The sequence below is a fragment of the Mobula birostris genome, chromosome 10, assembly GCF_030028105.1.
Source record: "Mobula birostris isolate sMobBir1 chromosome 10, sMobBir1.hap1, whole genome shotgun sequence".
Lineage (NCBI taxonomy): Eukaryota > Metazoa > Chordata > Chondrichthyes > Myliobatiformes > Myliobatidae > Mobula > Mobula birostris.
The window spans coordinates 40,369,790-40,441,878 of record NC_092379.1 but is presented as its reverse complement, the minus strand read 5'-3'; the positions used below and the strand labels follow the sequence as shown (position 1 = coordinate 40,441,878).

The window sequence follows — 72,089 nt, the reverse complement described above, 5'->3', positions numbered from 1 at the left end:
GTTTGGTGAGGACAGAAGAGATGGATGAAAGGTCTTGGTGCATGTTAGAACAAGGCAGCAGTGTTTTGGACGATTAAAAATTGTTAGTTGTTAAACAGGAGATTGGACAGGTGGTTTGACATTTTTTGGAAGGAGGTGCAGAGATAACAATGCAAGGTGGGAGTCTCAGAGTGTGGGAACATCTGGAGAATTAGAATCCGGAGCTGGAACAGGGGAAGACAAGATTTGGGATACTTGGCCAGGAAAGGCTAAGTGGGCTAGGTGGGATGAAGCCATGGAAGGATTTGTAAATAAGTGCATGAATTTTGATATCAATCCCCTGTATTGCCAAGTCAATGGAAGTCAATGGGAGTAACTAAGGAGTATGGCATAGAAGCATTTGCAGCTCCTCAGTATGGCCATTTGCAAGGGTGCTACCGGACCTCTTCCTTAAAGCTGTGGATCAAAGTGCTCCCCTCTACCTTTTGGAAGAGGTAATGTGAGTACATCTCATCCCACTTCATGGAATGGATTCTGAGTCGGAAGATGATCTTGGAGGGTTCTGAGACAAAGACTGAGGCCTGCTGGCTCTCCACTTCTCGGTGTTCCTCCCTAACATCCACACCCTTGACTGCAACAGGAGAAGATTCTGCAAGCATGTCAGAAGTTGACGCAAGTCCTGCTGACCCTGTCTTGGTTTCTGAATACCTTTTCATATGAAGGATCTCTTGATGATTTCAATGCATTTGTTCTATTATTCATCCAAATCAAACTGGCTTTATGCCAGGTAGATATATGCAGTTTAATTTGCGACATCCTTTCAATACTTTATACACAAAACATGCAGAAGAGGCTGTAGTCATTTCATTAGATGCGCAACATGCGTTTGACCAAGTGGAATGGCCATATATGATGTTTGCACTTAAGAAATTTGGATTTGGACCATCTTTCATTAAATGGATTGAGATAATTTATTCACACCCATCTGCTTCTATTATCACTAATCAGAATATTTCCTCCCCTTTTGCAATTCATCGTGGGACTCGTCAAGGCTGCCCCTTTCTCCATTTTTGTTTGCAGTTATCATTGAGCCACTGGCTGTTAGCATCCGACAGGACCCTTTGATAGCTCCTATTGATATGCATGGACATAAACATCACCTTTCGTTATACGCTGATGATGTCAAGCCAGCGAGCACTGTGAGGGTCATGGTTTTTGACTTCTCCAATGCGTTCAACACCATCCGCCCTGCTCTGCTGGGGGAGAAGCTGACAGCGATGCAGGTGGATGCTTCCCTGGTGTCATGGATTCTTGATTACCTGACTGGCAGACCACAGTACGTGTGCTTGCAACACTGTGTGTCCGACAGAGTGATCAGCAGCACTGGGGCTCCACAGGGGACTGTCTTGTCTCCCTTTCTCTTCACCATTTACACCTCGGACTTCAACTACTGCACAGAGTCTTGTCATCTTCTGAAGTTTTCTGATGACTCTGCCATAGTTGGATGCATCAGCAAGGGAGATGAGGCTGAGAACAGGGCTATGGTAGGAAACTTTGTCACATGGTGTGAGCAGAATTATCTGCAGCTTAATGTGAAAAGGACTAAGGAGCTGGTGGTAGACCTGAGGAGAGTTAAGGTAATGGTGACCCCTGTATCCATCCAGGGGGTCAATGTGGACATGGTGGAGGATTACAAATACCTGGGGATACGAATTGACAATAAACTGGACTGGTCAAAGAACACTGAAGCTGTCTACAAGAAGGGTCAGAGCCATCTCTATATCCTGAGGAGACTGAGGTCCTTGAACATCTGCCGGATGATGCTGAGGATGTTCTACGAGTCTGTGGTGGCCAGTGCTATCATATTTGCTGTTGTGTGCTGGGGCAGCAGGCTGAGGGTAGCAGACACCAACAGAATCAACAAATTCATCCGTAAGGTCAGTGATGTTGTGGGGACGGAACTGGACTCTCTCACAGTGGTGTCTGAAAGGAGGATGCTGTCTAAGTTGCATGCCATCTTGGACAATGTCTCCCATCCACTACATAATGTACTGGGTTTTCAGAGGAGTACATTCAGCCAGAGACTCATTCCACTGAGATCCAACACAGAGCGTCATAGGAAGTCATTCCTGCCTGTGGCCATCAAACTTCACAACTTCTCCCTTGGAGGTTCAGACACCCTGAGCCAAAAGGCTGGTCCTGGACTTATTTCATAATTTACTGGCATAATTTACATATTACTATTTAACTATTTATGGTTTTTTTACTATTTATTATTTATGGTGCAACTGTAATGAAAACCAATTTCCCCCGGGATCAATGAAGTATGACTATGACTATGAGTTTATCTCCAGCCCACAAACATCAATACCCGCCCTTCTGACTCTAATTAATCATTTTGGTAGTTTCTCAGGTTTCTCTATTAATTGGGATAAGCGTGAACTAATGCCAGTCACTGCAGTGGTTTAATACAGCATATTTACAGTCCATTCCCTTTAAAATAACTCATGATAATTTTTCCTATCTTGGTGTGACTAATACAAAAAACCCAGATGACCTTTTGCAAGTGAATTGGCGAAACAAAGGTGAGCAGGTTAAATGCAATATTGACTTTTGGAAAACCCTTCTGATTTCTTTGGTGGGGGGGGTTAATGCAATCAAGATAATTGTACTGCCACGATTTCTTCATCGTTTCCAGTCAATTCCATGATTTATTCCTCTGTCATATTTTAAGCAATTGGATTCAATTATTATACCCTTCATTTGGAATTATAAAGCCATTAGAATTACTAAAAAACACTTGTCAAAGCCCAGGGAAGCAGGTGGTTTTGCCCTACTGGACGTTAAAATGTATTACTGGGCTGCCCACCTATCCATGCTTGCATGGTGGAAAAAAGGCCCACCCTCTACCTCAGACTCGTGCCCAGCATGGTTACTCAGAGAGCGAGTGCTTTGTAAAAAGACTTCCTTACAAGGTCTCCTTATTTGCCCCACTGCAGTTAATAAGTCACATTTTAGCAACAGCTTCGTGGTTGGCAGCACTACAAGAATTTGGAAGCAGATTCAACTCCACGTTAAGGCCGCAAAAATTTATATTAACGCTCTGATTTGTGACAATCATTCCTTTTTGCCTGGCCTGAATGATACTGTTTTTTTCTACCTGGAAACAGAGAGGCATCTGTAGTGTAGGTGACCTATATAGTAATGGAAGCTTTGCCTCATTTGCACAGTTACAAGCAGTTTATAATATCCCTGCATCTAGTTTTTTTTAGATATTTACAAATTCAGATTATGTTAGGAAATATATACCTAACTTCGAAGTTTTAGACAAACATGAGTCCCTGGAGGCAATAAGTAAATTTGATCCTGTTACTTGTAGTGCGGTATCCTATCTTTGTCGGATTCTACATAATGCAGCTCGGGTGAATACTGCAGGTCTTAAACAGGCATGGGTGGATGAACTGGGTATAGAACTGACAGAGGAGGTCTGGGATGAGTGTTTAAAGAGTATACATGATTGTTCGGTCAACGTCAGACACAGACTTACACAGTTTAAAACAATACATAAACTTCATTGTTCCAAAGTAAAGTTGCACAGTTTCTACCCTGAAGTTTCACCAGTTTGTAATAGATGTAAATCTGTGAGCAGTAACTTGTCACGTTCATTCTGGTCATGTTGTAAGCTTTATGCATACTGGAAAAGTATTTTTCACTCTTTCTCTGCGGCTTATGGGAAGCAACGGGAACCAGATCCGCTCATAGCCATCCTTGGAGCAACAAGCTCCCTATCTTCAGCCAATAGGTATGAAAAAAAGGCTGTATTGTTTGACAGGGTGATTGCTAAGAAGTTAATCCTGCAAATGCCGAAAATGGACTCTGTGCCTACGTACGATCTGTGGCTGAGAGAACTGGTAAATACTGTACATTTGGAGAGACTGAGACTATGTAATGAGGACAGAGGGGACATCTTTGAAAGGATATGGGGCCCTGTATTGGACTTTCTCACGGGGTGAGGACTGAGGTTTTTTGGTGCGGTGCACCTCTGCTGTGTATGTTTACTTTAGCCTTCATATTTTTCTCCCTTTTGCTGCTCGATATTTAATTAGATTTTGTTAAGGTCGTGGTTTCTGTAGATGTGCTTTTTTTTTGTACAATAAAAAAAATTAAAAATAATATGAAAAAAAAGAATTTAAGAAATATGTTTTAGAACTTAAGGAAAATACTCAGATTTTATGGTTGAAGCCCAGGGTGCAGAACTGCAACAACAAATAGAAGTAGTCGACAAGAACAACTGTGAATTGGAAAGGAGATTGGGAAATGGAGGAAATTATTACAAGGATACAAAAAGAAAAGGAGTGTGTTGCAAAGCGAATTATCTACATTTGGATTATAAAATGAAAACATGGAAGCAAATGAAGAAGAACTCCGAGGTCTCAGTAAACAACTGCAGGCTACGATCCAAGAAAAGGAAAACCTGAAAAAGCAGCAGACTTGGAAAAACAGCAATTTTAAAAGTATCACGTGCAATAGTTACTATTCTTTAACAAGACGATTTTAGTCTTACAAGTGATGCAGATGAAATCAATGTAATTGAGGTAATGCAACTACATGAAAGCATGTGAGAAAATTAGGGAGGGATAGCAGTTTGTGGCATTATCTAATGAGTGCATTAAGCAGTCACCAGGAATTGCAACTACAGAGTGATGCTAATAGAGAACTGCAGGCTGAACTAGATTGTCTAAAGTAGAGAACTCCAGGACATATTTGGTTGGAACACCACGAGTCTAGCAGATGGCGGTAATGCACTGAAAAACTGGTTGCCAACTGCCATAAAACACAAAAGAAGAAGTAGAGGTCCAACTGCTGGTGAGTCAGTATCCTGGCAAAAACTACACCACGAAGACAAAAGAACACTCCAGGCAACTCCGCGAAAAGGTTATTGAAAAGCACAGGTCAGCAGATGGATACAAGAATATTTCTCAGTCGCAGAATATCCCTTGGAGTACAGTTAAGTCAATCATCAAGAAATGGAAAGGATATGGCACAGCTGTAAATCTGAAGGGAGTAGGCCGTTCTCGAAAACTGAGTGACCGTGCAAGAAGGGGAGTAGTGAGGGAGTACATGAAGAGACCTGTGACAACCCTGGAGAAGTTACAAGCTTCAGAGGCTGAGATGGGAAAGTCTGTGCATACAACGACTGTTGCCTGGGTGCTTCAAAGTTGCAGTTTTATGGAAGAAGGAACGATGAATTATGAAAGGAATCTGGTGACTAACATCAAAGACGACACTAAAAGCATTTTTAAGTATATAAAGGGCAAAAGAGAGTTAAGGGTAGCTATAGGACCAATAGAAAATGATGCTGGAGATATTGTAATGAGAGACGCAGAGATGGCAGAGTATTTTGCATCAGTCTTCACAGTGGAAGACATCTGCAGTATACCGGACACTCAAGTGTGTCAGGGAAGTGAAGTATGTGCAGTGAAAATTACGACTGAGAAGGTGTTCAGGAAGCTTAATGGTCTGAGGGTGGATAAATCTCCTGGACCTGATGGAATGCACCCTTGGTAGCTGGAGAGATTGCAGAGGCATTAGCAATGATCTTTCAAGAATCGATAGATTCTGGCATTGTACCGGATGACTGGAAAATTGCAAATGTTACTCTGCTATTTAAGAAGGGTCGGAGCAGCAGAAAGGAAACTACAGACCTGCTAGCCTGACATCAGTAGTTCGGAAGTTGTTGGAATCGATTGTTAGGGATGAGATTACGGAGTATCTGGAGGCACATGAGAAGATAGGCCAGTGCCAGCATGGCTTCCTGAAAGGAAAATCCTGCCTGACAAATCTACCGCAAGATTTTGAGGAGATTACAAGCAGGGTAGACAAAGGAGATGCGGTAGACGTGGTGTATTTGGATTTCAAAAGGCCTTTGACAAAGTGCCCACAAGAGGCTGCTTAGCAAAATAAGCACCCATGGAATTACAGGGACGTTACTAGCATGGGTGGATCATTGGCTGATCGGCATAAAACAGAGTGGGAATAAAGGGATCCAATTCTGGCTGCCGCTTACCAGTGGAGTTCCACAGGGGTCGGTGTTGGGACTGCTGCTTTCTATGATGTATGTCAATAATTTGGACCATGGGATTAATGGATTTGTGGTTAATTTTGCCGATGATACCAAGATAGGTGAAGGAAATAGAGAGCCTGCAGAGAGACTTAGATAGTTCAGGAGAATGGGCAAAGAAATGGCAAGTGAAATACAATGTTGGAAAGTGTATGGTCGTGCACTTGGGTGGAAGAAATAAACAGGCAGACTATTACTTAGATAGGGAGATAATTCAAGATGCAGAGATGCAAAGGGACTTGGGAGTCCTTGAGCAGGATACCCTAAAGGTTAACCTCCAGGTTGAGTTGGTGGTTAAGGCAACGAATGCAATGTTGGTATTCATTTCTGGAGGTATAGAATATAAGAGCAGGGATGTGATGTTGAGGCTGTATAAGGCACTCGTGTGACCACACTTGGAGTATTGTGTGCAGCTTTGGGCTCCTTATTTTAGAAAGAATATACTGACATTGGAGAGGGTTGAGAGAAGATTCATGAGAATGATTCCAGGAATGAAAGGGTTACCATAAGAGGAACGTCTGGCAGCTCTTGGGCTGTATTCCCTGCAGTTCAGGAGAATGAGGGGAGGGGGATCTCATAGAAACATTCCAAATGTTAAGAGGCCTGAACAGATTAGATATGATAAAGTTATTTCCCACGGTCAGGGAGTCTAGGACAAGAGGGCACGAATTCAAGATTGAAGGACATCCATTTAGAACAGAGATGCAGAGAAATTTCTTTAGTCAGACGGTGGTAAATTTGTGGAATTTGTTGCCATGAGCGGCTGTGGAGGCCAAATCATTGGGTGTATTTAAGGCAGAGATCGATGGGTCCTTGATTAGCTAGGGTATGGGGAAGAGGCAAGGGGAATGGGAATGACCGGAAGAATTGGATGGCAGAGCAGACTCGATGGGCTGATGGGCCTACTTCTGCTCCTCCACCTTATGGTCTTATGATTAAGGGCAGGTTTCTCTGGTGAGGGGCACTAAGGTTGGGCTTGAGGCTTTTGTTAGGAAGAGATGAAGAGAGAAGATGCCAGAGAGAAGAGGTGAAGGGCCTGTTCCCCTGCTGTACTTGTCTCTCCACGTTGATTAAATCTTCAGTGACTAACTCTGATTTGTGTGCAAGACTTTGCTCTCTAAAACCAGGTGAACAGCACAGAAAGCTACTTCAAAAAGAAATTTAACAGAAGGAAAAAATGACAAGGAAATGAAACACATGACATGCTTTTTACGTGTTTCTGCTCTGCAAAAGTCTCAAGGAGGTAAATCCTGCACCTCTCTGGTGTGCAACACAAGGCAGCGTTTACCTTAATCCACACACATAAAAGTTGCTGGTGAACGCAGCACCTGCAGAATTCCTGTTGTTTGCATTTACCTTAATCCACTTTATTAGGGAAACCAGTCAAAACAACGATGTAATGTACAAATTAGGAGAAAGATGTCCACTGGTAACAGGTTAAACGTGCCTAACACAATCTCTAAAATCATTCAGAAAGCTAACAGACATTAAATTACATGATTTGCAATATTGAAATGGCATCCCAAATGTGACTAGACCACTGGAATGATACAATATTGTGTAGTTCTGGTCGGGAGGAGAAGCTCAGCTATTGAAAAATCTACTTTAACTAATACATACAGAAGCAATGGCTGCCTAACCAAACCATCAGGTAATCACAGCATCCACTGGCACTGCTGTTCAAGTCACTGGAATAATGAGGTCGGCATTGAAAGTCATTTCAATAGCTGTCTAACGGGCACTCTTTCTTTTAATGTTAAAAACGATTTAAAGGGAAATGAAGGTAGGTCAAAACTTATAGCACATCATTCAGCAACCTGGGGACAATACAGTGCAGACATCCTTCCCCACATGAGGCCCCATTAAATGTGGGCCCCACCTTAGGACCCACCAATGTGGACTCCACCCCTTCACCAGGCCCCATCAAATGCAAAACCCTCTCCTACATCAGGGTCAGGACCCATCAATGTGGACCACTTCTCCAAGCCAAACCCATCCAACGTGGACCCCTCACTGGGCCCCTCCTCTGCCACCCCATCCGAGAACAGTTTCAGATTGGACAACATCTTCAGTTTTAATTTGAGCATTTGCCACTGGATGCTGGGAATACCAGGAAGGGGAGGAAGGGGAGGAAGGGGAGGAAGGGGAGGAAGGGGAGGAAGGGGAGGAAGGGGAGGAAGGGGAGGAAGGGGAGGAAGGGGAGGAAGGGGAGGAAGGGGAGGAAGGGGAGGAAGGGGAGGAAGGGGAGGAGGAGGAGGAAGGGGAGGAAGGGGAGGAGGAGGAGGAGGAGGAGGAGGAGGAGGAGATGATGATGATGATGGATACAAGTGACTGTCAAGAGAGCAGCAAAGCTAATAACCTCACATCGGGGTTCGGGTTCGGGTTCTAGTATGTCTTTTAAGTTTCTACCCCTTTTGAAGGCTGAGACTATGGTGTATTGTCCCAGTGTCCCTACCTTCCACTTTTAGTTCTTCAAAGTGTGTTTTAACTGTCTTGTGAATATTCACTGCAATCCCACTGTATCTCGTTATCAAGGGTAGTTTCCGTGTTGTGTTGTCCTGTGTTGGGGGATTTGTGATACTTTTTAAAAAGTCAGATTTGATGTGTCTGAGTCTCTGTCTGCTGCAGCCCCTGTGTCTAAGTGCAGAGAAGAGGATAGTAGTGGCTTGGTGGAAGTCCTCTGCCCTGGTGCAGATGCGGTGAAACCGGGTCAGCTGTCCCTTGACAATGCCTCTGAAGGTGTGTTTGGGATGGTGGCTCCCTGTGTGTAGGAGGGTGTGTGTGTCTGTGGTTTTAAAGAATACTTTGGTGGCTGGTTTCTGGCTGCCATTTTCTGGTGCTAGTTTAAATACCGTAGTGTCCAGGAAGTCAACTTTCTCCCTATTTATTGTGGCCTTAACCTTAATCGATGGATGATGAGTGTTTAGGATTTGAATGAATTCCTCTAATTTTACCTCCGAGTGTGTCCACACTCCCCAGATGTCATCCAGGTATCTATAAAGACACATGGGTATCTTGGGGCACTTTGGATAAACTGTTTCCTCCCATTTTGCCATGTATATTTTGGCATAAGCTGGAGCAAACTTCTTTCCCATCGCTGTGCCCTTGACTTGTAAGTAGAATTCATTATTGAATTCAAAGTCATTTTTAGTTAGGCTGAGGTGAAGGAGTTCTATCAAGGCCTCGTCTGGTCTCTCTAGCTGAGGGTTCTCCCGAAGGATATCGCTCACTGCCGGTATACCCCTGTCCGTTTCTATATTGGTGTACAGGCTTTCAATGTCCATGGTGAAGAGTACGGCCTCAGGGGACACTGACATGGAATTGACTATCCGGACAAAGTGGTACGTGTCCTTGATGTAGCTGGAGTGTTTCTGCGATAGTGGGTTAAGGAAGGCATCAATGTATTCTGCTATCCTGTATGACTCACTGCTGCAGTCCGACACGATGGGCCTGCCGGGTGGCATTTCTCCCGGAACAGTCCATGAGTCTGGGTTCCTGTGTATTTTGGGGAGGATATGGAACTTTCTTGCTCGTGGCTGTATCCCTGTCAGGTACTCCACCTGCTTCTTCCCCAGGTATCTAGTCCTTTCTAGTTCTCGCAGAATGTTCCTAATTTCTGTGTGTGTTTCCCAGTATATGGGTTCCTTTAGTTTAGTGCAGTGTTCGGTGTTGTTTAATTCTCTGTGTGCCTCAAATAGATATTGCTGTTTGTCCATGATAACTATGCTGCTCCCTTTATCTGCTGGTTTGATAACAATATCCATATTTTCCTTCAGCTCTTTCAGGGCTGTTCTCTCCTTCCTAGTTAAATTGGCCTTATCCTGTACTTCTCCCTCCCTCTCCATTATCTCATCCAGTGTGCTCTCGAATTGTAGGACCGCTTCTGACCTGTACCTCCTCTTGGGGATCCAGTCTGAGCGAGGGGTGAAATGGGTCTTTCTACCTTCTGCCTCCGCAACAAAGTGGACGAGTACCAATCTCCTATCGAACTTATCCATGTCCTCCTCAATCTGCTCCTTATGGAGTTTTGCAGTTGGTACAAAAGTGAGGCCCCTGTTCAGAACTTTTTGCTGGGTTTCTGTAGGGATGAACGTACGGGAGAGGTTCACGATGGTCTCTCCCAGTCGTGGACCCTGCCTCTCTCGGCTTTGTCTCCACTCTAGTTTAAAGACTGCATCCACCTCTTGACTATGGTCAGGGCTGTGTTCTCTGTCCAATCGATGTGGTCTCTGTCTACCTTAAACTGCCTCGCCAGGACTGCAGGGATATAATTCTTAGTTCTAATAACCTCATTTAGTTGGCCCAGGGTTGCTTGTTCTGCCTCTGTCAAACAGTGGCTAAAGTTCAGTTCTGGCACCCAGATACTGGCATTGGGAAATTTAATATGGGCCATTCTTAATAGTTGCTGAAGCTGTTTAGTCGCTGTTGCTGGTTGATGTGATCTGTTGTTTATTCCAAAGGAAAGGATAACCTTCGTAGTTTCCAGTTGTGGCTTTAACTTTGTCAGGATAGCAGTGGCATGGGTGAATTTGGCTCCCGGAAAGCTGTCCAATTGAACATCCTTATTAGGGCATCTTTTGATCCTGGAAATGTTAGAGTCCCCTATAATTAGTATAGGTTTAAGGGGCCTTAGTTCCCAAGTTACATTTTTCTGTTTAGAGTGAGGATGCCTCCTTACTTGGCCCTCCTGGTTGTTGCAAATAGGGGTTACCTGTCGTCTTGTTTGTCCCACGTCCTCCGACTCTCGGGCTGTGTGGTTCCCTGGGGTGGAAGACTTGCTCGGTCCTCGTGTACTGGCTCCCCTTGTCTGTCTGCCCATCCGCACTGGTGTGGGGTGGGGTGCTGATTCCCTGGAGTCTTGGGTCGGGGAGGCCGTGGGTGTGGCGGGCTGGGGCTCCCCTGCTCCTAGGTTGGATTGCGTCTTCTCCGAGGGGCTCATGGCTGGGGAGGGGCTCACCTGGCGTCTTCTCTGTTCCTGTGACTGGGGCAGTGGGGCCGCATCGGCGTCGAGTTAGTTAACTAGCTCCAGCGCCCTCCCGTGGACGATACCGGAACTCCTACTGCAGGCGTCGGCGCCGAGAGGGCTGACCAGCTCCAGCGCCCTCCCGTGGACGATACCGGAACTCCCACTGCAGGCGTCGGCGCCGAGAGGGCTGACCAGCTCCAGCGCCCTCCCGTGGACGATACCGGAACTCCCACTGCAGGCGTCGGCGCCGAGAGGGCTGACCAGCTCCAGCGCCCTCCCGTGGACGATACCGGAACTCCCACTGCAGGCGTCGGCGCCGAGAGGGCTGACCAGCTCCAGCGCCCTCCCGTGGACGATACCGGAACTCCTACTGCAGGCGTCGGCGCCGAGAGGGCTGACCAGCTCCAGCGCCCTCCCGTGGACGATACCGGAACTCCCACTGCAGGCGTCGGCGCCGAGAGGGCTGACCAGCTCCAGCGCCCTCCCGTGGACGATACCGGAACTCCTACTGCAGGCGTCGGCGCCGAGAGGGCTGACCAGCTCCAGCGCCCTCCCGTGGACGATACCGGAACTCCTACTGCAGGCGTCGGCGCCGAGAGGGCTGACCAGCTCCAGCGCCCTCCCGTGGACGATACCGGAACTCCCACTGCAGGCGTCGGCGCCGAGAGGGCTGACCAGCTCCAGCGCCCTCCCGTGGACGGTGCCGGAACTCCCACTGCAGGCGTCGGCGCCGAGAGGGCTGACCGGCTCCAGCGCCCTCCCGGAGACGGTGCCGGAACTCCCACTGCAGGCGTCGGCGCCGAGAGGGCTGACCGGCTCTAGCGCCCTCCCGTGGACGGTGCCGGAACTCCCACTACAGGCGTCGGCGCCGGGAGGGCTGACCGGCTCCAGCGCCCTCCCGTGGACGGTGCCGGAACTCCCACTACATGCATCGTTCTCAGGACCTGTTGGCCTGAGACAGTCCCGCAGCGCAATTACCGGCCACAACTTCGTTTTACTCGGCGCCGACGGACGGGGTGCAGCGTGGGCGGTCTTTTTCCGGGGCTCGGGTGTGATACGAGTCCGGTCACGGCTGACCCAGAAGCCGTCCCTGAAGGTTCCCCTCTCCCCCTTGAAATGCGGTTTCCATTGTCCGTGGGGTCATTGTGGCCACGTTCGAATTGTGCGGCCCCTCGTGGGCCCGGTCTGCCGTTCTGGCACAGGTCTTGAGACCAGATCAAAAATATGCTTTTGGACAGCCTCCAATTTGATTTGAAAATTTCCTTTAAATTTCGTATGTTCCAGATTACGGTTTTGGTGATTGCTTCTGGTAAGCGATCAATCAGATCCGATTCAAGTTCCAATTCTTGCAGGCTACTTTGGTAGTGTCCAATTAAAATTTGTCGTGTTTCTTTAGCCCAAGCGTCCGCATTGGCAGCAATTTTATGAAGCGTTTCTTGGGAGGGGTTTGCCGGCTTTATGAATTTGGTCAGTCTATATGCCTGGGTAGTAATCCCCTTTGGTGGCCTGTTCATTTGTTCCAAAACTCTTAGGTGGTGCAGAGTCTGGATTATTTTATATATTAATCTAACCGTGGTGGAAAAGGAATCCCTGGGAAACCTGAGGTCTCTGCAGTTACCACGGTGGTCTGACGCGCCATGTGCTGACAAGCCCCCGGTCCTCTCTCTCCAATTTCTCCTCCACATCGTTAAAGTAAGACAATAATCACCAAACTTCCCATGAAGTCCGCTTAATTAATGTTCTTACCGCTTGTTCTGCGTCTCGGGTTCAGTGATTTCGACTCCAGCGAATTGCCTTTAATAAAGCGTGTTGCCTTTAATACTCTCCAATTTCTCCTCCACGTCATTAAAGTAAGACAATAATCAGAAAACCACAGATGAAGTCCAGTTAATTAATGTCCTTATCGCTTGCTTTTCATCTTGGGTTCAGTGATTTCGACTCCTGTGAATTGCCTTTAACAAAGCATATTGCCTTCAATAAAGCGTATTTCCCGACTGGGAGAGTCACCAATTTCGCCTCTTCTCTGTGGCTTCCTCATGGGGAATTCTGTAAAGACTGAGGTGGTCTCTCCTTTAAAATGTTCCACTCCACCCCCGGCCCCCTCCCACCTCTGTATTGTTTTACCAAACCTGTTTCTCCATTTCTGCTGCAGCCTCTGGCTGTTGCCCAGATCCCGGTCTGCCTTGTTTGTTAAGATTCTTAAAGGCAAATTATCCACTAATCGCGCTGCTCCTTTTTATTGTTCGACCCTCCCCATTCTTTTAGCTCCAAATTTTTCATTTCTATTCCTTTAATACCTAGTTAGAGTTGAGATTCGATTTCATCCTATTTCTCCTTTTAGGGTTACATTGTTTTATTGTGACTTTAGTGTTCAAACTGTGAGTTTACTGTTCTGTGGGTATAATGTGGTCGGAGCTTGTGGCTGATGTATGTTGGGGTTGGGGTTTAACCTCAGTCGTCTGTGCCAGTTTTCCCAGCTCCTTGGATTTACTTTGGCTTATGAGGACCAGGATGATGAGGGACGTGTCACTGCTGGTTAGGATGCGAGTATGCGGGCAGTGGGCAAAATATCCCTCTAGTGTTTGTGGATCTCGTACTGGAGATGCAGTATCACTTTACCCTGCCACTTTGTTTTTAGCCCACGTTGTCATCATCTCGGTCCCCGACTGGGATCTTCCTCCTCTTTAACCTCCATTCTGGCGTTTAAGTTACAATGGAGTTATTGCCTATGGATAGTGTTTTGGATTTGGGGTTTTTTTATAGGGACTGGGTGCTGTGATCTGGGGGTTGTGCGGTAGCTAATTGAGGGGTGTGTGGGGAGGGACATGCCCGGGGGTAGAGTTAGGTAATGGGGGTTGAGGATTCATGGCGAAGGGAGGTGGGGTGGGATGGCAAATGGCATTGCGGGGGGGGGGGTCCCCTGCAGTAGGGGTGAGGGCTGAAATAGGATCCTAACTGCCGGTGATATTGGGTGAATTTGGCCCCCTGATGGGGTAAGGGCTTAGGTTTATGGGGGTGTGTAGCAGGGTTGGAGTTGTTAGGTTTAGGGGTAGGGTAAAGGACAGTTATATAAACCCTTTTATGTGGTGTGGTGTGGTTTGGGTTATTTGGGGTGCTGTCCAGTTTAGTTGGGGTGCAAGGTCCATTGGAAGTTATGGTTATGGTGAATGCTAGGGTTGGGGATGTTTGTGGGGTGGCATGGTTCTGGTGATGTGGGGGGAACCTGGCTCCCGGGTGAGGAGAGGGCTAGGGTTTATGGGGGTGTGCTGAAGGGTTGGAGGTGTTAGGCTGAGGTGTATGGCTGGGTAGTGAGGTCACGGGACTTTGCGGTGGTGGGAGGATTAGGGTTAGAGCACCCAAACCGATGGTGTAGTCGGGTGAACTTGCCCCCCCCCCAGTGGAGAGGGGGCTCAGGTTTATGGGGGTGCGTAGGATGGGTGAAGTCATTATGTTTAGGGATACGGCCGAGGAATGTGTACGCAGGCCTACCCATGGGGGTGTGGGATGAAGAGGAACATGGGGTCCATCGTTAAGTAGGCCCCTTTGTGGGGCTGTGGGCAGGGTCCACTTGGGCGCCGTCTGGTTTAGTTGGGGTGTGAGGCCCTTTTGGATGTTACGATCAGGTTGGGGGGTAGGGTTGAGGGGAAGTCCGCTGGGCGGTGGGAGGTATAACTGGTGGTGAAGGGTGAGTTTGGCCCCCTGGCGAGAAGAGGACCTGTGTTTATGGGGATGAAGATGTTAGGTTTCAGGGCAGGGCCATGTGCTGGGGATGCATTCTACCCCATGGGGGCAAGCTGGGAGGTTGGGGCAAGTGCTGTGTCTGGATCAAACTGGTCGTTACAAGTCTATTCTTCCTCATGGTTATCCCCGTAGAGTTATAATCTCTCACGTTATCCCTCTCTATTTGGGGAATTAGTTTCTGTTCTGGGGCCTAGTTTTTTGTCTCTATTTCCCAAGAAAGACGTACCTTTCCTATTTAATGGTCACCTGTCTTAATTTTGTTTCAGGGTGGGTGACTGAAGGGGCTCCTCCTCTTCCTCCCTCCCCTCATTTTCTCAATGTTTTTTTTATTATTAATTTTTTATTGCAACACCAACAAATTACATTCAATACAACCAGTTGCCAATTACATTTTGACTGTTAAACCCCGCCACCCCCCAACCTTCATCACCATCCCCCCTCCACCCCTCTCTCCCCTCCACCAATCAACTGAATAGTAGTACATACACAGACAAAGCATTCCTATTTTAACAAAAGATCTTTTAAGTTAGATATCAAATTTGTCCACATTAAGATTGTGTTTGGTCGTGCATCATTTACTCTTGCTGATGAAAGTTCCAGGTAAGAAATGTCCAAAAAGCTCCGAAGCCCGTGAGTATTTGAAATATCGTGGGGAGGTTTCCAACGCTGGACTACAATCTTCTTAGCTGCAGTCAGGCCTGCCAGCCAGATTTTGCGTGTTTTTTCCGTAAGGGAAAGGTGGGAGACATCATTTAGAAGATGTACAGCGGGGTCCATTGGTAATTGTACCCCCGTTAGTTCTGTAAGAGTACTGATAACCTTCCCCCACAAACCAAAATCCCCTGGACATTCCCATACAACATGTATAAAAGTGCCAATGGCTCCATGGGGCAAAATGAGCAATAAGAGTCAGGAACCAATCCCATTTGATGTCTAATTCTCGGTGTTAAATATGCTCTATGACAAAAATTTCAAGTGTATATACCAATGATTTGGGTTTTTCGAAGCACTGGCAGCATTATCCCAAATCGCAACCCAGTCCAAGTCTTGTCCCAATTCAGATATGTCCCTATCCCAAGCTTTCATTCCCGATGTGGGCATATATTTCTGGGAGTTTAATTTATCATAGATATACAACACTATCTGTCCTGGAGGACTCTGTATCCAATTTAAAATGGGATGGTCCTTTAAATCTGACCCCCAGGGAACGCCGTAGGCTTTACAAGCTGATCTTACTTGAAAGTAGCAAAAAAGAGAATGTTTATCAATATTATATCGAGATACCAGTTCTTGAAAGCCAAGGATAGTACTTGCCCCATTAATATCTTGAAGAGTAGTAATACCTTTATCCACCCAAGTTCTGTTAGTGAATGGTTTCCCCCCAGATAGAAAACGATTATTGTTCCATAATGGAGATGATTTACACCATACACTTTTAAATTTTAGGAATTTTTCTGCTGCCCTAAACACTTGTAGCATATGGGTTAAAATTGGATCGTAATACAAATCACATTTTTTGGTAGACATACCTATAAGGAGAAAGTCCTTCAACCTTATTGGTGCTATTAGCTCCAGTTCTATATTTTTCCAGGACGAAACTTTATCCTCCTCCATCCAATAGCTAAGACTTTTTAATACAAATGCTCAGTGATACAATTTAAAATTTGGACATGCCAATCCCCCATTCGACTTTTTGAATTGTAGAACTGACCATTTTATATTGGGTCGTTTACCATTCCAAACATAGCATCGTAGTAAGGAGTCCAGTTTTTGCCAATATCCTGCCGGAGGTGCAAGTGGGATCATTGAGCTGATAAAATTAATGCAGGGTAAGATGTTCATTTTAATGACCGAAATACGGGCCGGGACTGATGCTGGCAGGTGTCTCCATCTATTAATATCTTCCTCTTTTTTTTAGAATTAAAGAGTAATTTGTTTCAGCCACAGCTGATATGGAAATATTAACTTTAATACCCAAGTAGAGGACCTCATTTGTAACTTTAACCTGGGGAGGAAGAGACACCTTACTTTTATCCGTATTAATTAGCATCAGGTCTGATTTTAACAAATTAACTTTGTATCCTGAAAGAAATCCAAATTGCTCCAGTGTTTTTAAAACATAGGGGAGAGTTTGTTGAACATTCGCCATATAAACTAGCGTGTCATCCGCGTAAACTGATATTGAATGCAATGTTGTACCTATTGTAATAGGGGAGATCTGAGGAGAGTTTGTGCAAGCAGTTCAATAGATATATTAAAAATTAAAGGAGACAAAGGGTCCCCTTGTCGTGTGCCCCGTCCTATGTCAAATAATTCTGAGAAACCTCCTCCCACACATACCTGGGCTGAAGGATTAGCATACAGTGTTTGAATCATATTGATAAATTTATCGCCGAACTTAAATTCTTTTAGAACTCTCAAAAGGTATGGCCATTCAAGGCGATTGAACACTTTTTCAGCATCTAGAAATAGCAGGCCACAGGCAGCTGGGATTTTATGTGTTGCACTCAGTACGTGTAAGAGCCAGCGAATATTATCAGATGCGAGACACCCCCTGATAAAGCCCATTTGATTTGGGTTGATTATTTTCCCAACTACTGTCTCAAGTCTACTGGCTAAGACTTTGGAAAATATCTTGAGGTCGGCATTTATCAAGGAGATTGGACGGTAATTGGCACACTCCAAGGGGTCCTTACCGGGCTTAGGTATAACTGTGATCAGGGCTGTGTTTAATGCCGTTCCATCTCTTCCCGAGGGGCGTGTGGACTTTGCCCAGGGTCTTCTTCCATATCTCCCAGCACCGATGATTTCAGAACTCCTTTTGCTTCCTCTGCCGAGTTAAACGACATCTTCATGCCCTTGATAGTCACTTTCAAGATCGCTGGGTATATGAGGAACGAGTCGATCCCCTTCTGTCGAAGCTTAGCGCGGATCTCCTTGTATCCCTGCCGTTCCTGCATCGTGCCGGGGCTGTAGTCGGCGAAGAACTGTAGCTGGGTGCCATCAGGGAGAGTAGGTTTGGCTTTCCTCGCACCCTCCAGGATAGCCTGCCGGTCGGTGTACCCTAGAAGCCTAAAAACCATGGTCCGCGGTCTTGAGGAGTTGTTGGAAAAGATCCTATGTGCTCTATCGATCTCCAGTGGAGTGCTGTGGGAATTCTTGAGCGCTGGAATCCAATCAGGCAGCATCTTCTGGAGGTAACCTCTTGGATTGTTGCCCTCAGCGCCTGTCGGTAAGTCGACCGGCCGCACGTTGTTTCTCCTGGATCTGTCCTCCAAGTCGTTTAACTTCTTCCATATCTTAGACACCTCCGCAAAACTTCCTCTATTTTATTGAAGACCGTTAAATGTTTTAGCGTGAATGTCCGCTTGCTCCTTTAACGACCGGAGAATGTTGCCATTCTCTGCCATACGCTTCTGTATGGGGTCGTGAGCCTTTTCCAGCAACTCCCTTAGCACGTGGGCTACCATTTCTTGCAGCGACTCCATCTCCCTTACCATTGTTTGTTTAATTAGCATAACTATTTCTTCGGATGAATCGCTAGCTTGTTGTCGCCTGCTGGTATCTTGTTTCCTGGTTGAATTTGTATCTTTTTTTGAAGCCATGTCTTTAGTTAGATCTTTCTCCAACTCAGCCTTGTATTAAGACCGTCTATGAGCCCTGAAGAACTTGAAAAAGGAGGGTTGTATGTCAGCGCTCAGTGCCGTGCCGCCATCTTGCCTTGTGCCTCACTGGAAGTCAATGTTTTTAATTATTGGGTGCAGTGTTGGCCCTCCAGTGGGTATATTTTATATTGTGGGCTTAGCTTTTTAGGCCTCGTTTAGGCTGTTTGGGGAATACGTCTGTAGTCTTTCAATCCATATCCTCTCTGCTCTTTTTAAAATAATAAGAGGAATAGATAGAGTGGATAGCCAGTGCCTCTTTCCCAGGGCGCCACTGCTCAATACAAGAGGACATGGCTTTAAGGTAAGGGGTGGGAAGTTCAAGGGGGATATTAGAGGAAGGTTCTTTACTCAGAGAGTGGTTGGTGCGTGGAATGCACTGCCTGAGTCAGTGGTGGAGGCAGATACACTAGTGAAGTTTAAGAGACTACTAGACAGGTATATGGAGGAATCTAAGGTGGGGGCTTATATGGGAGGCAGGGTTTGAGGGTCAGCATAACATTGTGGGCCGAAGGGCCTGTACTGTGCTGTACTATTCTATGTTCTATGAACTTCTTTACTCAGAAAGTGGTAGCTGTGTGGAACGAGCTTCCAGCAGAAGTGTTTGAGTCAGGTTCAATGTTGTCGTTATTGGACAGCTATATGGACAGGAAAGGAATGGAGGGTTATGGGCTGAGTGCAGGTCGGTGGGAATAGGATTGGGGAAGAGTTCGGCATGGACTAGAAGGACCCAGATGGCCTGTTTCCGTGCTGTGATTGTTATATGGTTATATGGAAGGCATCAATGTATTCTGCTATCCTGTATGACTCACTGCTGCAGTCCGACACGATGGGCCTGCCGGGTGGTATTTCTCCAGGAACAGTCCATGAGTCTGGGTTCCTGTGTATTTTGGGGAGGATATAGAACTTTCTTGCTCGTGGCTGTATCCCTGTCAGGTACTCCACCTGCTTCTTCCTGAGGTATCTAGTCCTTTCTAGTTCTCGCAGAATGGTCCTAATTTCTGTGTGTTTGCCAGTATTTGGGTTCCTTTAGTTTAGTGCAGTGTTCGGTGTTGTTTAATTGTCTGTGTGCCTCAAATAGATATTGCTGTTTGTCCATGATAACTATGCTGCTCCCTTTATCTGCTGGTTTGATAACAATATCCATATTTTCCTTCAGCTCTTTCAGGGCTGTTCTCTCCTTCCTAGTTAAATCGGGCTTATCCTGTACTTCTCTCTCCCTCTCCATTATCTCATCCAGTGCGAGGGCGAGGGTGAGGGTGAGGGTGAGGGTATGCGGGCAGTGGGCAAAATATCCCTCTAGTGTTTGTGGATCTCATACTGGAGATGCAGTATCTCTTCACCCTGCCACTTTGAAAACGGAACACATGACATGCTTTTTACGTGTTTCTGCTCCGCAAAAGTCGCAAGGAGGTAAATCCTGCACCTCTCTGGTGTGCAACACGAAGCAGCGTTTACCTTAATCCACTTTATTAGGGAAAGCAGTCAAAACAACAAATTAGGAGAAAGACGTCCACTGGTAACAGGTTAAACGTGCCTAACACAATCTCTAAAATCATTCAAAAAACTAACAGACATTAAATTACGTGATTTGCAATATTGAAATGGCATCCCAAATGTGACTAGACCACTGGAATGATACAATATTGTGTAATTCTGGTCGGGAAGAGAAGCTTAGCTATTGAAAAATCTACTTTAACTAATACGTACAGAAGCAATGGCTGCCTAACCAAACCATCAGGTAATCACAGCATCCACTGGCACTGCTGTTCAAGTCACTGGAATAATGAGGTCGGCATTGAAAGTCATTTCAATAACTGTCTAACGGGCACTCTTTCTTTTAATGTTAAAAATGATTAAAATGGAAATTAAGGTAGGTCAAAACTTATAGCATATCATTCAGCAACCTGGGGACAATGCAGTGCAGACACATGAGGCCCCACCTTCGGACCCATCAATGTGGAACCCACCCCTTCACCAGGCCCCATCAAATGCGAAACCCTCTCCTACATCAGGGTCAGGACCCATTAATGTGGACCACTTCCCCAAGCCAAGGCCCATCCAACGTGGGCCCCTCACTGGGCCCCTCCTCTGCCACCCCATCCGAGAACAGTTTCAGATTGGACAACATCTTCAGTTTTAATTCGAGCATTTGCCACTGGATGCTGGGAATACAAGCGAAGGTGTTTTGGGAAAGGAGGAGGAGGCATACTGGATACAAGTGACTGTCGACAGAGCAGCAAAGCTAATAACCTCACATCCTTGTTAACAGTTAAACCCATCGGATACACAATGCCACTGGGTACACTACAGTCAATGAAAATAAATAGGGGGAGTAGACAGCTTGATATCTCAAGCTAAATTGAGACAGCAGAAAGACTGCAGAACTAGAATCTACAAGGCAGCTAAAATCCAGTGACACTACGTATGAGACGTTTACATTTCCAGGGGTAATTCTTTAAAGAGTGTTGTGTGTGTGGCCTGGCTGCACAACAATGCTATTAATAAAAATGCTGGAGACAGGAGCGAAGTTTCATGGTTCTTTACTAGTAGAAAATGATGCAGAACACACACATACGTATCAATGTGCGCCTAATAGCGCATGCAACGATGTGTTACTACAACATAAAGTAGTCCCCATATTATACAGTAGGCTGACCCGGCTGATGCTGTAGTGGCGTCACCCCGAGTTTGAATCCAGCCGGCTCCCATGCACGCTTTCCATCCATGCTGGGTTACGAGCTGGTGATCTCTTTGGAAACTCACCCGGCAGAAGGCAATGGCAAACCACTGCTGTAACTTGCCTCGTACGCGGTTCCCCACTCCGTCAGAGAGGCGTGGAGGGAAATCGTCCGGCAACTGGAGAAACTCCGGATGTGACGTAACTTTCCTTTTCCCTATACGGTACAAAGAGAGAGTGAAGAAGGTTTTCAAAGATGTCAGCGGCAGATCTCGTTGCAAGTCTGGAGGGCCGTTTCTTCACTCCTTTCTACGATAAGGCAAGCACTAGATAAGAAGGAAAACATGCAGATTAGATATTAAAAGGAGACAAAATGGGAACGTTTCTGAAGATAATCAGAACACGCATCTATCTGTAAGCTATGATGACAACTTGTGGGAATTCTAGCGATGGAGTATGTCATTTCTAAAATATTGCAAGTGAATTCATACAATTGCCAACTCTTAATTCCTGTTGCTTCAAGACCTATTCGGGGAGATGGGACTCGTCAGCTCATCTAGGAGAAGGAAAATTCTGATCTCAAACCTCTGCTGCCTTGCGGCTGTACCCACTCACAGGGAAGGCTTCGGGAGTAAACCCGGAGCTGGAGTCGCTAAGGCAGTCCTACGCTGAATGACAACTCCTGTGATGCTCCTGGTACCAAACTCAATCTGCCGTTCCTTTGGGTGCATGCAGACGGGGAGCTTGCTACATGGGGCAACAGCTTGCTCTCCATGTCGTACTGCTACCTCCCTGAAATGAGTTTTTGCAGGGTGGGATGTCTGGCACTAGATTTTAACACCCGTTCCTAAACCCTAAAAATCACCTAATATAAACACAGAACTCTTTACTGAGGATTGTACTCAAAACTCTGGATTGGTTCTTAAAATATTCAGCTTACAGAAACAGGGAGGCAAGTAAGAGACAGAACTGAGAACTTCATGCTTGGCTCTATAACAAGGTTTATAATTCTGAACAATTAGTAAATCCCTTTAACTGGAAACAGTTCCAAATATCACAGCATTGTTCCAGCAGCTCGAATAACCCTCTTGCTGGTTCAGAGTTTTGAATCCATAATTTGTGTTTTATCCCCTTTAATGAACGTGCTGAGGACTGCATGTTTTTCCCCGACCCTCACTCGTTACACGTGCAGATTACAAAACACACATCTTTAGCTTAAAGAGCCTTTTCTACCATCAGTGCCCCCACAGCAGGAACCCAGCAGACACCCATCTTGTCTTGTGCTCATCTTCAGAGACCCAGTGACAGACTCTGGGACAATGCAGGCCACAACTGCTCGAAGGGAGAATGCTTATGCTCGTACCGAGCTGGGTCCAAAGCCACAACTTACCAGTCATGGCTTCCTGCGCAAAGTACTTTACGTCCATATCTTGGTCCTGACCCAATTTCTCCAGTATTGGTTTGAACTTGTTCTGTAAAGTGCTGTGATTTAAAAGCAATTTTTAGTACCTGTGACCTTCAAAAGAAGACAGCAGCACATTCACTTAAATCTAAAGCGATACTGGATATTACCCAGATTAAAATCTCCTCTTTCTGCCTCTCACGCAGGCTCCCACTACCACAACTGATCGTTTACTGGCCAGATAAGGGTCAGAGCTCAACTAGCAGACTATGGTCACAAACTGCAGCTGAGCTCATTTGGGTTAGTGGATGCAAAAGGAGAATAATTCGGATGCCGCATTTTTATGCCGTTGAAGAGAGGGGGCACTGAATGCATAAACTTCCTTTTAATGCAATCCGTCTGTTATTGCTTTCCACACAAATTCCAATCAAATCACAAACGCACAATTTCACAAAAATCGTTCACCGGACGGGTTGGCGGAGATACGTTGCTACCAAAGGAGGTGCAGGGTGCTCCTTCCCTCCGCAGACCTGCAGCTCACCCTTGGGCAAGGTGCAACACCTGCTTAAGACCCCCCACCTGATCAGGGTCACGCAATGCCGTGGGAGCAGATGGTGGACAGTCATGTGTGCAGCCGGTGCAGATCACAAGTCCTGGTTGTGCGACCACTGATGCCGGGCAGACAATCTCTGAAGAGCACTGATAATGGCTGGGGGGTGGGGGGGGGGGTCACCTCATCTTGTAAAAACACACACGGCCCAGAAGGCGTCAATGGCACAAACCAGTTCTGCAGGATAATTTGCCAAGAACAACCGTGGCCATGGAGAGACCACGATCGCCCACGTCACATGCTGATGAAGATGGTGGTGGCGTTAACTGAAATCTCACTGTGCGGTTTTCACTTCTAACCAGGATTTATCCATCAGTGGTTGAAGGAGAGAGGGAAAATGTATTAAAGAAGATTGGAGGAGCAAACTTTTCATGCAGGAGTTGGTAGCTGAGCTGCCAAAGGAGGTGGTGGTGGTGCAGGCCGGAACAAAAACCTGGACAGTCACTTGATAAACCTCTGGTTAGGTCACATTTGGAGTACTGAATTCAGCTCTGGTCTCCCCTCTAAAGGGCGTGGAAACTTTGAAGAAGGTACAGAAGATGTTTACAGGACGTTGCCTGTGATAAACCTCTGGTTAGGTCACATTTGGAGTACTGAATTCAGCTCTGGCCAGCTCTTTAAAGGGTGTGGAGACTTTGGAGAAGGTATAGAAGATGTTTACAGGACGTTGCCTGTGATAAATCTCTGCTTACGTCACATTTGGAGTACTGAATTCAGCTCTGGCCTCCCCTTTAAAGGGTGTGGATACTTTGGAGAAGGTACAGAAGATGTTTACAGGACGTTGCCTGTGATAAATCTCTGGTTAGGTCACATTTGGAGTACTGAATTCAGCTCTGGCCTCCCCTTTAAAGGATCTGAAAAAGGTACAGAAGACATGCTGGCTGGTACTGCAGATGTTACCGGAGAGGTTGCTTTCTCCAGGGTGATGGAGTCTGAGGGAGGGACGAGTTGACAGAAGTTTACAAAATTCTGAGGCAAAGGCAAACGGCTCACAGTTGAGATGTAAAAGCCAGAAGAGAACAGCTCAAAGATGTGCTGAGGATTTGAGTACCTGGAACACACCGACGGGTCTGGTGGAAGTGGATGCAGGTATGAAACAAGAACAAGTGTTTACGATCCAATGAAGGGTCACGGTCTGAAACAGCGACTGGTTATTCATTTCCATGGACGCTGCCTGATCTGCTGAGTTCCTCCAGCGTTTTGTGTGAGCATTGACGTATTTAAGACACTGTTAGACAGGCAAATGAACGTGCGGAGAATGGAGGATATCGGCCACGTGCGGGCAAAAGGACACGGTTCAATTAGGCGCTGCTTTATTTGTAAAGTCTGCAGGTGTTGGAAACCCAGAGCAACACACACAAAATGCTGGAGGACCTCAGCAGGTCAGGTAGCACCTATGGAAATGAATAAACAGGTGACGTTTCGGGCCCAGACCCTTTGTCCGGACTGAAAAGGAAGAATTAGTTTGGTACAACATTGTGGGCCAACGGGCCTGTTCTACAGGTTCAGTGAGCAAGACAGAGGGATGTGGAGTTAGTGTGGCTGAGTGGGTTTACAATAGCAAGGAGTGATTGTCAGTATAGATGCAATGGACAAGAGGTCATGCTTCTATACAGTACAACTGACTGTATCCAGAACCCAAAGGAATATTGCGCATTGCTTGGGAAAGCTGTAGTAAAATGAGGCCCTTGGAATACAAAGGCAGTGGAGAGACCTTAAACAGGTAATTTGGAGGGTAGAAACGGGCTACTAAATGTTCTTGGTGAGGATGTCCTTTCTTTAAAAAAAAGGGGAGAAGGCAGACGAGTGGGGTTGAGGGGAATAATAAATCAGCCATGATAGAATGGCCGTGCAGTATCGATGGGCCGAACGGCCTGGTTCTGCTCCTGTGTCTTATGGCCTTAACCTCTGGATAGAGAAGAAGATCGTTTAAGGGTACCAAAGGATCAAGGTCAAGCAGGAAAGTGAGGCAAACACCACAGGGGAAGGGGAGGCCCGAGGGTTAAGTTTATGCCCCTCTCCCATGCAGTACATGGAATGAGCTGCCAGAGGAACTGGTTGAGGCAGGCACATTAACAACTTCAATAAGCACAGGTACGCGGGCAGGAAAGGTTTAGAGCAAGGGTGCACAACTATTTTGGTGCCATGGATCATTACGCTAGGGGTCCATGAACCCCAGGTTGAGAACCTGGGACGATGGGACCGGCGGAGACGGTGGTCTTGGCCGGATTGGACCTGTGGGTACAAAAGACGGTGCGACTCCATCACTAAATGCCACCACAGTAGCGTCTCAATTTCCATTCCAAACTGGAGGTGAAACATTCTCCACAGGCCGGGTTATAAGCCCCAACTCAAATACTTACCTGGCATCTAAAACCGGTCCTATTTTCTGCAATGATTTAGCCACGTTGAAGCGAATGTTTGCCACCTGATCGCCTGCCATCTGGAGAACCGTCGGCAGCATGTGCTTTGCTGTGATTTCTTGGCCACAGGCTTCAGACAACACCTAAAAAAAAACAGCAGAAAATGCAAACGTTCATTCACAGCCCCGAACTTCACGAAGCAAGACTGAAGAAAAGATCATCGATCTGATTTGTGCGACGCTCAGAATGTATTTTGCCCCATGATAAAAAGGCATAGTCCACACTGGCACCAATGATCACCCGCAAGGAGAGAGATGAGGTCCTGCAACGGAGATTTACAGATCAATAGACAAGTTGTAAAGAAAAAGTGCTGGTATATTGTAATCGCTGGACTACCCCTTCTGCCATGTACGAGCGAGTTTAGAAACAGGAAGGCAGGACGGCTGAAATGTACAAAGTGTGGGTGCAGAGCAGACAGCATCACTGGGATCTCTTCCATGACAAGGTGACCCGAGCCAAGAGAGAACCAGGATTATAAGACGCAAGAGCGGAATTCGGCTACCGAGTCATATATGATGGCAGAATATAGCATTAGTGGTCAGACTCCTGGCACTGTGGAGGATCAGAGGAATCTTGTGGTCAGGGTCCATAGGACACTCAAAGCTGCTATGCGGTTGACTCTGCGGTTAAGGAGGCATACGGTGCATTGGCCTTCATCAATCGTGGGATTGAGTTTAAGACCCGAGAGGTAATGTTACAGCTATGTAGGGCCCTGGTCAGACCCCACTTGGAGTACTGTGCTCAATTCTAGTTGCCTCACTACAGGAATGACGTGGAAGCCATAGAAAGGGTGCAGAGGAGATTTACAAGGATGTTGCCTGGATTGTGGAGCATGCTTTATAAGAATAGGTTGAGTGAACTCGGCCTTTTCTCTTTGCAGCGTACGAGGATGAGAGGTGACCTGATAGAGGTGAACAAGATAATGAGAGGCATTGATTGTGTGGATTGTCAGAGGCTTTTTCCCAGGGCTGAAATGGCTAGAACGAGAGGGCATAGTTTTAAGGTGCTTGGGAGTGGGTACAGAGGAGATGTCAGTGGTTAATGAGGTGGAGGATAAATGCGTGGCTGACAGATTGGAGCAGGGGGCAGGGATTCAGATTTCTACATCATTGGGACCTCTCTTGGGGCAGGTGTGCCCTGTACAAAAAGGACGGGTTGCACTTCAATCTGAGGGGGACCAATATCCTGGCAGGGAGGTTTGCTAAGGCTGCTGGGGAGAGTTTAAACTAGAATGGTTGGGGGCTGGGAACCGAACTGAAGAGACTAGGGAAGAGGGGGTTGGCTCACAAACAGAGTAAGCTTGTAGACAGTGCGAGAGGGAGGATAGGCAGGTGATAGAGAAAGGATGCTCTCAGACCGAATGTTTGAGATACGTCTATTTTAACGCAAGGAGTGTTGTGAACAAAGCGGATGAGCTTAGAGCGTGGATCAGTACTTGGAGACATGATGTGGTGGCCATTAGAGACTAGGATGGCTCAGGGACAGGAATGGTTACTTCAACTGCTGGGTTTTAGATGTTTCAACAAGGACAGGGAGGGAGGCAAAAGAGGTGGGGGCGTGGCACTGTTGATCAGAGATAGTGTCACAGCTGCAGGAAAGGTGGACGCCATGGAGGGATTGTCTACGGAGTCTCTGTGGGTGGAGGTTAGGAACAGAAAGGGGTCAATAACTTTACTGGGTGTTTTTCATAGGCCGCCCAATAGTAACAGGGATATCGAGGAGCAGATAGGGAAACAGATCCTGGAAAGGTGTAATAATAACAGAGTTGTCATGATGGGAGGCTTTAATTTCCCAAATATCGATTGGTGGATCCCAAGAGCAAGGGGTTTAAGATGGGGTGGAATTTGTTAGGTGTGTTCAGGAAGGTTTCTTGACACAATATGTAGATAAGCCTATAAGAGAAGACGCTGTACTTGATCTGGTATTCGGAAATGAACCTGGTCAGGTGTCAGGTCTCTCAGTGGGAGAGCATTTTGGAGATAGTGATCATAATTCTATCTCCTTTACCACAGCACAAGGCTAATAGGAAGGAGCTTAAGAAGGAAATTAGGAGAGCCAGAAGAGGCCATGAGAAGGCCTTGGCAGGCAGGGTTAAGGAAAATCCCAAGGCATTCTACAAGTATGTGAAGAGCAAGAGGATAAGACGTGAAAGAATAGGACCTATCAAGTGTGACAGTGGGAAAGTATGTATGAAACCAGAGGAAATAGCAGAGGTACTTAATGAATACTTCCGTATTCACTATAGAAAAGGATCTTAGTGATTGTTGTGATGACTTGCAGCAGATTGAAAAGCTTGAGCATGTAGATATTAAGAAAGAGGATGTGCTGGAGCTTTTGGAAAGCATCAAGTTGGATAAATCGCTAGGACTGGATGAGATGTACCCCAGGCTACCGTGGGAGGCGAGGGAGGAGATTGTTGAGCCTCTGGTGATGATCTTTGAATCATCAATGGGGATGGGAGAGGTTCTAGAGGATTGGAGGGTTGCCGATATTGTTCCTTTATTCAAGAAAGGGAGTAGAGATAGCCCTGGAAGTTATAGACCAAAGAGTCCTACCTCAGTAAGTTGATGGAGAAGATCCTGAGAGGCAGGATTTATGAACATTTGGAGAGGTATAACATGATTAGGAATAGTCAGTATGGCTTTGTCAAGGGCAGGTCGTGCTTTACAAGCCTGATTTAATTTTTTGAGGATGTGACTAAACACAATGATGAAGGAAGAGCAGTAGACATAGTGTATATGGATTTCAGCAAGGCATTTAATAAGGTACCCCATGCAAGGCTTATTCAGAAAGTAAGGAGGCATGGAATCCAAGGGGACATTGTTTTGTGGATCAGAACTGGCTTGCCACAGAAGGCAAAGAGTGGTTGTAGGCAGGTCATATTCTGCATGGAGGTCGGCCTCAGTTATGTTCTGGGACCCTTACTCTTCGTGATTTTTATAAATGACCTGGATGAGGAAGTGGAAGTGGAGGGATGGCTTAGTAAGTTTGCTGAGACACAAAGGTTGGAGGTGTTGTGGGTAGTGTAGAGGGCTGTCAGAGGTTAGAGCGGGACATTGATAGAATGCAAAACTGGACTGAGAAGTGGCAGACGGAATTCAACCCAGATAAGTGTGAAGTGGTTCATTTTGGTAGGTCAAATATGATGGCAGAATATAGTATTAAAGGTAAAACTCTTGGCAGTGTGGAAGATTAGAGGGATCTTGGGGTCCGAGTCCATAGGACGCTCAAAGCTGCTGCGCAGGTTGACTCTGTGGTTAAGAAGGCATACGCTGTATTGGCCTTCATCAACCATGGAACTGAATTTAGAAGCCGAGAGGTAATGTTGCAGCTATATAGGACCCTGGTCAGACCCCACTTGTAGTACTGTGGTCGCCTCACTACAAGAAGAATGTGGAAGCCATAGACAGGGTGCAGAGGAGATTTACAAGGATGTTGCCTGGATTGGGGAGCATGACTTATGAGAATGGGTTGAGTGAACTCGGCCTTTTCTCCTTGGAACGATGGAGGATGAGAGGTTACCTGATACAGGTGTGTAAGATGATGAGAGGCATTGATCATGTGGATAGTCAGAGCCTTTTTCCCAGGTCTGAAATGGTTGCCACAAGAGGACACAGGTTTAAAGTGCTGGGGAGTAGGTACAGAGGAAATGTCAGGTGTATGTTTTTTACTCAGAGAGTGGTGAGTGTGTGGAATGGGCTACCGGCATCGGTGGTGGAGCCAGATATGATAGAGTCTTTTAAGAGACTTTTGGATAGGTACATGGAGCTTAGCAAAATAGGTGGCTACAGGTAAGCCGAGTAATTTCTAAGGTAGGGACATGTTCGGCACAACCTTGCGGGCTGAAGGGCCTGTATTGTGCTGTGGTTTTCTATGTTTCAATGCAAGTTTTTTTTATGCAGAGAGTGGTGAGTGTGTGGGATGGGCTGCCAGAGGCGGCGGTGGAGGCGGAAACGATCGGGTCTTTGAAGAGACACCTGAATGGATACATGGAGCTTAGAAAAATAGAGGGCTATAGGTAAGCGGAGTAATTTCTAAGGTAAGGACATGTTCGGCACAGCTTTGTGGGCCGAAGGGCCTGTATTGTGCTGTAGGTTTTCTTTGTTTCTATGAGTCTCCTCTGCCATTCCATCATGGCTGATTTATTTTTCCTCCCAACCCCATTCTTCTGCCTCCTCCCATATCTTTTCACGCCCTTAACAAATCAAGAATCTATCAACCTCCACTTTAGATATACTCAATGACTTGGCCTCCAAAGCCGTCTGTGACAATGAATTCCACCGATTCAGTACCCTCTGGCTAAAGAAATTCCTCCTCACTTCTGCTGTAAAGGGACGTCCTTCTATTCTGAGGCTGTGCCCTCTGGCCCCAGACTCTTGCGCTATTGGAAACCGCCTCTGTGCGTCCCTTTTATCCATATCTTTGCTCGAGCACTTTGGGAGGGTTCAAGCTGGTGAGGCAGCAGGGCTGGGACACAGGATACTAGTGTAGCAGGTGTTAACTCAGAATTCTATGTCAAACTCACTGAACAGGCAGGTCCGGTAAGCAGAGAAGGCAGAAATAAGTGGGAAAGCACGAGAGGGCTGGGAGGTTTAACCACATGTTTCCGAACATAGAAATTCACAGCACATTACAAGCCCTTCGGCCCACAATGTTGTGCCGACCAGGTAACCTACTCTAGAAACTGCTTAGAATTTCCCTAGCGCAGCAGTCCCCAACCACCGTGCTGCGGACCAGTACCAAGCCACAAAGCATGTGCTACCGGGCCGCGAGGAAACGACATGATTTGGCGATAGGAGTCGCTGCACCTTTCCTCATTCCCTCTCACCCACTGTTCAGCTTGAACACACGCGAGGTCATTACTCGCACATCATCCATGTCAGCACAGGAATAAGATCAGCTCGTCGAGCTTGCAAATGACGGCGGGCTGAAAAGTATGTTTGACATAACATCTCTGGCGACATTCTGGATCAAAGTCAAGGCTAAATATCCTGAGATAGCCATGAAAACACTGAAAACGGTGCTTCCATTTCCAACATATCTCTGCAATGAATGCAACGAAAACTAAATTGCGGAAAAGACTGGACATAAGGAACCCCCTTCGAGTATCGCTGACTCCCATCAGCCCGTGATAGGACCGTCTTGTTGCAGGGAAACAAGCCCAGGGCTCCCACTGAATCAGCGATATTGGTGTGTTGCAATGATTTTATATGCTCATGCGGGGAAAATACGTGCTGTGTGTTTAATATCCAAATGTTACTTAAAATGTTATGATGCTATTGATTTATAAGTGACTTGTAGAACCATACAACAATTACAGCACGGAAACAGGCCATCTCGGCCCTTCTAGTCCGTGCCGAACTCCACTCTCACCTAGTCCCACCGACCTGCACTCAGCCCATAACCCTCCATTCCTTTCCTGTCCATATACCTATCCAGTTTTTCTTTAAATATTTTCTTTTTCTTCCTTCTTGTCATAGGAAGCATGGAGAATATCTAGAGGGGACACAGGGGAGACTTGCCAGGAGGCTGCCTGCATTAGAGAGCGTGTCTTATGAGGAAAGGTTGAGTGAGTTGGGGCTTTTTCTGTTTGGGGTGAAGGAGGATGAGAAGTGTGGATAGAGTGGACAGCCAGAGACTTTTTCCCAAGGCAGAAATGGCCAATACCAGAGGCATAATTTTGAGATGATTGGAGGAAGGTACAGAGGTAAGATTTTTGTTTCACACACACAGAGTGGGTGGGTGTGTGGAATGCCCCGCCAGGCGTGATGGTAGAGGCAGATGCATTAGGGGCATTTGACAAATTCTTAGATAGGCACACAGATGATAGAAAAATGGAGGGCTATGTAGGAGGGAACGGTTAGATTGATCTCAGAGTAGGTTAAAAGATCAGCACAGCACTTTAACACAGTGCTTTAACGTTCTATGTTCTAGGTACAATTGCTCTGCCTAGTTTGCCAACTAACCAATTCACCATCATTAGCACTAACACTGCAAGACAAAGCTCACATTTTTATGTCATCTTCTAACCTTCTAGCCACATCCAAATCATTTGCAGGAGAGTTCCAGCACAGATTCCTGTGGTACGCCACGGGGTAATCACAAAAGCTGATCAGCAAATCAACTTTGAACCCAATTTGTGAAGTTACTTCGGATCCCTCGGTCTCTTGCTCATTTGGGGATTTTGTCAAAATATTTACCGAAGTCCCTGTAGACAACACCAACTGCATGAGAACACCCGTAACTCCAAGAAACTCAAACTGGCCGACAGAATCACCACTTGCACGCTGACCATTTCTGATGAAGCTCTGCCCAAGTGCAGCTGAATCCCGTCCCTCGAGACTTTTTACAACACCCTTTCTACCAGTGATGTTAGATTCACAGCTCTGTAGTTACCAGTTGCTGCCTTCGTCGAAGAACGGCACCGTACTGCTGGGATCCAGTTACCTGGCACCTGTTCTGTGACAATTTAGGATTTTAAACAACCAGGATCCTTGAACACACACAAAATGCTGGAGGAACTCTGCAGGCCAGGCAGCATCGGTGGAAAAGAGTACAGTCGACATTTCCAGCCGAGACCTTTCGGCAGGAGTGGAGAAAAAAGATGAGTAGATTTAAAAGTTGTGGGGGGGGGGGGGTGGAACGTGAGTGGAGAAAGAAATACAAGGTGCTGGGTGAAACCAGGAGGGGGGAGGGATGAATTAAAGAGCTGAGCAGATATCACAGAGTGAGAGAAGGTTTCACTGACTCCCGTCGAAGGGAAGCAGAGATCACGGAGGGGGAGCAATGAGAGAGGGTTTCACTAAACTCTCAAAGAGACCTTGGGAGCTCAGCTCTTCCTTCCCATAACAGCCAAGGATACATTTCATCAGGCCTTGGAAACATATCCATATCCAACCCCACTAAAGACTCCTAATAACTCGGTTTCTTGCCCTGCTCGAGTTTTCCAGCCACATCCTTCTCTCACTCTGTTTCTCACGAAGTTTTCCTGGATCCCCCCTCCTTTGGGCCATTCCCTTTGAAATCGTTCGTGCTGATATCAGAGAAGTTGAGGTTCTGTACTGCTATAACCTGATAACTCGCACAACTGTGCTTTGCCTTTCTCCTTCGTATCCAGGACATCTTTGAGGAGCGATGCCTCAAAAAGGCGGCATCCATGGTGAAGGACCCCTGCCACCCAGGACATGCCCTCTTCTCACTGCTACCCTCAGGAAGGAGGCACAGAAGTCTGAAGGCACACACTCAGCGATTCCAGAACAGTCTCTTCCCCTCTGCCATTTCTGAATGGACACTGAACCCATGCTCTACTTCACTACTTTTTATTTCTGTTTCCGCACTATTATTTCATATATTTACTGTAATTCAGTTTTCTCTATTGTCATGTGTTGCACTGTGCTGCTGCCACAAAGACAGCAAATTTCACGACATTATGCCGGTGACGTTAAACCTGATTCTGATATCCTTGCTCCTGTACCTCATGCTGAATACTGGGAGAGCTGTCACATGTGACCACTCCTAGGGACTACCTGTACACTGTTACTTGAAGCTCTTTTTGCATATTCCTCCAAGGAATGTGTGGGCATCACAGGTTGAAGTGGTATTTAATTCCTTTGTGGTGGGCTGCAGCCCTTGAGGTGTGGGTGCACCCACAATGCAGTTAGGGTGGGTGATCCAGGATTCTGACCCAGTCAGAGTCAATGCCCTGGTTCAGATTTTTACTGCTTTGCTGTAGGCATTTCATTTTAGCAGTTCTGTAAGAGCAATCTGTTCTGCTTTCAGCCTGTTTGGGTCTGAGCTCAGGAATGAGGTGTCATCCAATCAGGATGGTAGAATTGGGAGAAGGTGCTAGAGATTACTGGGCAGAGAGGTCTTTGTTTGGCCGGAGCTGGGAGAAGACAGGAGGAAAGATGGTGGACGATGAGGGTGCTTTCTGCAGATGAATGGCTTCAAGGAGGAAGGACCAATAATCCCGTGGGAAAGCCTCTTTGTTCAAGATGGATTTCCAGTGACCTTCGGAAGGTGTTGTGTGCTTTCACGCAGGCCGAGGGAGGGTCCAGTGCGCGATATACAGAGAAGTTCAAGATTTGAACTCCACTGTGCACTTGTGACTTTTTAAGTAGAATGGGCCCTTCTTGTTTTTTCTCTCTTTCTTTCCTTTAATAACTGTTTGCTTAAGTTAACATTCTTAAATATACTCCTGAATAATTCTATGCAGTGAACAATCTGCTATTTTTTGCTGACAGACGATTGCCAGGGGCAGTAAATCACACAGCATTCACACAAACCGGGGTTTGGGTAGGCGAGACATCCCAACCTCACGGATTTTGCGGGACCAAAGTCACATACACCTTAGATGTACGAAGCCTGAAGTTTCTCCCCGCGGAGTCCGGTGGCTGTTTGCGAGGGGTTAAAAGGCTGCATTTCCAGAGACGCCCAGTGAAAAGATGGTTTCAGAAGTAATGGCAATATATTTCCAAGTCCGGTTGGTGTGCAGCTTGCAGGTAATATTCCAATGTTTTGCTGTTCTTGGCTGTTTACATCAAGTTCAAGTTTAATTGTCATTCATGAATACCCATGAATACATCCAAACGAAACAGTGTTCTTTCAGGGTCAAGGTACAAAACAGTACCAACAGTCATACACAGCACGTGGCACATATAGCAGTAAAATATAGTCACACAACAAATATAGTCCAAGTCCCTGAGTCCATGAATGTTGCAGCAGTCTGTAGTCGAACACATACATCCTGCCTTCTGCCAAGCAAACACTTTGGGGGAGAGGGACAGCACCAACGTTAGCTTAAACGCTGCGCTACACCACCTCCAGTGCCAGCTCTTGATGCCTCTCTCCTGGGTGGCTGCAAACAGGCGGCCCCATGGCTTGAGGCCACATCCGCTCACCCTGCAGGGGTGTCAGTCACTGCTGCTGCCAGCCCCTGTAGTCCGCAATAAATCAGAAGACCAGACTTGCAGCATTACACATTAACAATGCTCAACAGGGTTTTGCAATCACAAGAAAAGAGACTAAGACAATTGCTCGCTGCCAGTCTGCACGCCAACCACATTGCTGACTCTCTGACACAGGGAGCAGAACGATCTGCCCCAAGTCCAGCTTCTTCAGTTTCTACGCCGTTGGGGTAGGCCGCAGCACTCTTTAAGTGCTTAACTTCCAGCAGGGTCTTGAGATTGTAAAGAAATAAACAAAAGATAGTAACACGTTTGGCTGGCCCTGTAGAACCCGCCGCGCCCCAGCACACCGCCATCTTACCGGAAGTTCACCAGTAGAGGCTTGTGGATTAGTAAGGTGTGTCCCAGAATGTCCTCCTCCTCGATATTTCAGCAATAAATCAATATTACGGTGCCACGCCCACCACACCATTCACTGAGTGAATCGTTCAGCCATTCAACCCTCTCTATGACAGTAACAATATCACCCTCCTGTGAGCTCATTTGCTTTACTAGTAATGTTGCTTACACCAAAATAAATATAATCTTGCATTTCTTATCAGACTGAGGTTTGCTCTCCTTACTGGGCTTGCTTTGTTTCCCTTTGATATTTAACTCCACTGCCACCTCAACTGTAAATGTGGCCTGTGGCCCATCCCTATGAGTTTGAATCCCAGCGAGCACTCCCGCAGGCTGTTAGCCCTGTTTTGGTCCAGCCCGCGCAGGCATATCTTTCTGAGGTGTTCCTGCTGATCCAGAGGTCTAAATTTCAAAGTACATTGCTACCAAAGTATGAACTCCATATACAAGCAGGAGATTCGTCTTCTTGCAGGCAGCCATAAAGCAAAGAAACACAAGAGAATCCATGGAAAAAGAAAGAATCCTACACAGCAAAGACCGTCAGACACGCAATGTGCCCAAAAAGAACAAATCGGGCAAACAAGAATCAAAAAATAGTAAACCAGTAAGAAACAGAACATGAACCGCAGGGTCGCCGAAATTAGGCCCACAGGCAGGGAGCCAGTTCAGATCAGTAGATGGCTGCAGGCCACAGCAAGGGAGTCAGTTCTGTGCTGAGAGAAGTGAAACCAGTCCAGGGGCCCAATGGTTGCAGTCCACAGCCAAGGAGCCAGTTCAGCATTTTATCTGAGCCAGGGTGTCAATGGTCGCAGGGCACAGCCAGCAAGTCAATTCAGTGCGGAGACAAGTGCTGACAGTGACAGTCGGTTCACTGCTGAGGTGTGTAAAGCCTCACAGAGAAGTTAGTCTTTCCCCCTGCGACTCTTTAAACTTTTTAACCTGGCTCGTTGTTGAAATCGACTGAACACCACTTCATTTTCCCCTCTCAGGCCACTCTCATCCAACCTGAAGTCCACTCCCAGCAATGGCCGCGGCCGCTGCACCTGCATTCTTGAGAGTCCAGCTTGCCAAATCCTTGAGGATACCGCAAAAACGCCAGGTCGTGCAGACCTCTCGACACCCTCCAGAACCTATCAAGCTCCACTTTAAATACACCCAATTACTTGGCCTCCCATCGCCGCCTGTGGCGATGAATTCTGTAGACTCACCACGCTTTGGCTAAAGAAATTCTTCATCTCCGTTCTAAAGGGATATCCCTCTGTTCCAAAGGCTGTGCCCTCCAGTCCGAGACTCACCCACTTTAGAAACATCCATTTTATCTGGGCATTTCAACTGAATCTCTCCATCACCTTGTCCAAACTCCAGCAAAGCCCAGGCCCATCAAATAAATCCAGGGAAAGAAGTTAATTCCGCAACTGGAATGACTGTGGGGGCCTTTAAGTACACTTGTAAATTGAAACTAGTTGCGTCAAAAAACTTACAATTCCCTCAGCCAGATAATGTATAATGTCCATTTCAAGGTACTCAGATCTCTAAGCAAAAGACAGCCATAGTCCACTACAGCACGGAAACAGAGCCTTGTGAAATAAAACTTGAAAGCTGTAAGCCATCTGGTGGGTCAACAGGTCATTAAATCAGTTGTCCTTCAGCTAACACCATCAGTCCATTTCCACAGGGACGGTTAGGAACTCTGCTCCACGAAATCATAAAAAGTCTCACCCTCAACTCAATTTTTACTCCAGACACCTTGCAGATTAAACACAAAACACCACTACACCTCAGCAAATAACGCAAGCACAGAAGCTCGTATCAAGCAGATGTCAATATTGGAAGGAGCAGCTTTGGCAAAGTGTTAATTGATTTTTTGCAGAATCTAAACATTCACAAAGAATATATTAAAAGAACATTTTAAACAAATCCATATTATTTTTGTTAAATTCTTTATTCTTTAGTGTCTGTTCTAACTGTACGTTTTATTCATGAAATATTTTAGCAGCTTGTGAAGTGTAATGGAAGTATTGTCAAAGTTATACTCACGTTATGCAGAACAGAGTGGTCATTCTGCAATGGTAGTTGGAGTCACTAGCCATGGGCAAATACATTGTCAAAGCTATACTCACGTTAATGCAGAAGAGGGTGGTCATTCTGTGAAGGTAGTTGGGGTCACTGGCCTTGGGCAAGTACATTGTCAAAGCTATACTCACGTTAATGCAGAACAGGGTGGTCATTCTGTGATGGTAGTTGGGGTCACTGGCCATGGGCAAGTACATTGTCAAAGCTATACTCACGTTAATGCAGAACAGGGTGGTCATTCTGTGATGGTAGTTGGGGTCACTGGCCATGGGCAAGTACATTTTCAAAGCTATACTCACGTTAATGCAGAACAGGGTGGTCATTCTGTGATGGTAGTTGGGGTCACTGGCCATTGCAAGTACATTGTCAAAGCTATACTCACGTTAATGCAGAACAGGGTGGTCATTCTGTGAAGGTAGTTGGGGTCACTGGCCATGGGCAAGTACATTGTCAAAGCTATACTCACGTTAATGCAGAACAGGGTGGTCATTCTGTGATGGTAGTTGGGGTCACTGGCCATGGGCAAGTACATTGTCAAAGCTATATTCACGTTAATGCAGAACAGGGTGGTCATTCTGTGAAGGTAGTTGGGGTCACTGGCCATGGGCAAGTACATTGTCAAAGCTATACTCACGTTAATGCAGAAGAGGGTGGTCATTCTGTGATGGTAGTTGGGGTCACTGGCCATGGCAAGTACTTTCGGCACAATGGTGGATTCTGCCCAGTCTTTGCCAAACTTCTCCACCAACTTGGTCAAGTTGTTGGTCGCGGCCTCGCGAATGGCGTACACTGCAAGACAGCATTGACAGGTCAAGAAATGATCTGATCGCTGTTACTACTTGATTTTCAAATATGTACCTTGCTGATAAAATACAAAGTTCCGAAATGAAATGCTCGTACCACCTTCTTCAAAGTGTCAACCTGTTCCATACCAAGTTACACACAGTGGAGGAAATTATGCACTTGGAGAGTAGCATTTTAATATACTTACTTATCATTGATTATTTATTGAGATACAGCGTGGAACAGGCCCTTCTTGCCCTGCGAGCCACCCCCGATTAACCCTAGCCTAATTACAGGACAATTTACAATGTCCAGTTAACCTACCAACCAGTAGGTCTCTGGGAGGAAACAGGAGCACCCGGAGGAAACCCACGCAGTCAAGCTGAGAACGTATAAACTCCTCACAGGTGGCAGTGGGAATCGAACCCAATTGCAAAGTGTTGCGCTAACCAGACGCCACTGTGTTGCCCCATTAGATACTTAAAAAATACTTCGAATAGATTACCATTATTTATTACTTAGTAGTCTGATTGGTCATTGTAAACTGTCCTGTGATGAGGCGAGGGTTAAATCGGCCGGTTGCTGGGCAGTGCGTCTTGTTGGGCCCGTTCCATGCTATTCTCGAATAATTAAATAAATAAATGTATCGGTCAAAGTCAAGTCTGTTTCTTGTTGCCATGTGTACAAGAGTACGACAAGATTGCTTGCAGCAGTAATAACTGGGGGGGAGGGGGGCGCCGGTGTTTGAACTATGATGGTATTGGACATTGGGCAGGAACCTGGGAGTAAAAACTGGGATGAACACACTCAGAAACACACAATTGAAATGTGGAAGTCATTTTGGGCTTCACTTGGATGAGGCTCTGCAGAGTTTTGTCCCACTGAGACAGGGAAAGAACAGAAGGGTGAAGGAGCCATGCTTGACAAGAGATGTGCAACAGCTAGTCTAGAAGCGTAGGATGCAAAGATCAGCCTGGGCTCCAGAGGGTTACAATGTGGCCAGGGAGGGAGTGAAGAATGGACTTCGGAGAACTAGGAGGGGCCACGAGAAGGACTTGGTGAGTTGGATTCAGAAGAACAAACTTGAAGAACAGGAGGATGGCCAGAGTGAGAGTCTGGGCCGGCCAGAGCTAAAAGAGGCAAAATGTTTGGAGTCAGTGGACTTTGGGGGAGATCCGCAATGAATACTTTTCTTTAGTAATCACCAGTGAGAGGGACCTTGATGCTTGCGAGAGCAGTGATATGCTGCAACATGTTGACATTGAGAAAGAGGATGTTCTGGAATTTTGAAAAGCCCTAGGATAGATAAGTCCCCGGGGCCAGATGTGATATACCCCAGGGTTACTACGGGAAGCAAGGGAAGAGATTGCTGCACCTTTAGTGACGATCTGGGCATCCTCACTGGCCAGCCCTCACTGGAGGAAGTACCAGATGATTGGAAGTTGGCAAATGTTATTTTCTTGTTCAGGAAAGAGAGTAGGGATGACCCTGGGAATTATAGACCAGTCAGTTTTACTTCACCAGTGGGCAAATTACAGGAGAAGATTCCTACAGACAGGATTTACAAGAAGCATAGTCTGATTCCGGAGAGTCAGCATGGCTTTGTGAGGGGCATGTCGTGTCTTGAGCCTGACCCAATCCTTTGAGGATGTGACAAAGCACGATGAAGGATTTTTGGTTAGGCACCTGGTAGGGTCACTCAGCATCATGGAAGCACCAGTAAGATGACATGGACAACTTTGAAGGACTTTCGTTCAACAAAAGTAACGATTCATCAAGGCTATACTCACCGCGATCCACCAGCCACGTCATGCACAAGCAGTTCAACTTCTCATCAAAAAACTCCACTCCCTAAACAGGTTTTGACAAAAGAAAGAATGTTGATAAAATAACCCCTCGAATTTCTAGTAGAACATGCCAACTTGCCACATTTGCATTCTAGCCGTCTTCACCTTTCGCTACTTACCAGTACAGTTTGCTAACTCCTTTGAGCCAATGGTGAAGGGGTCACACAAGAAAGACTGGCAACGTGCTCTAATAAACTGCACAAAACTGGATTGTGCCGTGGCAGAAGGTTACACAGAAGATACCCTATCTAAGGTACTTGCATCTAGTATTTTGACTATCCTTAATTAATTTCTTTGTGTCAATACCAGGACTATGATCCATGAAAAATAGGAAAAATCTTAAAAGTGTCCGATGGTTTAATGCAGACAGTAAGAACGTTACTAACCACTATCGGTGGCGTAGCAGTTGGCGTGACACTATTACAGCTTGGGAATTCTGATGTCACCTGTAAGGAGCCAGTAAATTTTCCCTGCAGAACGCGCGGGTTTCCTCTCACAATCCAAAGACGCACCAGTTGGGAGGTTAATTCATCACTGTTACCTGTCCCTGTTTAGGCTAGGGTTGGATCAGAGATTGCTGGGCAGCACGGTTCAAAGGGCGGGAAGGGCCTTATTCCTCAGTGTACCTTTAAATAAATAACCCAGTGAATCCTATGCTACCACATCCACAGCAGGATGTTATTTCAACTTCACGATTTAAACGTAATTATGCATGTGCTGGATTATTTAGATTACAGATCCCACACTCCTGACCCGCACAGTATCTCTCTTCGACATGACAGTGCACCATTCTACATTCACGTCTCCCATGTGGTTAATACATTCCACTTTCTACATTCAGTCACTGGGAACAAGTTAGCCTTTGCATAATTCTCAGGTTACTTTGCTTCATATCCAGCACAGCTAATAATTCCCAGGGTAACCACGTGGCTGAGTAGTCCAACCACAAGCTCTGCCCGTGACTCTGACTCAGACCTTGACAACTCTTTACCATAGAAAGTACAGCACAGAAACAGGCCCTTTGGCCCTTCTTGGATGTGCCAAACCATTTTCTGCCTAGTCCCACTGACCTGCACAAGGACCATATCCCTCCATACACCTCCCATCCATGTATCTGTCCAATTTATTCTTAAATATTAAAAAAGAACCCATATTTACCACCTCGTCTGGCAGCTCATTCCATACTCTCACCACTGTCTGTGTGAAGAAGCCCCCACCAATGTTCCCTTTAAACATTACCCCCCCTCACCTTTAACCCATGTCCTCTGGTTTTTTTCTCCCCTTGCCTCAGTGGAAAAAGCCTGCTTGCATTCACTCTATCTATACCCATCATAATTTTATATACCTCTATCAAATCTCCCCTCGTTCTTCTACGCTCCAGGGAATAGTCCTAACCTATTCAACCTTTCTCTGTAACTGAGTTTCTCAAGTCCTGGCAACATCCTTGTAAACCTTCTCTGCACTCTTTCAACCTTATTTATATCCTTCCTGTAATTTGGTGACCAAAACTGAACACAATATTCCAGATTCGGCCTCACCAATGCCTTATACAACCTCATCATAACATTCCAGCTCTTAATAATTTGATTAATAAAGGCCAATGTACCAAAAGCTCTCTTTACGACCCTATCTACCTGTGACACTACTTTTAGGGAATTTTCTATCTGTATTCCCAGATCCCTCTGTTCCACTGCACTCCTCAGTGCCTTACTATTAACCCTGTATGTTCTACCTTGGTTTGTCCTTCCAACATGCAATACCTCACACTTGTCTGTATTAAACTCCATCTGCCATTTTTCAGCCCATTTTTCCAGCTGGTCCAAGTCCCTCTGCAGGCTCTGGAAACCTTCCTCACTGTCTACTACACCTCCAATCTTTGTGTCATCAGCAAATTTGCTGATCCAATTTACCACATTATCATCCAGATCATTGATATAGATGACAAATAACAATGGACCCAGCACTGATCCCTGTGGCACACCACTAGTCACAGGCCTCCACTCAGAGAAGCTATTCTCTACTACCACTCTTTGGCTTCTTCCATTGAGCCAATGTCTAATCCAATTTACCACCTCTCCATGTATACCTAGCAATTGAATTTTCCTAACTAACCTCCCATGCGGGACCTTGTCAAAGGCCTTACTGAAGAAAATCTACTTTCTGTTTGCACACCGAAACTGAGAGCGATTTGCTTCCTTAAAACCAAATACATACTAAATCTGGTATGATACAGGAGAGCTTAAGTAAGCTACAGAGAGTTATAAAATTAGTCAGCTCCATCGTGTGCTCCAGCCTCCATATTATCCAGGACATCTTCAAGGAGCGGTGCCTCACAAAGGCAGTGTCCATCATTAAGGGCCCCACCAGCCTCTTCTCATTGCTACTACCAGAAAGGAGGGACAATTTGTCTGAAGACACACTCACTGATTCAGGACCAGCTTCCTCCCCTTTGCCATACGATTTTTGAGTGGACACCGAACCCATGAACACTACCTCACTACTCCTGCTAGTTACCGACACAGAGGAGGAATCTACAACAACCAGTTTACAACCAGCACGTCTTTGGGATGGAGGAGGAAATCGGAGCACCTGGCAGAAACAGAGATGAGGAGTGATTTCTTCAGCCAGAGGGTGGTGAATCTGTGGAATTTTTTTCCATGAACAACCGTGGAAGCCAAGATATTGGGTATAATTAAAATGGAGGCTGACAGGCTCTTCATTAATCAGGGTGTGAAAGGATATGTGGAGAAGGCAGGAGAATAGGGTTGAGAGGGATCACAAATCAGCCATGGTGGAATGTTGGAGCAGACTCAATGGGCTGAATGGACTAATTCTGCTCTCAAGGTCATTTGCTTCCAAACAATTGGTTTATTGATCATTACAGAATATCTCTCTGGTGCTTCCCTCTCCCTTCCCCTTTTCCCAATCAAAGATTCAAAGGTTCACTTATTTGTTTTCAAACATCTCTTTATTGCTTTTACAGAATGAAAAGTAAACACATTCGATCATCCATAGGTTTGAAAGTGCAACAAGGTTAAAGAAAAAGGGAAAAATAAAATACATCAGAAATAAAAGGAAAAACAACGCACAAAAAAAGCAAACACCCGGCCATTAAAAACAAGCTGTCAATTCAATTTGTTACTTTCATCATCCCAAATATTGTTCTCCAGAAACTTGTAGAAAATATCCCAAATTTCCCGACATTTGCCAAGTTTGTTTTTCTGTGATGTAGTTGATCTTTTCTAGAGCAAGATACGAAGTCACTCCTTTCAGCCATTGTGAAAGTCCACTGGTTGTGGGTTTCTTCCATGAATAGGCTATGCAACGTCTGGCTTTCAAAAAACAAATATTAAGCAGAGACCTTGCACTTTTGGAGGTTACAAAGTCCTTTGGATAAATGTTCAGAATACATAATTTAGGATCAAGGAGCACCTTTTTTCCAATAATCTGACTAATCAAATCCAGCACCTTCTTCCAGAAGCAGATTATCTGGGGGCACTCGCACATACAATGGAACAGAGACCCCTTTTAGTGATTACATTTAAAGCATGTGTCTGGAATGTTGGGGTTAAAGTGACGAAACCTGACTGGAGTAATGTACTGTCTGGTTATCCGCTTAGAATGAGTGTTCACTGACTGGGTTTGAACGAAGGAACAAGCTTCTGACCACTCTTTTTCTGACAGATTCTCATGCAAATCAGTTCTCCATGCTTGTAGCATGTTGTTTGATGACTCTTTGCATTTACTTGCAAACAATTTGTATGTAGCCCCCTGGTAAGCCTAGACTCGCTCAGCTCGCTTTCGTCTAGGGGGAGCAGCCTTCAGCCCCGCCAAACGGGGAGATCAGGTCTGTGTGGATGCTGTGTGATGTACCCCACACCGCCAATTAACAGACAGTACGCCATATGCGATTAAATGATTACACTTTATAAGTATTTCTTGGTGATGGGTTAGTAGAAACAAATAGAATAAAGGTGCCAAGTCAGTAACTATCAGTTCGGTGCACACTCGTTGGAGCTCTTACAGAACCGGGTCTCCCTTCCTCCAATCAATGTCCTCTGAACTCCGCCAACTCACGAATGGGACCACCCTCGGTGATCCACCAAACACTCCACACGAGTCTGTCCTCGCCTCCTATCCTCGCTGAAGACCCTGGGCCTCGGACTCCTGCTCGGGGTCCGTGCCGTTGCCCAGCTTACAGCATCTCTCTCCTCGCGTCTCCTCTCTCTGTCCCCATCACGCCTTCTGCCCAAAGCCCACGAAAAAGAATAGCTTACAGACACACAAGAAAGAATACCATCTATCCCAATTGGTTAGCAAATGAATACAATTCCTGTATCAGTAATTATAACCCAAACAAGCTGCTCTAGAGAACCACTGTCTCAGCAGTTAACAGTACAGAGAAGCCATTTTATTAGCCTTAGCAAGTAACATAAAAGAAGAAACCCTTACATGTATAATTCAGACACTTGTCCCCTAGCTTCAGATAATTTCAGAGTGATGTCTTCTAGGGTAAATAAAGGAGGGAGCTTCAAACTGTAACTTTGCCTGGACATAATAAAACTTTGCAACTAAAGGCATTTAAAAAAGTGTTTTGTTGGAATTCCATATGTGGCCTTGAGTTCTTCAAAAGACATAAGTGAATTGCCATTATAAAGATCAGACACCTTAGCTATGCCTCGGGGCGGCCAAGTTTTAAAACTAGGATCCGCTCTGCCGGGCTGGAGCTATCATTACCAAAGATAGGAGTAAACTGGGATAACTGTGATGTCTCACCCATTTCCGCAAGAGCATCGTGCCAAATCATTATTGTATTTTTTAAGAAAGGGATTTTAGATTGTGTGACCAGGTTTTTCTTATTTGCTGAATACATATATAGTTCTAGAGGGATATTGATCAACTGGGATTCCATTGAGACCCAAGGAGGGGAGTGATCCTTAACAAAATAAAACATTCCTGCTCTAATTTGGGCCGCCCAGAAATACCATATAAGATTTGGTAGCTGTAAGCCACCTCTATCATACGGCAGATATAACAGGGAAAGCCTGAGTCTTGGACATCTATTATTCCAGATGAAATTAGAAAAACATTTCTTTAATAAATAAAAGAAAGAGTAAATAAGTACATAGGGATTGGATAATTATGTCTGTGGGCAGGAGCAAGCATGAACAAATTAGGATATAAACACCTGCAATGGAGAGGGTTATAATTAGTTGGGATAATTTTACCAATAGTAGGAGTAATTTTAACACCCAAATAGGTAAACCCTGTTCTGACAAAATTACGTCATCCATGTACAGGGCTATGCGATGTTCTACATCTCCTATAGTTATTCCTGCTATGTTAGCCTGTTTTCAAATTGCCATAGCAAGTGGCGCAATGGCCAGGATAAACAGGAGGGGAGATCCCTGTCTTGTTCCCCGTTGGAGTTTAAAAGATGCTGAAAAAAGCAGGTTAGTTAAAACTTCAGCCTGTGGGTTAGAATACAGAAGCTGTATCTTAGAAATTTTCCCCCTATTCCACTCCACTCTGTCGAAGGCTTTCTTGGCATCCAATGACAGAATAGCGCTATCAGAGCTTCCAGATTTTTCATAAAGTATATTAAGCACTCTTCGAATGTTGTGGAAGCCCTGCCTTCCCTTACAAACCCATTTTGGTCAGGGTGGACCATTTTTGGCAACAGTGGCTCCAGCCTCCTAGCTAATACCTTACAGAGAATTTTGAGATCATTGTTCAGATGTGAGATTGACCTATAAGATCCACAAAGGGATGGTGGTTTTCCAGGTTTTAACAGTAGTGTGATTGCTGCCATATTAAGAGAGGAGGGAAGGGATCCATTGTCAAATGACTCCTGATACATATCAAGCAGAGGTGGTATTAGTTTAGTCTTAAAGATTTTATATATTTCAATCGGAATTTCCATTGGGCCCAGGAGTTTTCCCTCCCTTCATGTTAGTTATAGCTGCAGACAATTCTTTAGCCTCTAAGTTAAACTCCAGTCAGGTCAAGGACGTTTCATCTCGGGGTATAAATTGTAACAAGTCGAGAAATTCCTTTTGTATTTGTGGAGCTGAATCTGAATATTCTGAGCTGTACAGATCTTGGTAAAATCTCAAAAAGATATTGTTTATTTCCTCTGCGACAACCGTTGTCACCCCCTCATCTGATTGTATGGAGTTTATTGCCCTTTCTGTTTGTGTCTGTTTGATGTGCAGGCCAAATGTTCACTTATTATCATGTACAACTCTGAGATTTGTCTTCCCCAGATAGCCATGAAACAAAGAAAAAACATGAAAGTCATTGAATGGCATCCTGATCATCAGCCCCCCCCAAAACCACCCCTCCCTCCACACAGAAAATGGAACAGCAACAACCCCAGCCCATCCCCCACACAAAAACTAACAGAACATTTTACCCCGAAACACCCTCCCCTCGCACAACAAAATGAAAAGAAACAGACAATATAAAAACAGAATATAAAATCCCTAAGTCTGACAAAGTCCGCAGTCCTTAAACAGGGGTCTAAACCTGATTGTCTAAACCAGAGGTTTCCACCCCTACTTGGTTAATGGTCAATTAAAAAAAAGGTTGGGAGCCCCGAGTCTAAAGTAAGACTACCCATGTCAGTGGGCTACAAGTATAATTGTTACTATCGCACATTTGCTTCTGGCGCAAAAGGAAAGAAGATGTTCAAAGTTATTTCCGTCTTTAAACTAAAGTATCAATTTGATATGGGCAATCATTTCCATTCTGCAAATCATCCATATGGAAGCATTGCTAATAGACTATAAAAACATTTTAGAATAAACCACCCACCAGCAGCCCTGCAAGCAGAGGCATGTACTCGATTATCGCAAGGCGCACTCTCCATTTGGCATCTTCTGCTAATTCTACAATGGCTGGCAGGAGAGACTGTGATAACTGGTGAATTCCAACAACTTCATTCACGCAGTCCAGATTGGAGATTATGTTCAAACGGACCTCAGGGCACTAGGAAGGAAAGGCAATTTTCTGAGTACAGCAAAGGTGAAAAACATTCATACTGCGAACGCTGTCTGACAAACACACTGGCGCTCCCCAGACTCTCTGCTTTCAAAGTATCATCTTGGACATTTATGAAATATTAATCCCACAAAAGAAATATGAATGCCACTTTCACACTTACAGTACTTAGGCACATGCACATCTAGCCAGGGTGCCAATGACTTTTGCACAGAACTGTACTTGCCAACGTGCAGTGGAGAGCAAGTTTGTAAATCTGGCGGGAGCACAGGATGTTGGGAATGGTGAGAGTGGAGCACCCACGGGAGGGGTGTGAGAGAGGTGGCTGAGGTGGACTGCCAGGGGCAGGAGGGGGTGGTGCGAGTGCAGACACACTCAGCCCTGAGAACACAAGCAAGGGCATTTGATTCCAAACAATTGGTCTATTGGTCATTACAGAATGTCTCTCTGGTGCTTCCCGCTCCCTTCCCCCTTTTCCCAACCAAAGAGTCAAAGGTTTGTTTATGATCAAAGCACATATCCAAATACAACCCTGAAATTTGTCTTCTCCAGATAGCCACGAAGCAAAGAAAGAAGATGAAAGTCACTCAGAGAGAAGCATGAAACCTACACCTCCCCAGCCCTGGTACAAAAAATAATGGCATCCTGATCATCTGATCCCCAAAACTACCCCTCCCGCCACACACAAAATGGAATAGCAACATCGACCCCCCCCAATCCATCCCCCGCACGAAAAACTAACAGAGCATTTTACCCCCAAACACCCTCCTCTCACACAACAAAACGAAAAGAATAAGGCGATGAAAAAAACAGAATATAAAAACCCTAAATCTGAAAAAGTCCACAGTCCATAAACACAAATGCAGAACCACGATATCATCCTACGCTATCACCGACATTCACCAAAAGAGGGGGACAGGGACACAACTCCCCTCTCCCTGCCCCCTTCCCACTCTCAGTCCACATCAGAGACCCATATCAGACATCTGTGAGGTTTATCATCACTCACAGATGTCAAGAAATTTGATTTTTTTTTGCGGCAGCAGCACCACAGTGCAGTATATAAGAATTACTACAGGACCGTGCAAAACTCAGACACCCTAGCTATATACACCAGCCTAAGACTTTTGCACAGTACTATACATTATGGTCCAAGTTATGGTCACACGAGCAGTATGCCAGAAATTCGAGAGTCAGTTAGCAGAAGTGAGTGCAGTTGCTTTTATTAAGGAGAAGGTGCTTGGGAAGCTGAAAGTTTTGAAGGTAGTCAAGTCACCTGGACTAGATGGGCTACACCGCAGGGTTCTGAAAGAGGCAGCTGTAGAGATTGGGGAGGCATTAGTAATAATCTTTCAAGAGTCATTAGAATCTGGAATGGTTCCAGAGGACTGGAAATTTCCAAATGTCACTTCACTCTGAAGGGAGGGAGGCAAAAGACATGAAACTATAGGCCCTTCAGCCTGACTTCAGTGGTTGGGAGAATGTTGGGAGTCCATTATTAAGGACGAGGCTCCCAGTACTTGGAAGTGCATGGTTTCCTTAAGGGGAAATTACAGGCAGGATAGAGAAAGGAGGGTCAGTGGATGTTGTTTACTTGGAGTTTGACAAGATGCCGCACATGAGACTCCTTAACAAGTTAAGAGCCCATGGTATTACAGAAGATATCCTAGTAAAGATAGAAGATTGCCTGACTGACGGGAAGCAAAGAGTTGCAAATGAAAGGGGCCTTTTCTGGTTGACTGCAGGTGACCATTAGTGTTCCACAGGGGTTGGTATTGTGACCGTTTCTTTTCAAGCAGATGTCAATGATCTGGACAACGGAATTGATGGCTTGGTGGTCACATTTGTGGATGATACCAAGATAGGTGGAGGGGCAGAGAGTCTGTAGAAGGACTTGATAGATTGGGAGAATAGCAAGGCAGTGGCAGTTGGAATATACTGCACTGACTGAAAGTGTTTCTGGTAGGTAGGATTCCTCAGCCTTGGGCGGCAGCCCGCTTAGGAGAGGGAAAACCCTGATTTTAAACCTCCACTGCCTTGCAGTCATGCCCACCCATGGGAAAGGCTTTGGGGGTAAACCCCTAAGGCAGTTTGATGTTGTTTACAGCTTCACTCTGGCAACCTCTGCGATGACACTGGTGCCGAGCTGTATTGGCGCTTGCCCTTCCCTTCGACAACATGAGTGATGTGGAGAGGGGGAGCCTGCTGCATGGGAAGAGCCGGTCCTTCAAACCTTCCTGCCCAGTAGAGGACACAGTCCACCAGAGGCACAAACCCATCATCCCCGGGATCGAAGGGTGCCTACTACCAGAAACGTATGGCCATGCACTTTGGTAGAAGGAGTAAAGACGTGTACTATTTTCCAAATGGGCAGAAAATTCAGAAATCAGACGTGCAAAGGAAATTGGGAGACCTCGTGCAGGGTTCCCTAAACGTTATCTTGCAGGCTGAGTTGGTGGTACGGAAAGAAAATGGAATGTTGGCATTCATTTTGAGAGGACTAGAAAAGATATAAGGGTAATGCTGAAGCTTTATAAGGCATTGGTCAGAACGCAGTTGGGGGTATAGTGAGCAGCTTTGGGCCCTTTATCTAAGATGTGCTGATATTAGAGAGGGTTCACGAGTATGATCCTGGGAATGAAACATACAGGAGGAGTGCTTGACGGCTCCGGCTCTGTCCTCGATGGAGTTCAGACGGGAAGGAAGAGGGGTGAATCTCATTGAAACTTATGGAATATTAAGAGGCCTAGAACAGAGAGGAGGTTTCCTGTGACCAGAGGGCACAGCCTCAGAATAGAGGGACGTCCATTTAGAACAGAGCTGAGAGGAAATTTCTTCAGGAAAGGGCGGTGGATCTGTGGAATCCATCAACGCTGAAGGCTGTGGAGGACGAGTCATTGGGTATACCTAACGTGGAGGGTGACAGGTTCTTGATTAGTCAGGGTGTTAAAGGTTACGGGGGAGAAGGCAGGAGAATGGGGCCGAGAGGGTAATAAGCCAGCCATGATGGAATGGCTAAGCAGACACGATGGGCTGAGTGGCCTAATTCTGTTCCTGAGTCTTAATTTATTGTCCGTTCACTCTCCCTGAGTGCAGGCGAGCTCCTCGGGAGGGCCATGGGAGGAAACAACGGTCATTTTGTGAAAAGCTGCATTTCACAAAAGAAAAACACTTGAATTTCTGCGTTTGAGAAATCTTTCTGCACCTTTGGCATAAATAGATGCAAGATACTAATTACTATTAAATTATCCAACAGTTCAAATCATGATTCGGCAGGCTTTTTTCTTGATTTCATTTCAAACTAACAAATAATTCAAGGCTTGAATTAACAGCTGCCAATTTGAAGATGTACACTTTGAATCTGTCAGCTGTGCCTGGAAAATCGAGGCATTTCTGACATTTGGGGAATCTTTTCGGGTGTAGCACATGAAGGGAATCAAGTCTGCAGACATTGGAAATCCAGAGCAATTCACCCAAAACGCTGGAGGAACTCAGCAGCTCAGGCAGCATCTATGGGAATGAGTAAACAGTCGGTGTTTCAGGCCGAGGCCTTTTATCGGGACTGTAAAGGGAGGCAGAAGATGCTAGGATATAAAGGTGAGGAGAGGGGAAGGAGGCCAGCTGGAAGGTGTTAGGTGAAGACAGGTGGGTGGGAAAGGTCAATGGCTGGAGAAGAAAGAATCTGAGAGAGGAGAGGAGAAGAGAGTGGACCACAGGAGAGATGGAAGGAGGTGGGGACCCAGGGAGAAGTAATAGACAGGTGAGAAGTAAAAGCTCAGAGTGGGGAATTGAGGAAAGAGAGGAGAGGGGAGAGATTTTTTTTACATTTTTAAAAATAATCTTAATTCTGTAAAAATAATGAAAGAATGCAAATTTCCATATAAATTAAAAAATCCAGAATTTGCACATGCAACAGTTTTGTTTAAGTTCACGCCAAAATAAACAAGGAACTTGATGGATGGAGAAATAACAGCTCCATCACACCATTAACCGATTCATCTTTAATCCAATATGCACTCAGATTACAAACCAGCTCACATCACTGCTTCTAAAGAACGCACTGCACATTTGCTCTTATCTGAAGCTCTCAAACTAAAAGAACAGTTCGAGAGACTCCGGTGGAAGAAACAGTTGTTATTCCATTCATGATTCATAAAAGCATAAGAAATCGGAGCAGGAGTAGGCCATCCGGCCCATCAAGCCTGCCCCGCCATTCAGTAAGATCATGGCTGACCTGTCCATAAACTCAGCTTCATCTACCTGCCTTTTCCCCATAACCCTTAATTCCCCTACTATCTATCCTCTCCAGCCCTTCACCTTTCCCACCCATCACCTGCCTTCAACTCCCCTCCCCTACACACCAACCTTTCCCATCACCTGGTCTACCTATCACCTACCAGCTTGTACTCCCCCCATCCTCCCAACCTTCTTATTCTGGCGCCTTCCCCCTTCCTTTCCAGTCCTGACGAAGGGTGTCAGCCCAAGGGTTCATTCCCCTCCATAGATGCTGCCTGACCTGCTGAGTTCCTCCAGCATTGTGTGTGTGTGTATGTGTGTGTGCACGCGTGTGGCTGTGGATTGCCAGCATCTGCAGAATCCGTGATTATAACACTTTAGAATGCTGGACATCACCGCACAGCTTCAAGCAAACGGCAGTTACAATGTTTGTCAACAGGAAAGAAAGCAGATGAACATGGGCCAACTGCTGTCCCCTTCCAGGAATCGATATCAGTGAGAGTAAAAGCCTAGACACATCAGTCTGTGTTGCAACACGTCCCATTCTGGCACACTTATCCAGATACCTGTATCTTGTGGTGGAGCATGGACTGCTCGTCACCTTCAGCAGATGTACAAGTTCCAGAGACGACAACCAACTTTTTGATCGCCTGATGAACAATAAGCGACCTTTCCTCAGCACTCTGGACTTGACAACAGCTTCCAAACAGCACACAGAAGAAAGCTCTCCATTGGTGTTTGCCTGATTTCGGTAGGCTAATCAAATATTATCCACGATGGCCACCAGTCACGCAAGGGGTATGTTAAAGTTTGTACTTCATGATAAAATTACCTTATCTTTGAGCTGAGCCAAGACCAGGGGAAGCAGGTGCTCAACAGTGCTGTCCTTGCCCAGGATGGTGGACAAGCCCATAATAACAGAGGCCAGAGCTGACTTCACGTGTTGATTGGTGTCAGACACAAGTTCCTGGAAAAGAAACACAAAAAATGATCAAATGAAAACCCAGACAGGTATCTCAGTCAACACGCACAAAATGCTAGAGGAACTCAGCAGGCCAGGCAGCACCTACAGAAGCGTCGACTGTACTGTTCCCCATAGAAGCTGCCTGGCCTGCTGAGTCCCTTCAGCATTTTGTGTGTGTTGCTCGGATTTCCAGCATCTGCAGATTTTCTCTTGTTTGTCATTAGATATCTCACTCATGATGCCATCCTGCTCCACGTTCTTATGATCCACCTGGTCAGTCACGGATCATTCTTAAATAATTTCTTTTACAGTTTGATATTCTAGTTTATATAAATCATGGAACAGAACCGGCCCTATAACCCACAATGTTATACTTAAATTCCTAATCAAGTGGGCAATCTAATCTACACGATGTCCATATTCTTCCGTTTTCCTCACATTCGTGTGCTTATCTAAACGTCATTAAAAGTCCCCGATATATCTGCCTCTCCCATCACTCCAGGCAGCCAACACCATGTTAAAAAACCAGCAACACACACAAGATGCTGGAGGAACTCAGCAGGCCAGGCAGCACCCATGGAGAAAAGGACAGTCGGCATTTCAGTCCAAAACCCTTCGGCAGGACTCAGCCCTTTGGGAGAGGGGGAGGGAGCAGGAGAGGGGGATGGGGAGGGAGTGGGAGAGAGGGATGGGACAGGAGAGGAGAATGGGACAGGAGAGGGGGCAAGATGTGACTCGTGCTTGGACACTGAGCTTTTCCAGTTACAAGCAGTTCACACTGATAAATGGTGCCTGAATCGTCGTTTCAGACCCACCCAAAATACTGAGGGACTTTTTCCTGAAGTGAATGAGATGAGTTGCTACATTAATTTTAGATAGACTGTATAACCAGCCAAGAATTTGAGAAGGTATATTACCTTAACATACGGCAAGATGTGACATATTATGACAGTCTCCCTGCAATCTACTGGCAAGTTTTCACAGAAATCTGCAAGATAGAGTACTGCATGTTAGAGAGTTATTCTCAAACAAAACAATGGAGTCAGAGAAAAGTACAGCACAGAAATAGGCCCTTCAGCCCATCTATTCTGTGCCGATCCATTTAAATTGCCTACTCCCATCAACCTGCATCTGGACCATAGCCCTCAATACCACTACCATCTGCGTACCCATCCGAACTTCTCTTAAACGTTGAAATCGAGCTTGCACGCACCACTTGCGCTGGCAGCTCGTTCCACACTCTCACCACAATGATAAATCAATAAAGTTTAACAGATTAAGCAATTGCTGAAAAGCATCTGCCTTAATATTTGTATCTTCTCACAAGATAGTGGCAAGAGAAAACATACATTCTGAAGCACTATTTAAGTCGCACAAGGAAAAGCAAGGCCAGCACCTACAGTGTAAACATCAAGAGTCAGCACAGGTTCAATTTTGGTACATCTGTACATTTTCCCTGGAGTAAACCCCGAGGGAAAAATCCGGAGCCGGATTCTCCGAGGCAATCCTACGTTGAGTTCAACGCTGACTGGCAACTCCTGCGATGCCACTGGTACCAAACTGTATCGGTCTCTGCCGATCCTTTGGACTCATCAGATGTGTGGAGAGGGGGAGCCTGCTACATGGGCAACAGCTTACTCTCCATATCATACTGCCCTGGCTTACGTATCACGTAGACAGCTGCACGTAACATCCATGGTGGACCCTGACCAACGGAGGGCCTCGGGTTAGGCAGTCAGTGGTACAAACGTAAAGAACAGCATTCACTCTTTTTCACAATCTCACAACCTTTCAAGACTCTGCACAAGCAATGAAGTGCAATTTGTAAGGAGCAGCCACCATCGAAACATGAAGTCAAGTGGCACACAATTCCTTTCCATTTGCTGTCATCCAGTTCTAGGATCAGATCAGGATGCCAAAGGGGAGGCATGCTGGCATGCTGTTCTCACTTGGAGAAGTGTCACCTGGATATGTGGTACCACATTAAATAGAGTCATAGAAAAGCACAGCGCAGAAAAGGCCCTTTGGCCCCTCTCGTCCATTCTGAACAATTCAAACTATCTACTCCCATCTGCCTACACCAGGTCCATAACACCACCACCACCCCCATATCCCTACTATCCATGTACCTATTCAAACTTCTCTTAAATATTGAAATCAAAACTGCATGGGCCACTTGTGCTGGCAGCTCGTTCCACTCTCATGACCCTCTGTGTGAAGAAGTTTCCCCTCATGTTCCCCTTAAATTTGTCACCTTTCACTCTTAACCCATGACCTCTGGTTGTAGTCCAACCCAACCACAGTGGAAAAAACCTGCTTGCATTTATCCCATCCATACCCCCCCATAATATTGTACCTCCATCAAATCTCTTCTCATCTTCTGCATTCTGAAGAATACAGTCCTAACCTATTCAATCTTTCCTTCTTAGTCAGGTCCTCCAGACCAGGCAACATCCTTATAAATTTTCTCTGCATTCTTTCAACCTTGTTTACATCTTTCACAGGAGTTCAAAGTTCAGGGGTGTCCAGGGAAGGGGTCGCACCTCTGGTGAAGGGGCTTGTCGTGTCCATTCCGGGGCAGCTCACTCACCTTCGCTCCCCACCGGACACTCATCTCTCCCCTGTGGCTGCAAGCAGCCATTTGCACGTGACAGCAGTCTCATACTCCGGTGAGATTGGGACAAGCCAGTCCTAGCACGCAAAGTCAGCCTCAGCGGACTGGGCGGGTGCGATCTACAGTAAAGCCCAACGGCCAGGAAGGTGGCTCTGCATCGCTCTGTGGAGAGCGAGGGGCATGAAAAGACACAGAAAGCGTCCTGGTCATCCACTGCAAACAAGAAGACCCCTGTTTCTTCTGGCACGTGTTCATACCACTGGACCCGGACTTCTGAGGCCAAGAGAGTGGAACTGCCACAGTGCAAAGGCTTTTCCATTTTAAAAACTCTCCCGCACAGGTTTCCTGTCATCGTCGGACAAAATGTGCAACCACCATGCGTACTATACACAACCTTGACATTTGTCTCCTTACAGGCAGCCACAAAGCAAAGGAACCCAACAGAACCCATTAAAGACAGAAAACCATCAATCACACAATGCGCAGGAAAAAAAGACAAATTGTGCAGACAAGAAAAGTAAGCAAATAATGTTCAGGACTGCACTGCAAAATGCCAGGTTGTACAGCTGGATCAAAGGCCTCGTCTCCACTAGGAAAGTTACAGGCACAGATTGCAGTGTCATTGCCCAGAACAAGAGTCTATTAATGAAGTAATTGATAGTTGTTTCTGCTGCCAGAAAGTTGTCACTGTGCTTCACCAACAACATCTTAAACCGGATGGAAAAGACAAGAATGAGAATTCCCAACCAACCTTTAACTTTGTTGGCCCCAGCTGCTCGCACTTCAGCCTCACAATCTTTCAACAGGTTTTGGAAAGCAGGAACCAGATCATTTTCCACAATTTCAGGACCCACGGTTTTCTGAAGCTTTAAAGGCAAGAGAAACCAAATGAGTAACAAAGATAGAGCGGGTTTCAATAGCAGCAATCTGTGCATTAACACGTGAACAGAGGAATCACAAAGACAACACCATCTTTCTTTTCCACACTGGTCTCGCTGCTGCCATCAGGTAGAAGGTGCAGGAGCCTCAGGACCCTCACCACCAGGTTCAAGAACAGTCACTATCCCTCAATCATCAGGTAGAAGGTACAGGAGCCTCAGGACCCACACCTCCAAGCTCGAGAACAGCTATTACCCCTCAACTATCAGGTAGAAGCTGCAGGAGCCTCAGGACCCACACCACCAGGTTCAAGAACAGTTATTACCCCTCAACCATAAGGATCTTGAACTACAGGGGATCAGTACACTTAATCAATTGAGATGTTCCCACGAGCAATGATCTTACTTTAATTACTCTTTATCTTGTTATTTCATACTCTTGTTATTTATTGCTATTTATTTATATTTGCATTTGTACTTTATCTTTTATTGATCCTGTTTACAGTTACTATTCTATAGAAATTGCTGAGTATGCCCACAGGAAAATGAATCTCAGGGTTTTATGTGGTGACATGTATGTACTCTGAAAATATGAACTTCAAAATTAAAAATCTGAACTATACTTTAGCTACAGACTTCATTGCAAGATTAGTTTATACGTGATCTTGAGCATAGAAAGTGCCTTTTGTGATGGTCTGTCATTAGCAATGATAGCAGAACTTTATAAATACAATAAACTCTGTATCGTTCTAATGCAATTGTTTTCCAATAATGGGTTGGTGCCAATTTCACAAGTGCTCTGGCAACCTTTATCTTGTTCTGGCATATTTCCCCTTCCTTTCCAGTCCTGATGAAAGGTCTTGGCCCAAAACGTCAACTGTTTATTCACTTCCATAGATGCAGCCTGACCTGCTGAGTTCTTCCAGCATTTTTGTGTGTGTTACCTTATATGGAGCTTATTTTTGAACACGGGTTAGTTATCGTATAAAGACAGACAATATAACGTCTTTGCCTGTTCCAAGGGTAACAATCCTAAGCTGACAAAATGGCTGTGTTTTCTGTGTCCTTTTGAACACTGGTCCATCTGTAATTTGCTTTAATTTTCGATCAGGTTTACAGTTTTGAATTATGTAATTTTATCATGGGTGGCAGGGTGGAAATACATCTCTACCAAGAGACATGTAAGGCGTTCCTTCCCTCCGCTAGCCTGCAGGTCACCCTTGGGCAAGGTGTAGCACCTGCTTAGCCAACCCCACCCCCCCAATCAGGGTCACGTGAAGCCATGGGGTAAGAGGAAAGAAACCCAGAGAAATGTTGCCATTGTGTTCAGATGTTTATCAATGAGTGGATACCCCATGCTCTGGTAAAGAAATAAATGAGTGGGGAGAAAAAGGGAATGGTCAGATAAATGGTGTCCATTTAGAAGCAGCATTCTTTAGTGTTACCCAGGTAAAACAGCTGTAATGATCTATCCTTGATAAAATATCCACAGATAAACCAGCTGCTTCAGTACAGATTTTACACTCATACAGAACAGAAAGATTTAATCTCAATGCTTTGGGGTGGGACCGGATTTTCCTGGCCTAAAGAGACGGAATTTTAAATTTTTAAAGAAAGGCAAAGTTGAGAAAATATTGTCGTTGATGGCTCTGAATCCGAAAGTATGGTACACAGACAACAACGTGAGCAATTGTAATCAGCTAATTTCTCAGGTCAAAAGAAACAACTAAATAATGTTATTTAATCATTAAATAATGCTTCTTAATTGTTAAATAATGTTAACCTGATTGTTAATGTTTGCAATTAACCTGTGTAGGCAATGTGCCTTTATTTTGAGGATTTGTATTACATTGTGGTGAGAAAAGCACGGAGATTTCAGTTGATCCGAGTGTTTTCCCAGGCTGGGAAAGCCTAAGACTAAAGGGCATAGATTTAATTGGAGACACAGAACGCAACAAGCTGTTCCGGCCCTTCAAACTGCACCGCCAGTAACCCACCAACTTGTGCAACAATCTACAATGACCCTTTAACCTACTAACCGGAATGCTTTTGGACTGTGCGAGGAAACCGGAGCAACAGGAGGAAGCCTGAGGCAACAAGGTTTTATACTGAGAACAAAGACCATCTGGTTCAAAAAACATAAACACACAGGAGATTCTGCAGATGCTGGAAACTTAACACAAAATACTGGAGGAACTCAGCAGGCCAGGCAGCATCTATGGAAATGAAATAAACAGTCGATGTTTCGGGCCAAGACTGCTCTTCAGGGCTATAAATCTGCCGATGACACAACTATTGTTGGCAGAATTTCAGATGGTGACAAGGAGCCGAAGAGGAGTGAGATAGATCAGCTGGTTGAGTGGTGTGGCAACAATCTGGCACTTTGTCAGTCAGACCAAGGAACTGATTGTGGACCACAGGAGGGTGAAGTTGAATCACCACCTCCCTACACCATACCTGGTTTGTGTGAAGTCAGCAGTGGGAAGGAACCAGCAAAGTCCAGTCCATCAAAATTTTAATTAAATTAATTAATTAATGCCCTACATCACAAAATTTACCACAATGACAGTAAAACCAATGATTGTGGACGTCAGGAAGGGGAAGTCAAGGGAACATACGTCAGTCCTAATCAAGGGGACTGTGGAAAGGGTGAGTAATTTCAAGTTCCTGAGTGTCAAAGTCTCTGAGGATCGTCCTGGCTTTTCAACCTTTCGGCTCATTTTTAAACAGAACTGAAGTTCCCCTTGACTTCCTCCAGTCGAAAGTGAAAAATATCAGTGTCATCAACCTGTGCACGTGCTGAATCCCCAGATCCCTGGCACTATGCCAACAAGTTTGTTCTAAACCCCTGTCACAGGATTATCCTTCAGATACACTGAAAAAGATCTGAGCTCAATTCAGACCAACTTTGTTCTATTTCAGATCCATGTTTAAAAACAGGCTAATTAAATGAATCTGGAAAGAAATCTCAGCACCTTTTGGCATGTCAGTCAATTATATTAAAAATACGCAGGTGCTTGATTTAATGATTTTTTAAAACTATATTAGAGGAACTAATCGTGTTTTCATGACTTTTGACAGAATCAGAAGGGATTCCAGCTGGAACAAAAAACTTAAAGACTAGCTTTAAAACATAAATGCACCATATCATCATACCAAAGAGATGCATTTTGTGCTTTAGCAATAACACGTACTTCAGAAAATTTGTCTGCCACCACATAGCGAACACGCCAGGATTCATCGTCCACTGCCTGCCGGAGGGTCGGCATCACCAACGTTGCCAGGTCTTCCTGGGGCAGCAGCTGGGCTATGCTCACACAAGCCTCAACTGCCAACAGCCTCACCGAATCCTGTGAAAAAGATGTTCAAACCGGGTTTGAGCTGGTTCTTCATTAAAAAACAAAATTAATTTCCTGAAGTTAACATTAGGAAGAACTAATCTCATCAAAAAAATCATAAAAATAAATACTGACAATATAACAATTGTTTCCCAGATGATATCCGTTCAGATCACCTAGAAAGTAGCAACAGGTTTCATTACTTTGCAATGTGTGCTGGAATCTTCCCAGGATACAAGTACTGGAATGGAAATTTGGAGTGTATCAACATGCAACCTTTGATGGAAGCATTCCTTGGATTAGTATATTAGCAAATGTCATGACAGTGCAAAAATTTATTGATAAATCAATTTTCTTTCTCCTGCTCTTGAAGCACCATTCTCTGCTGAGTGAATCTCCAAGCTAATCACCCAAGTGGTCACTTTTCACCGTAGGATGTAGGAGCTGAATTAGGCCATTTGGCACATCGAGTCTCCTCTGACATTTCATCATGGTTGATCCATTTCACCTTCAGCCCAATCTCCTGCCTTCTCCCCATATCTCTTCATCGAAACACGGAAATCTACAGCACTTTACAGGCTATCCAGCCCCAAAGTTGTGCAGACCAAGTAACCTACTCAAGAAACTGCCTAGAATTTCCCTACCGCATAGCCCTCTATTTTCCTAAGCTCCATGTACCTATCTAAGAGTCTCTTAAAAAACCCTGTATCCATCTCTACCACCTTTGTTGTCAGTGCATTCCACACACCCACCACTCTCTAGGTGAGAAACTTACCTCTGACGTCCCCCTTATACCTACTTTCAAGCACCTTAAAACTATGCCCCCTCATGTTAGCCATTTCAGCCCTGGGAAAAAGTCTCCGGCTATCCACACAATTAATACCTCTTATCATCTTACACGCTTCAACCAGGTCACTTCTCATGCCCTGACTAATCAAGAATCTATCAACCTCTCTGCCCTGAATATACCCAATGACTTCTCCTCTGTGACAATGAATTCCACAGATTCTCTGGATAAGGAAATCCTTCCTCATCTCCATTCTAAATGGACAAACCTCTGCTCTGAGATTGCTTCCTCTGGTCTTAGGCTGTCCCACCATAAAAAACATCCTCCCCATATGCACTCTAGAGGCCTTTTAGTATTTGACAGGTTACAATGAGATCCCTCCCCCTCATTCTTCTGAATTCAAATGAGTACAGGAACAGAGCCATCGAATGCTCCTTGAACGACAAGCCTTTCAATCCTGGACCTTTCAATCACTTTCGTGACCCTCCGTTGAACCCACTCCTGTCTTGGCAAACCCTTTGTTAGATAAGGGGCCCAAAACTACCTTCAATATTCCAAGTGAAGCCTTATAAAATGTGAACATTGCATCCTTGTTTTGATACGCTAGCCATCATTGGTGGGGTCTGAACCTGGAGCAAGTGTGAACATCTCCTTGGCTACAGATGTGAAGGTTTATTTCCAGGAGTCACTGGATAGTAACCAGAAGAGAAGCTTCCTCAACACCAAGGAGCACACGTCCAACCGTTAACCAGAAGCTAGGTGAGGGTCAAAGTGTCCATCCCAGCTCCCCTTCAGCGTACCATTTCTGTACGACTCTGGCTCCTTAGTACACGAGGATACTGCGGACTGCGTCAAGCCTTTTGCCCGGGATACTTGAGGTTGGAGGAATATGAAAGGACACACACTGATTAACCAGTTCGCTCTTCAGGCAAAAGCCTCAAGATAACCACCTTCTTGGAGGAGCATCTCCAGCTGGAGTACTGGAATGGTGTAATCATGCCAATAGATTGACAGGCACTGCTTCCATCTGCTGTGGACAAAGGAACTTTATAAAGCAGAGGCTCCCAACCTGGGGCCCCTCGGTTGATGGTAGGGGGTCGATGGCGTAAAAGAGGGTTGTGAACCCCGGTTACAAAGGTGAACAGATGGTGCAGACTACGACAACAGAAACTTTGCAAGCAGGAAGTGGCATTAACAAGGCGTAGCATATTGAGTACATGGACGTATTAACCGGATGCAACTCAGTTCTTTGCCACGGACACACCATCCGTACTAATCTTTCCCACCTCCAGCTCATCCATACAGTAAAATGCAAGCGGTAATGTTGGGGGGGGGAGGTGTGAAATCATGCAATTGCTCCAGTGAGCGGAATGACAGACAGCCTGTTACCGGAATGAGCCAAGTGCTCTCCGTTATTTCACACACTGCCATGACGTGTGGGATACAGAGGCTCCTCAGTACAAGCAATTGATACACATGTGACATAAAGCCAAGGTGACAGCAGCAGCTTCAGCAAGATAAATCATGACAAGCCATGGGGAATAAGATCACCTTTCTTCACTATAATCCACGCTTCCTTCATCCACGTCACCTGCATTCCCACCCCACAAGCCTTTCCAGCGCATCAGTGTCTGTAGCCCCCACCATCCACAATAGACTCCTAGACTAATCTCAATCCTCCGCTATCTGCAAGAGGTCTCTGCCACTAATCACACCCCACTTTCCCCACCCCACCCTTCAGGGTTCCACGCCACTCATTCATCCTCGCCGCTCTCCCCGAAAGCAAGACAAGGTCTACAGTCGCCCATTTGCCTCCGTTCAGGGCTGCAAACAGTTCTTGCAGGCGAAGCGGTGCTTTCCTCTCGGGGCTATTCGCTGTATCTGGAGCTCCTGCCGTGGCCTCCTCGACATCGGAGGACCAACACAGATGGGGTTGGGGGGGCGGCTTCTTCAACGAGCACCTTCTCTGGTTCCGCTGCGACAGCCGGGGTATCCCAATGGCCACCCACTTCAATTCGACTTCCCGCTGCCACCCCAGTGTCTGCTCTACAACTACATACCTGCTCATCAGAAGCCAGGGAAGTGAAGAGGGGTATAATGTCACTTTTCAAAAACTCCAGCTCCACAACCTTTGCAAATTCACCCAACTTTGATGCTGCTGCCTGGCGGACCACTGGTGTGTCATCTGAGCACAAGCTGTGGAAAAGTCTGCAGAAAAAATAAAATTAAAGGTCACATAGGAGTAGTCGCCCATTGATGCAGAACTTAACAATTCGCAAGCAGAAATACAAGCACTAAAAATTGACATTTTTGCAATTAATGTTTCTAAATCAGAAGCTACTAAAATATTTTGCTAAACCCATCATCATTATGTGCTGTGTCATATGCTATGGGTGGTCACGGTCTTTCCATGACCCTGATTGTTCTCCGTAAAGTTTTCTACAGAAGTGGTTTGTCATTTCCGCCTTCTGGGCAGTGTGTGTCTGTACAAGGTGGGTGACCCCCAGCCCATTATCAATGCACTTCAGAAACTGTCTACCTGGCGTCAGGTGTCGCATAACCGGGACTTGTGATCTGCACCGGCTGCTCATCCACCACCTGACCCCATGGCTTCACCTGACCCTGATCGGGGCGGGGGCGGTCGGGAGGGGTCGATGGTATCGAAGCAGGAGCTACACCTTGCCCAAGGGTGGCCTGCAGACCAGCAGAAGGAAGCCTTACACCTCCTTTGGTAGAGACGCATCTCCACCACACCATCCAAAAATCCAATATTTGTGGTATTCAGATTTTATCCTGAGAAATACTTCAAGATAGCAACAGAATATAGAAATTTACTGCACATTACAGACCCTTCAGCCCACAATGTTGTGCTGACCACGTAACCTACTCTAGAAGCTGCCTAGAATTTCCCCACCATACAGCCCTGTCTTTTTCTGAAACAACTGACTGTATCTGAAAGTTTACACAAATGACACCACAAAAAATTTTAATTCAGGGAGTAAAGCGGCTGGAACTGAACCCCAGATGTGGGACTCCCGCACTTGGAGCAGAACAGAGCCATTGGTTGTGGACTGCAGGGGCACACAGTTACCAAAGCAACCTTCTCGTCCGACAAAACTCAAACACCTCCGAACAAGTGAAATCCTCTGCGCGCCAGATTAATCAAAATGGCCCTGAAGCAGAGCAACAGGCTTGACAAGACACGGCTCTCAAAAAGAGCACGCCTTTGTAAATGACAAGGCCACTTCAACCCCACAGCCGAGAGTAAGCGATGAGCACCACTCCACTATGATGCGCCTCGGCTTTTGCTCCTTCCTCACTAAAAACACACAAAAAACCTTCAGTTTATGTCATTAAAAACAAAAATGCCACACTTTCTGTGCTATTTTGGGGCTGATTATTCTCTAAACTAGAAACTTCTACCCACTCAGTTAAAACAAGGTCCCGTCCACCATGGTGGTAGCATCTTATCGCCAATAAAACCAAATTATACCGAAATTGGGTGGCAGGAAGGAAATACGTCCCTGCCAAAGGAGGTGTAAGGCACTCCTTCCCTCCACTAGCCTGCAGGTCACCCTAGGGCAAGGTGTAGCACCCGCTTAGCCTCCCCGATCAGGACTACGTGAAGCCGTGGGAGCAGGTGGTGGACGGTTGTATGAGCAGCAGGTGCAGATCTCAACTCCTGACACTGACACCAGGCAGACAGTCTCGGAAGCGTATTGATAATGGGCTGGGGGTCACCCGTCTTGTAAAGACACACGCTGCCCAGAAAGAAGGCAATGGCAAACCACTTGTGTAGAAAACTTCGCCAAGAACAATCCTGTCCACGGAAAGACCCACGATCGCCCACACCATACGACACGGTACATAATGAGCGATACTACAGGATGTAGATTTTCTACAATAATACTGTAATATTCCTAGCCAACTTCAATCATGTTCATCTCCAGCATTCCAAGGGAGGAAAGTACTTACTGACGCAGCTCGGTCTTTACACAGCTGGATACCCGAGGGTAGCAGACACTGAAAAGGCTGCATGCCGAAGTCCTGGACGTGAACCAGTCACCACAAGTCAGGCGCTTGACCAGTGGCACAAAGTGGACTTCTAGGTCTGCAGGAGAGTGCTCGTGGGAGATGGCTCGCAGTGAATCGATGGCTTTATCTCGTACTACCGATTTTTCCACCGTTGCCAGGTTCTCCAAGGGAGGCTGATTAGTGGGAAAGAATTAAACTGAAACACATCTTCTTTTTACTCTACTTCTAAGAAACACAATATTTAGAAACAATCTTTAAGATAAATTCTTACATTGCTGAGAATTAGGAATTCTCATAAAGAAAATGAGACAGAGAAACATTTAAAGGCAGAAGAATATAGAGCCGTGCTGGAGGACAAAACACAAACTACCAAAAACTGTATAAATCAAAGGACATATTTTCTCAATCACAGAAATTCCCAAGGTTCCTAACCAGAAAACTCTGTACTAATATTAAATGGAAATTACACTGACACATTCCTAATTACCAGTAATTACTATTTCATCTTCAAATTAAGTACCAATAATTGTTCATCCTATGAGGTTTTAATATGCAAATAAACATGAAGCTGCCTGTCAGAATAATTTTGCCAAAGTTTGAGGGAAGTCCATGGTCATCCACTTTGTTAGAAGAAATAAAAGTGTAAACTACTTTCTAAATTGGGAGAAAATTCAAGAATCCGAGGTGCAAAGGGACTTGGGAGTCCTCGTGCAGCATTCACTAAAGGTTAACTTGCAGGCTGAGGAAGGCAAATGCAATGTTAGCAGTCATTTCGAGAGGACTAGAATATAAAAGCAGGGATGTAATGTTAAGGTTTTATAATGTATTGGTGAGGCATCATTTAGAGTATTATGAGGAGATTTGGGCCCCTCATCTAAGAAAGGAGGTGCTGACAGTGTGCAGAGTTTCAAGGAGATTCACAAAAATAATACTGGGAATGAAAGGCTTGTCACGTGAGGAGCCTTTGATGGCTCTGGGCCTGTACTCGCTGGAGTTCAGAAGAATGAGAAGAGACCTCATTGAAACCTATCAAATGTTGGAAGGTCTGAATAGAGTGGATGTGGAGAGGATGTTTCCTATGGCAGGGGAGTCTAAGGCTAGAGGGCACAGCCCCAGAATAGAGGGATATGCTTTTAGAATGAAAATGATGAGGAATTTCTTTAGCCAGAGGGTGGTGAATATGTGGAATTCTCTGCCACAGGTGGCTGTGGCGGACAAGTCATTGGGTATATTTAAGGCAGAGATTGATAGGTTCTTGATAGGTTCATGGCATCAAAGGTTACTGGGAGAAGACTGGGGAGTGGGGCAGAGGAGGGGAAAAAAGGATCAGCCATGATTGAAAGACAAATTGATAAGACTCTTGATTAATCGCAGCATGGAAGGATACAGGGAGAAGGCAGGAGATTGGGGCTGAGAGGGGAAAATGGATCGATGGGCCAAATAGCCTAACTCTGCACCTATATCTTATATAACTATTCAAACAACAACTGTGCCCACGTTTCAGTTTAGAATTGCAGGCATCACAGGGGCTCCGAGAAAACGTTTCTGAATTGCTATTTTCTATAATACAAAGCCACGCCATCTCAGCGTTCTTCAAGAAACACTGCTAAAAGTTTGTGATATTTTATATACAGCCCCCACCCACACATGAGCAAATTGGATTCCTTACGTAAATGCTTTAAGAATTCTCTGCCTGTACTCGCAGGTAATTTTACACAAAAAGAAAACATTTTTGAAAGGAGTATCAATACAAAAGAACGTACACACTCTATACGCAACATACTGACGCTGGAATGTCTAATTTGAAACCACTGCAATCAATAAAGTAAAACATGGAATAGTAAAGTACAGAAACAGGCCATTCGGCCCACAATGTTGTGCTGAACCAGCTAAAAAGAAAATCAAAAACCACCAAGAACTAATCCCTCCTACCTACACAATGTCCATCTCCCTCCATCTTTTTCATACCCATGCGCCTATCCAAAAGTCTCTGAAAAGTCTCTACCATCATACCAGTCAATGTATTCCAGGCATCCACCACTCTGATGGTAAAAAAAACTTACCCCTCACATCCCCCTTGAACCTACCTACCCACTCTCACCTTTAATGCATACCTCTGGTATTAGACATTTAAATCCTGGGAAACAGATACTCCTCTTTACTTAATCTATGCACATGCTCCTCATAATCTTACAAACCTCTAGCAGATCTCCCCTCGGCCTCCAGCGCTTCAGAGAAAACAACATAAGTTTATCCAGCTCTCATGATCACACGTCCTCTAAACCAGGCAACATTCTGGCGAACCTCTTCCGCATCGACCCCAAAGCCCCAACATCTTTCCTATAGTGGGACAATCAGAACTGCATGCAATACTCCAGACGTGGCCCACCCAGAGTCTGATAAAGTTGCAGCACTTCCTCTAAAGCAGGCAGCATCCTGGTTAAACCTCATTGATCGAGCTACTTTGGTGGTTTCATAAATTGATTTCATTGTTTAAATTCTGAATTGTCCTATGATGAACTGATCACTGAAAATCATTTCAATTTGATCTATGCCCTGTAATAGCCTGAGGCCCTCGTTATTTAATTTCAGAATCTTGTTCCCCATTACGGGTATTTAAAAACAATACAAGTATGTTATTTTAAATAAATATTTAATGCATAGGACCATTGCATCTGGGCATTAAAATCTGTGTTTTGTTTCCCCCAGTTGGGCTCATGTTGAACGTATATTTGGTCAATACAGAGCAGAGGTTTCAGTGTTCGGGGGACGGTATCAGTCCATGTATGTTTTCCAACAGGCTGCGTGGGTGAACCTGGATCAGGGGTAGAGTAACTACACTTCACTGTAGCAATTCTCAATGATACACCCCTCCAATATTTCAACCAGGTCCTGAAGAAGGGTCTCGGCCAGAAACATCGACCGCTTACTCTTTTCCACAGACGCTGCCTGAGCTGCTGAGTTCCTCCAGCGTTTTGTGAGAGTTGATTTGGATTTCCAGCATCTGCAGACTTTCTCGTGCCTACAAATGTGTTGGGGTGGCACAAAGCCTCATCTGCCTCAAAGATTTTATTGCAAACAATAAAAGCAGAGAGGGTTCTGTATGTGTCCGTTTACCCCTCATTCATGCAACCCATCATAACAAAGAAAGATTACAGGGCCATTGCCGGGTTTGGAGGACCTGAGTTATATGGAAAGATTGAATATGTTAGGACTTCTTTTTAACTTGGAACATAGAAGATTGCAAAGAGATATGACAGAAGGAGACAAGATTATGAGGGGTTTAGATAGGGTAAATGCAAGCAGTCATTGTCCACTGAGGTTGGATGAGACTGCAGCTAGAGGTCATGGGTTAAGGGTGAAAGGTGAAATGTTTAAGGGGAACATGTGCTGAACTTTTCTATGACTCATTATAAAGTCACTTACTTTATCATTGCCTGTGGTACCCTGCTGCTTTGAGAATCATCTTCTGGAAATTAACCTTTATTAAGACAGTAATACCACTTCAATGGCATTAACCGCGTGTCCGTCTTGTGCAGTGCTTTGTAAATGTACGACCGCTCTTACCAGCAAACAGTGAACATACTCCGGTCCGCCAACGAGCACCGTGAAGCTCCCTAGTTGCTCCGCTAATGCCAGCAGTGCCTCGTCTTCATCGAAAATGGTGTCTGCATCTAGACGAGAAATCAGTGGCAAGGTGACTCTGAGAGGCGATTGTTCAAACCGAAGCAGCCCAACCACACGCAGCTTTGTACCTACCAGTCAGAAGTGGGAGCAGCTCATTCCGGGTATGCTCTACCCCCAAGGCCAAGGCAATTGTGGACAGTTGCTTTATGTTGTTCAACCGTGACTGGGGAAAGGAAAGAAATGAAATTGATCAATGCCATCCAACCCTGAACAGAATTCTGGAAAAAAAAAGATATTACTGGCCACTCCACTGGGCACTGCACAACATTATTCTCGTCAGCACAAGTCCTGAGCCCAGTCATTAAATGGTTTCTCTTTCTACAGATGCCGAGCCTCTGCTTTGGTCATCCATTTCCATGAATACAGGACCATAATTCACTGAAAGTGGTACCATGGGTAGATATGGTCATGAAGAAAGCTTCTGGCACCTTGGGCTTCATAAATCAAGGTAAGTTTGGATGTTATGTTGAAATTCTATAAGACAGTAGTAAGACCTAATTTGGAGTGTCATGTGCACTTTCAGCTGCCCACCCACAGGAAAGATGTCAGTAAAGTTGAAAGAGTACAGAGAAGGTTTAGAAGGATGGTGCCAGGACTGGAGGACCTGAGTTATGAGGGAAGATTGAATAGGTTAGGCCCTTATTGCTTGGAACATAGAAGATTGAGAGGAGATTTGACAGAGGTATGAAGGATCTAGGGTAAATGCAAGCAGATTTTTGCCACTTAGGTTGGGTGGGACTACAACCAGAGGCCATGGTTTAAGAGTGAAAGGTGAGAGGTTTAAGGAGAACATGAGGGGGGAGTTTCTTCACTCAGAAGGTGGTGAGAGTGTGGAATGAGCTACATACTTTTCAAAAACTTGTGAACGTCAGAAGCAATATAGCAATGCAAAGGGCCTTAAGAATAAGTTGAGGGTGATATGAAGGATCTTCCAGCAATGGAACAGAAACAAAAAGAATAAAGCTAGATCAAGTCCTTTGAATAACCATATACTTAATTTCCTCAACAGTTTTCCAAATTAAACAATGAATATTGTGGATAGCAAATTGATTTTGGAGTAGTATATACAGACAACTTTCTTATTGCCCTAATCAAAGACTGGCAGGACAGTCAAGGTAAGAAGGTATAACAATAATCTTACCTCTAGTTTTTTACTGAGTCTGGCCTCCTGTGCCTTCAATCTCTCCTCCTGATACTTTTCATGCACTTCCTTCAATTTGTCTACACTAGATCTCTTGGCAGATGCTGTCCCTGTTAGGGATGCAATCAAATCAAAGTTATAATAGGTAGTAGCTTCCAATTCAACCAATTCTTTATCATTCAAAATATACACCTCAGCAGGGAGAACTCAACTAACAATTTTACTTAGTTTCTATTCATTTATCGCTACCTGAAGCTTAAGTTTCCAATTAAAATCTATCTGATTCAACGCAGTAATAGCTGCCAGAATTAATTGGAAACTCTCACATACCATTTTGTTTTGTTTATCACACATGTACTGAGAGCCCCAGTCTTAGAACACATACCGACTAACACATGTAGGGTTCTTGGTAATGTTAACTGCTAAGGCTAATGAAATGGCGTCTCTGTAATGCTAACTGCTGATGTAATAGTTTCTCTGTAGCTGCGATATTTGGGTTTTAACTACAGATAACAGGGAACTAACCAAATGAGAGACACATTATTCTATCTTGTTTGTCTGGGAACCGAGCTTTTGTGGTTTTTCGGTCGAGGCGAGTGAGGAGGTAGAACGAGTGCGGGGAGTGCTCGGTGATCACCGGACGGAGTCTACGGGAATTCGAGGGTCCAGCGGTTGGCAACGTTTCGGCGGAGGTCATTGAGGAGGAACACCGGAGGCGTGAGCTCCAAAGATTTTTGTGCACAAACTGTTAACTTTAACAAGAGTGGCGTCTTTGTCTTTTATATTTGGTTTCTCTACTAACCACACAACAAAATAAGGGTTATAAAGGCCATGTGTCAGTTTGCCATCACCGTGAAGGCCGACGAAAAGGAAAGGGCGGATTGAGCAGTGGATCATTTGGGGGCTTCTGATGATGCCCTACCTCCAGTTTACTGTAACCTGACTGCTCTGAAGAGCAAGCAGCTGCCGGAATTGAGTTCTGGAGGAGTGGCAGCTGCTCAGTGAGGTGATCCGGGCACTGGCACTATCTGGTATGTATTTGGAAAGGGGGATATGGCGCAGGCGGAGAAGACAAAACCAGCTTCAGTACCTCCATTACTGAGAGAATAGCCTCGTTTGAAGTTAAAGAACCAAATTTTATACCGGCCATGTCAGCCCCGGACCGACCTCGGCGTTGCCAGCTGGTTCTGCCTGAGAAGTATCGGAGCATTGCGTTGAGTTCACTTCATGATGATTCTGGACATTTGGGGGTGGACAAGACCTATGGTTTTTCTGGCCCTGAATGAAGTTGGAGGTTGAAGAGGACTGCAAGTCGTGCATTCGCTGCATACGCTGGAAGACACTGCCTGTGCAGGCAGCTCCTCTGTCATACCTGCAGAGTGCAGGGCTCCTGGACCTGGTGTGTATGGATTTCCTCTCTATAGAACCCGATGCCAGCAACACGGACAGTGTCTTAGTCATCACGGACCACTACACTGGATATGCTCAGGCTTTTCCTATCAAGGACCAGAAGGCGACTACGGTGGCAAAAGTGTTATGGGAGAAGTATTTCATGCATTATGGCCTTCCCCAGGCGGATACATAGCGACCAGGGATGGGACTTCGAGAGTAGACTCATCTACGAGTTACTGGGCATGCTGGGAGTTGAGAAATTGAGGACCATGCCCTATCACCTGCAGGGCAATCCCCAGCCTGAGAGGTTTAAGCTTGGGACCCTGGAGATCAGCAAGGAGAGCAGGTGGAGTTAACATATCGGGCATCTGGTTCACTGTACCCGAAATGAAGCTACTGCGTGCACGCCATATGCAGGAAGCCAAGGCGTTACTAGTGAAGGCTTGAAACATGGATTGTCCCATATAACTGCTGAAAAGGCATGTTTAATTGGGGCCCATGCAACTGTCCGAGGCTTCACCTTTAGTTTGGAGAAAGTGGGAGAAACCTAAGTCAAACTTGAGAGTAAGAACTAGTTCTACCAGGTGAGGAAAGATGGTGATGAAGGGGAACTGATGAGGTCTGTTGTCTAGAAAGAAGCAGAACATTAAGGACTTCCTGGAAGGGGATGAAAACGTGTAAACACTAAACCCATAGTGAAAATAAAGTGATCTGGGCCAAGTAACTGAAAGTGATTGAAGTGATGGAGAGATTGCAGACCAGATAATGTTCTAAGTGTCGGTTGCCAGAAAAACATTGGCAAGAACTGGAGGAAGAACACTTCCTACTTCTTTTTAAAATTAGGATAACATTATCTGTTACATTGATAAAACCAGACAGGTTTCCGGTTACCATTGCATCTCTATTGGTAGAGTAATCCTTCAATACCGTACCATATGAATAGCCTGGATTGTGGGAGCCCAGGTCGGTCTTACAAGAGATAATGTTAAGCCTGGAAAATTGTAGCTATGGAGGAAAGATTGGATAAGCTTGGGTTGTTTTCTAGTCTTGAGATGTATAAAATTGGGAGGATCAAATGGCAGAAATGAGAAGGGCTTATTTCCTGAACAGGGGGATTAAAAAAAAACTGAGGTCCATCGTAACTGCTAGTAGTATTAAAAGTATTTTCACTCAGAGGATGGTAGAGGGATCTGAAATACTTCCCCTCATATTTAAAAAGTAAATGAATATCTGAAGCGCTGTGATCAACTGGGCTACAGAGCCTGAGGTAGGACGTGGAATTAGAATGGGTAGCTCTTTTCTTGACCATCACAGATGCAATTCCCAACATATTTATTTTTATGGTTCTATGAGCTTGGCTTAGGAAATAGGCAGGTAGGTTTTATTTTTAGAAACACAATTTAGTTGTTCAACTAATTTTTAAAAGTGTTTATACTTGGAAACTTTCAACTTAAAAAACTTTCTTTTATCAAGTGTTTTTGGAATGTGTCATCTCAGGTGTTTACAGAGAGAACATTTTGAGATGCAGACGTACCCTTTTTAACAAAGCAACTCAATGACACATTAGATCCTTCACCCTCAGGAAGCGATTTCCAGCTCTTTTCAGATTCAGCCCTGAGAACAAAAAGCAGAAAACTAATTTTGAGCTTAAGAGCTTGGCAGATAAATATCATATTGTCTTTGGAATTTTGCAGTGACGAAGGATCGCTGATCGACATTGCAGACTGCTTTTCTTTTCACAAATTCTGCCTGATTCCGTGCGTGTTACAGCAAGCTACTCACAACATTTCTGAGCCAAATCCCACAGACTCAGGAGCACAGCAAATTTCACAGATTATCATTAAACTGCAGAATAGAATGAATTATGTCACTGGATGGAACAATCAGCTCTTGAAAGAAAACCTGCTAGAAATTTAGTAAACTTTTTGAAAACAGAAATCAAAAAATCACAGGTGCTGGAAATGTAAAGAGAATGACAAAATATTCAGCAGGTGAAGCAGTGTCTAAAAAGAGAGAAACAAAATTACTGAAATAATATTTCAAAAGTCACTGTCATTGTTTCATGCTCCACCTCCTCAGTAGAAAATACTGTACTACTCTTTAAAGAAGTCTGCTAAATAAATGAACAACAGTCACGTGCAACCTAATTTAAAAATAAGTACTTTCAATAGGGGAGAAGGCATCCCATTATGTTTAACTTATAAAACAGTGACACTACCAATATTCTGAGAAGTCCTTTTCCAACTAAGGCTGTATTGCCCAGTGACATTACCTTTGTAGAGAAAGTGGTTCAGCCTTGGGCTTCTCAGCAGCAATGGAGGAAGGGGTTTTGATTTGTGGTTTGGTGGAACTGGACACTTTGCTTAGTTTTGCTGGAGTCCTTTTAATCGATTCATCACAGGACTGGTAATACAAGAGAAAGA

At 45.4% G+C, this 72,089-nt stretch overlaps 1 protein-coding gene across 1 annotated transcript; it reads right to left on the bottom strand.

Annotated features, from left to right (window-relative positions):
- Positions 1 to 21,112: 21,112 nt before the first annotated feature.
- On the bottom strand, positions 21,113 to 69,484 carry LOC140203613 (serine/threonine-protein phosphatase 2A 65 kDa regulatory subunit A beta isoform-like). Its single transcript, XM_072269661.1, has 16 exons — positions 69,418 to 69,484; positions 68,275 to 68,384; positions 67,206 to 67,296; positions 67,014 to 67,114; positions 63,387 to 63,619; positions 61,472 to 61,619; positions 58,481 to 58,636; positions 55,160 to 55,274; positions 52,712 to 52,782; positions 51,663 to 51,797; positions 46,409 to 46,582; positions 39,536 to 39,596; positions 37,597 to 37,751; positions 25,525 to 25,667; positions 22,540 to 22,631; positions 21,113 to 21,475 (listed from the first exon to the last, which is right to left on the bottom strand). The coding sequence occupies exons 1-16, from the start codon at positions 69,482 to 69,484 to the stop codon at positions 21,459 to 21,461; spliced, it is 1,869 nt and encodes a 622-aa protein (XP_072125762.1). The 3' UTR covers positions 21,113 to 21,458.
- Between the last annotated feature and the right edge of the window lie 2,605 nt (positions 69,485 to 72,089).

Coding starts and splice junctions, on each gene's coding strand:
- LOC140203613 (XM_072269661.1), bottom strand. CDS start 69,484: ATGCTCCGATACTTCTCAGGCAGAACCAGCTGGCAACGCCGAGGTCGG. Junction 67,297..68,274: donor GACTCAGTAAAAAACTAGAG/GTAAGATTATTG, acceptor TCCTTTCCCCAG/TCACGGTTGAACAACATAAA. Junction 37,752..39,535: donor GACGTGGCTGGTGGATCGCG/GTGAGTATAGCC, acceptor GCTGTCTTGCAG/TGTACGCCATTCGCGAGGCC.